Genomic DNA, 72,089 nt, shown 5'->3' with positions numbered 1-72,089 from the left:
GAGGTTTCCCCTCCCTCACTCCCTCCGCCTTTAAGAGCGCTCCCAGATCCGCACTCCGACACCCTCCCCCCACACACCAAACCCCACCAAGAAAGTCACAAATCATGACGACGATTGGCCTCACAGTTTCCGCTCTGGCCTCATACCTGCCTCCTGGCGCGAGGGGGACGCTCGGACACCAAGTTTCCGCTCTTGGGTCGTACCTGAAGAGCCTCAAGACGGTCACACGCCAGGAAAATATACAATTTCCCCGGCGGGATGTCTCCTGTAAGAGAGAGGAAATAGCCTCCTCAAACAGTTATTGAGTAATAACATCTGACATTCATCCGCGTCCCTCCTTGTGAGCCGTCCACCTCAAGACGCGGTTAAGGTCCAAAAGAATTTGTGGTGTGTCGCGGTCGAGGGCAGCGCCCGTGAGGAGGAGGGGGTGGTCTTCTGTGTTTAACAAGAGACATGACCCGACAAAACACACGCGGTGGGTGAGTCACGTCACTATCCATCGGACGTGTCAAATGACAGGGATTATGTGATCATTGTGTCCAGCAGACGGGACAGATTTAATGATGGAAGGGGAGAGAATCGAACGCTTTCCCGATTCGGTGACTTGTGGACGAATCTTGAGGAAAATAATCTGCCTGTTTAAACAAAACAAGGTGACGTGTGTATATATATATATATATATATATATATATATATATATATATATATATATATATTCTTTTTTCTTCATAATTGCTCGCTGCTTCCCGAGCGAAAAAGGTAACACCAGGATAGACGAAGACTAAGTCCTCGTGGAGGATAAGCTCCTCTCAGTCGCCTTCTACGACACGCAGGGAATACGGAGGTACAATTCTTTCTACCCAAGACCAAGGATTATACATATATATATATATATATATATATATATATATATATATATATATATATATATATATATATATAGATATATATATACATTTTTCATTTTTCTTTCATACTATTTACCATTTCCCGCATTAGCGAGGTAGCGTTAAGAACAGAGGACTGGGCCTTTGAGGGAATATCCTCACCTGGCCCCCTTCTCTGTTCCTTCTTTTGGAAAATTGAAAAAAAAAAAAAAAGACGAGAGGGGGCGATTTTCAGCCACTCGCTCCCTCCCCTTTTAGTCGCCTTCTACGACATGCAGGGAATACGTGGGAAGTATTCTTTCTCCCCTATCCCCAGGGATAATATATATATATATATATATATATATATATATATATATATATATATATATATATATATATATATATATTTTTTTTTTTTTTTTCTTTTTTTTCATACTATTTGCCATTTCCCGCGTTAGCGAGGTAGCGTTAAGAACAGAGAACTGGGCCTTAGAGAGAATATCCTCACCTGACCCCCTTCTCTGTTCCTTTTTTTGGAAAATTAAAAAAAACAAGAAAGGGGAGGATTTCCAGCCACCCGCTCCCTCCCCTTTTAGTCGCCTTCTACGACACGCAGGGAATACGTGGGAAGTATTCTTTCTCCCCTATCCCCAGGGATAATATATATATATATATATATATATATATATATATATATATATATATATATATATATATATATATATATACATATATATATATATATATATATATATATATATAGTGGTTCCAACAATGTTGTATGGTTGCGAGGCGTGGGCTATGGATAGAGATGTGCGCAGGAGGATGGATGTGCTGGAAATGAGATGTTTGAGGACAATGTGTGGTGTGAGGTGGTTTGATCGAGTAAGTATCGTAAGGGTAAGAGAGATGTGTGGAAATAAAAAGAGCGTGGTTGAGAGAGCAGAAGAGGGTGTTTTGAAATGGTTTGGGCACATGGAGAGAATGAGTGAGGAAAGATTGACCAAGAGGATATATGTGTCGGAGGTGGAGGGAACGAGGAGAAGAGGGGGACCAAATTGGAGGTGGAAAGATGGAGTGAAAAAGATTTTGTGTGATCGGGGCCTGAACATGCAGGAGGGTGAAAGGAGGGCAAGGAATAGAGTGAATTGGAGCCATGTGGTATACAGGGGTTGACGTGCTGTCAGTGGATTGAATCAAGGCATGTGAAGCGTCTGGGGTAAACCATGGAAAGCTGTGTAGGTATGTATATTTGCGTGTGTGGACGTGTGTATGTACATGTGTATGGGGGGGGGGGGTTGGGCCATTTCTTTCGTCTGTTTCCTTGCGCTACCTCGCAAACGCGGGAGACAGCGACAAAGTATAAAAAAAAAAAAAAAAAAAAAAAAATATATATATATATATATATATATATATATATATACACGAAAGCCAAGAAACCTTATAGCATTTAAATCTTTCCAGAAATATTGTACCACAACTTCCATTGATCGTCCCAACTACATACGGCATTTTTAATATCAATTCATTCGAGAACATACGTACAGTCAGACACTGGCTTACAGAATACACACTGGGGAATGTATGTTAATCAGATACCAAGCAAAGGGTGCGACAAAACCAACTTGGGACTACAGTAGAAAGGAATTGAATTCAGAATAAAGACGCCTCAGTAGAGTGCTCGTGTTAGACAAGAATCCACTGCTCTGTTCCAGCATATGTGAGTGACTTCCAGCCATCCTACTGACTGGACAATGCTCGGGAAATTGTATCTTGTCATTCAGGTATAGATGAAAAAAATATCACAGACTCTGGTAGTAGTATTCAACACATGTGTCATACTCACTCTCAACATCAGTCTAGGCATAATAGGAAACAGATCTTTTCGTCACCCAAAGAGTTGTCAACAAGTACAAGTTCATGAGCTAATTCATGACCTGACCCTCACCTCCACACACGCAAATATACATACTTATACATCTCAACGTATACATGTATATACACTCACAGACATATACATATACACATGTGTACATAATTCATACTGCTTGCCATTATTCATTCCCATCGCCACCCCGCCACACATGCAATAACAACCCCCTCCCCCTCATGCGTGCGAGGTAGTGCTAGGAAAAGACAACAAAGGTCCCATTCGTTCACACTCACTCTCTAGCTGTCATGTAATAATGCACCGAAACCACAGCTCCCTTTCCACATCCAGGCCCCACACAACTTTCCATGGCTTACCCTAGACGCTTCACATGCCCTGGTTTAATCCACTGACAGCACGTCGACCCCGGTATACCACATCGTTTCAATTCACTCTATTCCTTGCACGCCTGTCACCCTCCTGCATGTTCAGGCCCCGATCACACAAAATCTTTTTCACTCCATCTTTCCACCTCCAATTTGGTCTCCCACTTCTCCTCGTTCCCTCCACCTCCGACACATATATCCTTTTGGTCAATCGTTCCTCACTCATTCTCTCCATGTGACCGAACCATTTCAAAACACCCGCTTCTGCTCTCTCAACCACACTCTTTTTGTTATCACACATCTCTCTTACCCTATTATTACCTACTCGATCAAACCACCTCACACCACATATTGTCCTCAACCATCTTATTTCCAGCACATCCACACTCCTCCCCACAACTCTATCCATAGCCCACGCCTCGCAACCATACAACATTGTTGGAACCACTATTCCTTCAAACATACCCATTTTTGCTTTCCGAGATAATGTTCTCGACTTCCACAAACTCTTCAACGCTCCCAGAATTTTCGCACCCTCCCACACCCTATGATTCACTTCCGCTTCCATGGTTCCATCCGCTGCCAAATCCACTCCCAGATATCTAAAACACTTTACTTCCTCCAGTTTTTCTCTATTCAAACTCACCTCCCAACTGACTTGACCCTCAACCCTACTGTACCTAATAACCTTGCTCTTATTCACATTTACTCTCAACTTTCTTCTCTCACACACTTTACCAAACTCAGTCACCAGCCTCTGCAGTTTCTCACATGAATCAGCCACCAGCGCTGTATCATCAGCGAACAACAACTGACTCACTTCCCACGCTTTCTCATCCACAACAGACTGCATACTTGCCCCTCTTTCCAAAACTCTTGCATTCACCTCCCTAACAACCCCATCCATAAACAAGTTAAACAACCATGGAGACATCACACACCCCTGCCGCAAACCTACATTCACTGAGAACCAATCACTTTCCTCTCTTCCTACACGTACACATGCCTTACATCCTCGATAAAAACTTTTCACTGCTTCTAACAACTTGCCTCCCACATCATATATTCTTAATACCTTCCACAGAGTATCTCTATCAACTCTATCATATGCCTTATCCAGATCCATAAATGCTACATACAAATCCATTTGCTTTTCTAAGTATCTCTCACATACATTCTTCAAAGCAAACACCTGATCCACACATCCTCTACCACTTCTGAAACCACACTGCTCTTCACCAGTTTGATGCTCTGTACATGCCTTCCCCCTCTCAATCAATACCCTCCCATATAATTTACCAGGAATACTCAACAAACTTATACCTCTGTAATTTGAGCACTTTGTCCCCTTTGCCTTTGTACAATGCCATTATGCAAGCATTCCGCCAATCCTCAGGCACCTCACCATGAATCATACATACATTAAATAACCTTACCAGCCAGTCAACAATACAGTCACCCCCTTTTTTAATAAATTCCACAGCAATACCATCCAACCCCGCTGCCTTGCCGGCTTTCATCTTCCGCAAAGCTTTTACTACCTCTTCTCTCTTTACCAAATCATTCTCCCTAACCTTCTCACTTTGCACACCACTTCGACCAAAACACCCTATATTTGCCACTCTATCATCAAACACATTTAACAAACCTTCAAAATACTAACTCCATCTCCTTCTCACATCACCACTACTTGTTATCACCTCGCCATTAGCCCCCTTCACTGAGGTTCCCATTTGTTCCCTTTTCTTACGCACTTTATTTACCTCCTTCCAAAACATCTTTTTATTCTCCCTAAAATTTAATGATACTCTCTTACCCCAACTCTCATTTGCCCTCTTTTTCACCTCTTGCACCTTTCTCTTGACCTCCTGCCTCTTTCTTTTATACATCTCCCACTCATTTGCATTATTACCCTGCAAAAATCGTCCAAATGCCTCACTTTTCTCTTTCACTAATAATCTTACTTCTTCATCCCACCATTCACCACCCTTTCTAATCTGCCCACCTCCCATCCTTCTCATGCCACAAGCATCTTTTGCGCAAGCCATCACTCCTTCCCTAAATACATCCCATTCCTCCCCCACTCCCCTTACCTCGTTTGTTCTCACCTTTTTCCATTCTGTACTCAGTCTCTCCTGGTACTTCCTCACACAAGTCTCCTTCCCAAGCTCACTTACTCTCACCACTCTCTTCACCCCAACATTCTCTCTTCTTTTCTGAAAACCTCTACAAATCTTCACTTTCGCCTCCACAAGATAATGATCAGACATCCCTCCAGTTGCACTTCTCAGCACATTAACATCCAAAAGTCTCTCTTTCGCACGCCTATCAATTAACATGTAATCCAATAACGCTCTCTGGGCATATCTCCTACTTACATGCGTATATTTATGCATATCTCTCTTTTTAAACCAGGTATTCCCAATCACCAGTCCTTTTTCAGCACATAAATCTACAATCTCCTCACAATTTCCATTTACAACACTGAACACCCCATGTATACCAATTATTCCCTCAACTGCCACATTACTCACATTACATATATATATATATATATATATATATATATATATGTATATATATATATATATATATATATATATATATATATATGTATATATACATATATATTTTTTTTTTTTTTTTTTGCTTTGTCGCTGTCTCCCGCGTATGCGAGGTAGCGCAAGGAAACAGACGAAAGAAATGGCCCAACCCACCCCCATACACATGTATATACATACGTCCACACACGCAAATATACATACCTACACAGCTTTCCATGGCTTACCCCAGACGTTTCACATGCCTTGATTCAATCCACTGACAGCACGTCAACCCCGGTATACCACATCGCTCCAATTCACTCTATTCTTTGCCCTCCTTTCACCCTCCTGCATGTTCAGGCCCCGATCACACAAAATCTTTTTCACTCCATCTTTCCACCTCCAATTTGGTCTCCCTCTTCTCCTCGTTCCCTCCACCTCCGACACATATATTCTCTTGGTCAATCTTTCCTCACTCATTCTCTCCATGTGCCCGAACCATTTCAAAACACCCTCTTCTGCTCTCTCAACCACGCTCTTTTTATTTCCACACATCTCTCTTACCCTTACGTTACTTACTCGATCAAACCACCTCACACCACATATTGTCCTCAAACATCTCATTTCCAGCATATCCATCCTCCTGCGCACAACTCTATCCATAGCCCACGTCTCGCAACCATACAACATTGTTGGAACCACTATTCCTTCAAACATACCCATTTTTGCTCTCCGGGATAATGTTCTCGACTTCCACACATTCTTCAAGGCTCCCAGAATTTTCGCCCCCTCTCCCACCCTATGATCCACTTCCGCTTCCATGGTTCCATCCGCTGCCAGATCCACTCCCAGATATCTAAAACACTTCACTTCCTCCAGTTTTTCTCCATTCAAACTCACCTCCCAATTGACTTGACCCTCAACCCTACGGTACCTAATAACCTTGCGCTTATTCACATTTACTCTTAACTTTCTTCTTTCACACACTTTACCAAACTCAGTCACCAGCTTCTGCAGTTTCTCACATGAATCAGCCACCAGCGCTGTATCATCAGCGAACAACAACTGACTCACTTCCCAAGCTCTCTCATCCCCAACAGACTTCATACTTGCCCCTCTCTCCAAAACTCTTGCATTCACCTCCCTAACAACCCCATCCATAAACAAATTAAACAACCATGGAGACATCACACACCCCTGCCGCAAACCTACATTCACTGAGAACCAATCACTTTCCTCTCTTCCTACACGTACACATGCCTTGCATATATATATATATATATATATATATATATATATATATATATATATATATATATATATATATATATATATATTTTTTTTTTTTTTTTATTATTTTACTTTGTCGCTGTCTCCCGCGTTAGCGAGGTAGCGCAAGGAAACAGACGAAAGAATGGCGCAACCCGCCCACATACACATGTATATACATACATGTCCACACACGCACAATATACATACCTATACATCTCAATGTATACATATATATATACACACACAGACATATACATATATACACATGTACATAATTCATACTGTCTGCCTTTATTTGTTCCCATCGCCACATCGCCACTCATGGAATAACAGCCCCCTCCCCCCTCATGTGTGCGAGGTAGCGCAAGGAAAAATACCAAAGGCCCCATTCGTTCACACTCAGTCTCTAGCTGTCATGTAATAATGCACCGAAACCACAGCTCCCTTTCCACATCCAGGCCCCACACGCTTTGCATGGTTTACCCCAGACGCTTCACACATATATATATATATATATATATATATATATATATATATATATATATATATATATATATATATATATATATACTGATCACACTAGTCCGTGATGGTAGTTATAAAGGTGAAATCACACTTCAGTAGTAGTTCATATAATTGTATTCAACATGTAATTTTTCTGTGCATGTGGCACAACATGTCTCACGGAGACGGCCCGCTTCATCAGGTGCCAATAATTCATAAAGTTTTTTTGAGAATTCTCAGCACGGCCACAACACTGTAATTTGGGGATATGAAGCGAAGTGTTTATTCATCAAGCATATTCTTGAGTTGATGAATGGTGCTCCATTCAACTGCTCTACATAATATATTACTCCGTATGTCAACAATCCTGTTGAAGAAAATGGTCTTCGAATTCCAGATAAACCATTTGCCCAAGAGTTTGCATCTATAAATGCTACTGAAATAACCTCAAAAAAAGCTGCTTCGATCAAGATTATCAAAGCCTTTAATGATTTAATAGACCAGCTTATGATCACCTCCTACCGTTCGCTTTTCTATGCTAAACAATTCTCAGCTGCCTAGCTGCCTCTCATAGGGTTTATTTCTCTGTCTGGGAATCTTCTTGATTAGACTATTTTCATTCTATGCATTTTTTTGCATATGTAGGTTGACCCCTACTGAACACAGTATCCAAGGTGGTGACGCACAACTGAAATGTAAAGCGTAAGAATTATTTCCTTAGACTCAGATTCAAAAGCTCTATCTATATGTCCAAGAATTATGTTGGCCATGTTTACTGCTTCTGTGCCCTTAGCTGTAGGTCAGTTGGGATTAATACACTGAAACCCTTTTCTTGAATTACCTCAACGGAATTCATACTTAACGATGAGAAAAACTTTACACATACCGACATCAAGGTTCATCTACCATCTACCTCTGAGCCCAGTAGATGACTTTGTTTATGATGATCTGAAGGCGTAGACATTCCATTTCTGATGGACATCTATTTCCCAGCTTAGTATCATCTGCGAATTTTTGATACCTTACAAAGTAGCCCAGTATGAATGTCACTGAACTATATCACAAAGAGAAGTGGTCCCAAAACTGATCCCTGCGGCACACCACTTGTTACGTCTAACTATTCTGAGGCTTGACCATTGATCACTGACTCCACGTTGATGGTCAGTCAACCAATTTCATTAGCACCCTAATACAAACTCATCTGCATCATGTGACTTATCTTTTGGTGTTAATTTTTGATGGGGACTTTATCGAATGCTTTCCGAAATTTCAGATAGATGACAACATCTCAATTGCTTTCGCTATACTTGATGATTTTGCCATAAGAGAAATCAAGCAGACTGGTCAGCCATGAACATTTCCGTCGAAAATTATATTCAGGATCGTTTCTGAATTGAAGACCCTGTGAATGCTTTAGAAAATAGTTTCGTATCGTGGTTTCCATAAGTTTACCGACTACAACCATTAAGCTAAAAGACTTGTCCCACCCACGGATCTATTCAGAGAAAGCTGTGTAACTTCAGACTACGCGTCGGTGGAGACTGCTTTACCCTACGGAAAACTGGCCCTTACGAAAATAGAAGCAAATAATGAAAGAGAAAACAATTTTCTTTGCCTCAGACTAAACGTGGACAATCAGCAGGTTACCAAACAATGTGTACAGCAGCATTTCTCTCACTGTGATGACGAAGTAGTCACATAGATTCTCCTTCATATTCCTTTTACGACAGACAACATTAATCCCCCATACGATCATAAGGACGACAAGCTCTAGCGATACGAAAATCATAAGAAAAATGACAATTACTTTTGAATATACGACTTCTAAATAAGGGAGAGGATAATGATACAAGATAATACTATAACACTACTATTATCAAAGGATTAATTCATGTGATTCTTTTGTGCATTATATAAAGCTTTGATCCTCATTTCCACCTCAGCTTAGTTTAGTTGGCATCTTATAACAACGTGATGTCACAAAGCAAGACGTCCCCGCACCAGTAGGAGGAGGTCAGGCTGGCAAACCCGTCCACGGTAACAACACAATTCAGACAGGTTTAAGGGTCACAAATTCATTCCACTGACTCTTGCAAAAGTTACACTTCGACAGTGCATTAATTAGATGATATAATTCTCCCTTTATGGAAATTGGTAATAAAAATTCGAACCTCGTCGCAAATGCCAGACCTTGCCTTCCTATGCATATTAAATCCTTCATTTTATCCCTGTGTTTTTCCATCATGCGCCTCTGCGTCCCGATTTGCTCAGTTATTAATTTCATGCTAATGTATATAGGAATATTGGATCGCAGGAACTAATTAGCTTAGCATGACTGATTCATTTACCCAACCATGAGTCTCGCGCGTGATTCATTGTTCGAGATTCGGACGTTTTAAGTTATGGATGCAACTGCATTCCGACAGCGTGTGGAGGCCTCAGTGGTGCCACACCATCGTGGCTCCAGTGGAGTCTTAAGAATTCCATGTGGTGATCAGGTCAACTCGCTTATATACGAGAGTGGACACCTACGTCAGCTGTGGCCTGAATTCTAGTTAGGAGGCCATGAGATTCAGCTGATGAATCGAATAATCACTTCCAACAGTAACTGTGAAATTTGTTGTGCGAATACCTCATACACGAAGGAAAATACAGATAGAAATAAGATATCCCGTTTAATTTCGTTTGTTAGTGGTCCTGTATGTTAGATTTTTTTCAGAGTTCTTAATGTTCGTCTCTGTATGGGTCCAACCATAACCTAACTCTACACTTAAAGAGGTCTGCATTCATATAGAAAATTATGAGTTTTCTGTTAGAATCTTGGTCATCCGTGACTAATATTCCTATAGACTGCGTGTGTTTGGCGCGTTGCCTTTCATAGAACATCGTCAGTCCTTGGTTTCATATGATTCTTTTTTATCAGCAAACAAAATGTGAGACCAAATGGGTCCTTAGGGTCGCTAGGCGGGTTAATTACACGGAGATTCAGCATAGGGGCGTTTCTTGCTCCTGCGCGTCTTTGTTACTCCACCTGCTACAATTTGCAGTACATTCTGATGTTCAATTCTGGGCGGATACAGAAAGCAGTTCCCCCATTACGAGAAGAACCATTGACACGCTGGGAAATGATATGTCCTGGAACCTAAAGTTTACTCTGCCTTACCTGTACTTTATATAGCGGTAACGAACAACACTGTAGCATTCTTGTGGAGTGGAAAATTACGGTAGTATGACCTCATCATCGAAAATAGATGCTGTCTAGCCATACTCAGCGAGTTCATCCGTTTATGCAGTCCGTGAGACAACGCGTATGTTCCAGGTGTGGTCAAATCAAGCGTTTTGACTACTGCTTTGCTCTGCCACGCTCACCAGGCGTCCCTACCTCACGTGACTGCGACCATCCACCTCTAAGGACTAAATCCTGTGATCCTATTCTTGCATTCTACCACGCGAGAGCGCATCACTGCGGAGAGTGAGGCAGCGCAGTTAGGTCGCACTGCTCTCTAGAAGACTTCTGCAGTGATAAGGGCTGTTGAATTCACTGCTGAAGGCCGGAGTTGGGCTAAGGATGAAGGTGGGGGGGGGGGGGGGGGGGGGCAGCTGAGAGTACTTCAGTTGGACAAGTCTAAGAGAGAAATTACTTTGGTTCGGTGCTCCCGAAGGGAATACTTCGGTCCGATGGTCCCAAGAGGCAAAATACTTTGGTTAATTGTAACAAAAGAGAGAGAGAGAGAGAGAGAGAGAGAGAGAGAGAGAGAGAGAGAGAGAGAGAGAGAGAGAGAGAGAGAGAGAGAATACTTTGACTCCATGGTCCTAAGAGTAAGAGAATACTTTGGTTCGATATGCTGTGAGAGAAACAACTTTGGTTCGACAGTGCCAAGATGGAGAATACATGGGTTAGGCGGATCCAAGAGAGAAAATACTTTGGTTTGATGGTCTCAAGAAAGAATATACTTTGGTTCGATTGTCCCAAAAGAGAGAACACTTTGGTTCAATGGTCCCAATAGAGGGAAAACTTTGGTTCGATGGTGCCAATACTTTGTTCCCATGGCTCTAAGGGAGGGAATACTTTAGTTCGACGTATTGGTGAGGAGGAAGGAGAGGACCAGATGCTCGGCCCATCATCCTAGGAACAGTATGGTAAATACGATGAGGCTGAAACTCAGAATTTACTGAGAGAACTTCATCTGGTGGTACCAGGCTCATTATCTGAGATAGTCGCAGTTATCATTATCTGCTCGACGAAATTACATAGATAAATGAATAAGAAATCACAGTCGTCCTTCCATTCGAGACAAGACGAACTTTTTCGTAGTTATTCAAAAAGTATAGCTTTTACATCATGTAAGACAATCAAACGAAATTTCAGAAGGTATATACTTAAAGTCAGTGGCGAAGTGCATCGCAATCTCATCAGAATTTCTGAAAATATTCGCAATAGTAATCGTATTTCGAAAAATACATTTTGATGTGTCCTGTTGGGCCACCTCGTTTTCTATTAATGCGCTAATTTTCGTGAAAACATGAACATAAATGACCAGGAAAATCATTTGGCATTGCTTCGCTACCGGAGGTCAGTAATGGCCTGGCCTTGGGTCCTTTATGACCTTGACCTCTGGGTCACATATGGCCAAAATGACATTTGAGAACCCATGTTCTTGATTCCTTAAAAGGACGACCCCAGCAGGTGGTGAGGTAGTGGTGCTGGATGACAGGACGACCCCAGCAGGTGGTGAGGTAGTGGTGCTGGATGACAGGACGACCCCCAGCAGGTGGTAAGGTAGTGGTGTTGGATGACAGGACGACCCCAGCAGGTGGTGAGGTAGTGGTGCTGGATGACAGGACGACCCCCAGCAGGTGGTAAGGTAGTGGTGTTGGATGACAGGACGACCCCAGCAGGTGGTGAGGTAGTGGTGCTGGATGACAGGACGACCCCCAGCAGGTGGTAAGGTAGTGGTGTTGGATGACAGGACGACCCCAGCAGGTGGTGAGGTAGTGGTGCTGGATGACAAGACGACCCCAGCAGGTGGTAAGGTAGTGGTGTTGGATGACAGGACGACCCCAGCAGGTGGTGAGGTAGTGGTGCTGGATGACAGGACGACCCCAGCAGGTGGTGAGGTAGTGGTGTTGGATGACAGGACGACCCCAGCAGGTGGTGAGGTAGTGGTGCTGGATGACAGGACGACCCCAGCAGGTGGGGAGGTAGTGGTGCTGGATGACAGGACGACCCCAGCAGGTGGTGAGGTAGTGGTGCTGGATGACAGGACGACCCCAGCAGGTGGGGAGGTAGTGGTGCTGGATGACAGGACGACCCCAGCAGGTGGTGAGGTAGTGGTGCTGGATGACGGGACGACCCCAGCAGGTGGTGAGGTAGTGGTGCCTTCCCTATGGATTTTCTGTGACGTCAGTATGGCAATGTAAATAAGGTGCGCGCTCGTGCGTTAGGCCGGCGGAAGACGCAGTGCTTTGGGGGTTACGCCCGTGCGTTAGGCTGGCGGGAGACGCGGTGCTCCGGGGGTTACGTCCGTGCGTTAGGCCGGCGGGAGACACGGCGCTCCGCGGGTTACGCCCGTGCGTATGGCTAGAGGGAAATGTGGCACTGGAGGGGCGACGGGCGAACGTGTGGCCAACGGGAGGCGCGGTACGCCAGGCGTGAGGACCAAGTGTTTGGCCGGCGGGAGGAGCGTTGCTGCTCCATGCGCTGGAGCGGCCCGTGCATCAATTTCAAGAAGGTGGTGACGTGTCGTCACTGGATATGGGTGAAGGACATGGAGAGTTGGGGTACTAGGGCCGCTGCTGCCCGTGCCAGAGGTACCAGTAATAATACCGTCAATACAAGGGGTGCCAGTACTCAGTGGTACTAGTACCAGGGATACCTGTGTTACCATCAAGAGGTGTCTTCGCTGAAGATAACAGTGGGTCTTCTTAAAAACGTACCTGGACCTGACAGTGTACAACAAAGTTGTAGTGATGATAAAGGGTCGTGAAAGGTAAAGGCATCTAGAATAGACGTGAAACTACCAAAAGTGGCCAATTCGAGGGCTGTCCACGTCACCAGTAGGTCCCAGTCGCCAAAGTACATATGAGGTCGTAGGTAGATTGCCTGTCGAAGAACCAAAACCAGGACCCGATTTTGGCCGTCGGAAACAATGTTGCTCCGGCGGATCTGGTAGTGTCCTCTACCTCATCACAATGGTCATGTCCTGGGAAACAGCAAACGGCGAGATAAACAGTCAGCTACACCTGCTGCCTTTCCTCCAGAGCCCTTTAATCACTGGTCTTGCCTTTGCGACTCGAGAGGAACATGTGAAGCTGACGTTACTGGCCAACTTGTCCACTGACACCAGAATTCAGTGGTTCACCACAGTCAGTAAAGCTTTATCATCATAACCCTTGACAAAGGGTAATCAGTGTGTCTTCCTCATCGGCCAGGTTGGTCTACACCTCACTGGTATCGTCAAAGTACTGTACTCGTGTCATCAATGGTGAAGTGTTAACCCTGCTCACGGTGTGTATCAGCAACGATCAGCGTACTTTAGAATACTTAACCTCTCTTGTCACACGATGTTACCCCGTGGAACAAGACCCTCAAACAGCAGCTCTCAGGAGTATACTCTGTGAGGAGGTTCAGACATGATTTAATTCCCACCGAGAGGCTCGCTTAGGTTTGAGATGCTCCGGAATCCCTTTGCCAGTGAATTCTATCCACACTGTGGATTCAGACGGATGGAGGACTCCCACCCTGCTATCACAAGTGCTGGGGTACTGGTCGTGTTTCGTTTCCCTCCGCCCGGGAGAGATGTGTGTGGTGTTCAGACTCAACCTCGTCATGATCTGTGATGACTGACTCCTGGCAAGTGCCCAGAGTGACATATGAAAGAAGCTTCCATTTGTCATGGATGTGTGTCATAAAAGATACCATCTTCCATGTCCGAACCAGGTAGCCCTTATTGATCATCTTCAATTCAGCTATTTGGGCCAGCCTCTCAGCATGAGAAGACACTTGGCCACAGAAATACAGGCTCTGAAAGATTGAGGAAATGCGTTGAAGGCCGGAATTAACAGGATCCCCATCGCTCTTCACCTAAATGACCTCATCTAAAACACTCCATGGATCTTCCTCTTCAGCTGATCTAACATCAACATTCTCCACCTCCGCTCCAGATGAACTAAGCAGAGTCAGTGACCTACCGTACCTCCCCAGACCGTTACACACCACAACATTCCTTCATCTCGGATCCTAAACGACTTTGAACTCAAATCCCAAAGCAGGCTTACACCTCCTTGCCAGAACAGCCTTGCGCCTCAACTCCAGAATAACCCTGCCCCTCACAGGACTCAGCCCAAGACATTTGACACACACATCCACAACCTCCCCAACACGACCGGTCCAACAGCTGTTTTCAACAACTCTTGACCCAAGTAAGAGACAGAAAGTCGACCATCCAAACAGCGACGGTGACACTAGTTATGTTGACTGTCTTGGGCGGTAGAATGGGGTTACAGAGCCGACAAAGGAGATGGAAACCTTGTATGGGGCTGTAGAGAGAGAAATGAAGAGAGAGAAAAAAAATGTATTGCATAGGCGTTAAGTTTCAGAAGGTTTGGGTCTGGCCTGAGGATTACATCTAACTTGATTTTGGCAGTCTGTTAAGAAGAGACGCAAACCAAGCAAGAAAAGACGGAACATATAAGAAAGACGTGGAGAAACATAATGGTGAGTTGTCAGCACGTGAGTGCATTTGGTTACTTGCTGAAGAATGGAATGATAAATATGAGGAATCACGAAGGAAACAGGATAGAAAATTGAGGAACACATCTGTTGCAAATACGGGAAGTGCAAGATGGTGGTTTTCTAAAAATAAGGAAAACAGACAAGCCAGAAAGGAATATATATATATATATATATATATATATATATATATATATATATATATATATATATATATATATATATATATATGAAAGACACGACTGAGGAAGGAAGCCAAGAGAAGGGAGCCTGAAAATCGAGAAAGCTATCGAGAGAGTTGTCAAAAAACCTTTCAACATGTCAAGGTTTATAATATATGGGCTTTCAAAGCCTCTCAGATCGAAGGATCAGATATCATCAAGACATGAAAAAGGATTTCACCAATAGGATTGTGCTTGCGAAGGCCATAGTAATGTGATCCGAGTCGCTGTGAGAAACAGAAAGCAGAGTAACTGGACGGTAGTTGGAAGGGCTAGAGCGGCCACACACTTCTCTGGGATTTGCTTTGCCAATGTTTGGTTCTAGGGGGAAGGACACAATGTGGGTTCATCGGCAAAAGCGAGACAGACGAGCGAACACGGGCGCAGGTTCAGCTGCACACTCCTTTCACACTATACGGAGTGTTGCCACGTAAGGTTCACGGGCCTTGACTGTATCCAGAGTAAAAAATACTTTCCGGGTTGTAAGAAGTATCTATAGCCCATTAAGGTCCATGTACACTCTGCCAAAAAATTATCGGTCACCCCCGCCCCGGCCTGAAGTTTGTAATAGTCTACAATAGGCCGACTGAGATTCACACTCGACATCGCTGTCACCCTGAAGCAGTTGTACAGCGAAGTCAAGTTTTAATCTCGGTCGGCAAGTTGGAGATGATCATAAACTTCTGGGCCGGGTGGCCGATACTTTTCTGGGAAAGTGTAGTACCTCCGACGAGCGAGATACGACCAAGAAACTGGGTAGACCGTAAATAACGTCCACATGCGAAGGAAACAATGTCACCCTTCTTTGTGAGAGGCATATACAGATGCCTTATCCCACCCACATCTGTACTTCCCATACAGGAAAAAATACTCGAAGCTCAGTTACCCAAATATCACCACGTCATGAAGACGTGGCAGACGCTACTAGACAGGCCAGCTATATGTACAATGTTGATGAACGAGATTATCTGAAGTTCAGTGGCCGGGATAAATGAAGTTCAGTGGCCGGGATAAATGAAGTTCAGTGGCCGGGATAACTGAAGTTCAGTGGCCGGGATAACCGACCATCATCTTCAGACATATCAGAAGACTGCTCTTAGTCTTTCGATATGGCCAAATATATCAAAAGGACCACAGCAGAGTTCAGGGAGTCGGAGGTTCACACACTGAGGCTGTTGGGTGATGCTACGTTTAAGAAGCAGTAATACAAGATGAATAAGAACTCCCTAACGTAGCCCCGAGGCTTAAATATCTACGACGCACTGGGTTGAAATGGTTGTTTAAATGGCTCATAATATTTATTTCTCGTATTCTAAATCCTGCTAATATCCCGCCGTGTGAAGGGGAAACTTTTTTCACCACTTGAACTCCTTGAATGGGATAGGGAGGGGCATGGGATTAGGTAAGAGGTGACACATGGGGCGAGGGTGTTTCAATCGTCTAGAATGGAGTTAGAGTCGAGTACATGACCAAAGAGAGTTGCTCCGTCATTAGAAAATGCATCTATGATATCATGAGGACGGACCAGTGAAGGAAAGGTGGTATGGCAGAAGGTTTCAGGAGCACTTTCACCCAAAACTCAGAAAATCTTATCCATGGAAGAGGAGGAGAGGTCGGAGCACTCCCTCTGGTTACAGAAACTCTTCTCTTCATGAATAACGTATTTACGATAATTTCTGCCGGATATGAAAGGTGTACGTGAGTCACAGGAAGGGGATTTTCTTTGTCATGTCTGATATGCCAGGGCATTTAACCGGACGGCCTCAGAGAAGGACCGGCTGAACATCTGAGAGGACATATGCCCACAAATTCCCACAACAATAACATCAGCTGTCTGTCCAGGAGAGGCAGAAATGCAATGAAGAGGGAGTCAACCACCGCTTTCAAAGTACCAATTTTGTTCTTCACAGGGAGAGAAGAAGGAGAAGGTTCACTGGGTAAAGAAATATATCTACAAGAGTGTGATAAGGTGAAGGAATCAGTGTGTGACTGTGTTGCCACAGCTACTAAAGGCGAAAAAGAGATCCAGAGTGTTGAGAAAGAGTGTTCTATGGTGGCCCATAGTACCAGTAACGTGACTGAGAATTAACTCTAGATCACTACGAGAAAAGAGAGAAAAAAGAAAGATCTTGAAGGTTTCAACCCCTGACTCCCGCCCCACGATCTGCGTGTAAAGATTTCAACTCATACCGATCGTGGAAGTTTAATACTCTTTAAGTCGAGGACCTGAGCTTTAAGGATGAGAGGATGGGTCGGCCTCAGACCGGAATTTAGATTGCCAAAGAGAGTCATCAAGTTGGAGGATTTTAGAGAGCAGTGGGTAATAGAGAAAAAAAATATGTGGTGGTACAGAGACGAATCTTCACATATAAAGGTAAGGTTCGATGGAGATTCAAAGTCCTCCGAGCTGGCAACAGGTGTGCTTGTGACAGATATGCTTGTGATGAAGTTAGCACAGACTCCTTCGAAGCAGAACTGTTAATGAGTGAGGTGGATGTGGGAGACAGGTTAATGAAGAGATTTATTACACTGGTGAGTTCCTAAGAATTTCATGGACTTCTAAGGTGTATTTTATGACTACACGCGCACGGAGCTTGCCAGGGTTTCGAATCCTAGGCACAACACATAAGCCCACGGATAAGCCACCTGTTCATGCTTTCCTCAGAGCTGCTGGTCGATAGATGAGAACCTGGCTAAGAATGGACGTTCTAACTCTGGTTGATATAAAGCTAAGGAAGTAGTAGCACTTCTGCACGCACACACACACACACATACACACACACACACACACACACACACACACATACATATATATATATATATATATATATATATATATATATATATATATATATATATATGTATATATATATATATATATATATATATATATATATATATATATATATATATATATATATACTATCCCTGTGGATAGGGGAGAAAGAATACTTCCCACGTATTCCCTGCGTGTCGTAGAAGGCGACTAAAATGGGAGGAGGGAGCGGGGGGCTGGAAATCCTCCCCTCTCATTTTTTTTTTTTTTTTATTTTCCAAAAGAAGGAACAGAGAAGGGGGCCAGGTGAGGATATTCCCTCAGAGGCCCAGTCCTCTGTTCTTAACGCTACCTTACTAATGCGAGAAATGGCGAAAAGTTTGAAAGAAAGAAAAAAAAAATATATATATATAGGAAGAGAGGAAAGTGATTGGTTCTCAGTGAATGTAGGTTTGCGGCAGGGGTGTGTGATGTCTCCATGGTTGTTTAATTTGTTTATGGATGGGGTTGTTAGGGAGGTGAATGCAAGAGTTTTGGAAAGAGGGGCAAGTATGAAGTCTGTTGGGGATGAGAGAGCTTGGGAAGTGAGCCAGTTGTTGTTCGCTGATGATACAGCGCTGGTGGCTGATTCATGTGAGAAACTGCAGAAGCTGGTGACTGAGTTTGGTAAAGTGTGTGAAAGAAGAAAGTTAAGAGTAAATGTGAATAAGAGCAAGGTTATTAGGTACAGTAGGGTTGAGGGTCAAGTCAATTGGGAGGTGAGTTTGAATGGAGAAAAACTGGAGGAAGTGAAGTGTTTTAGATATCTGGGAGTGGATCTGGCAGCGGATGGAACCATGGAAGCGGAAGTGGATCATAGGGTGGGGGAGGGGGCGAAAATTCTGGAAGCCTTGAAGAATGTGTGGAAGTCGAGAACATTATCTCGGAAAGCAAAAATGGGTATGTTTGAAGGAATAGTGGTTCCAACAATGTTGTATGGTTGCGAGACGTGGGCTATGGATAGAGTTGTGCGCAGGAGGATGGATGTGCTGGAAATGAGATGTTTGAGGACAATATGTGGTGTGAGGTGGTTTGATCGAGTAAGTAACGTAAGGGTAGGAGAGATGTGTGGAAATATAAAGAGCGTGGTTGAGAGAGCAGAAGAGGGTGTTTTGAAATGGTTTGGGCACATGGAGAGAATGAGTGAGGAAAGATCGACCAAGAGAATATATGTGTCGGAGGTGGAGGGAACGAGGAGAAGAGGGAGACCAAATTGGAGGTGGAAAGATGGAGTGAAAAAGATTTTGTGTGATCGGGGCCTGAACATGCGGGAGGGTGAAAGGAAGGCAAGGAATAGAGTGAATTGGAGCGATGTGGTATACCGGGGTTGACGTGCTGTCAGTGGATTGAATCAAGGCATGTGAGGCGTCTGGGGTAAACCATGGAAAGCTGTGTAGGTATGTATATTTGCGTGTGTGGACGTATGTATATACATGTGTATGGGGGTGGGTTGGGCCATTTCTTTCGTCTGTTTCCTTGCGCTACCTCGCAAACGCGGGAGACAGCGAAAAAAAAAAAAAATATATACATATATATATATATATATATATATATATATATATATATATATATATATATATATATATATAATATATATATATATATATATCATATCATATCATATGCCTTCTCCAGATCCATAAATGCTACATACAAATCCATTTGCTTTTCTAAGTATTTCTCACATAGATTCTTCAAAACAAACACCTGATCCAAACATCCTCTACCACTTCCCCCTCTACCACTGCTCTTCCTCAATCTGATGCTCTGTACATGCCTTCGCCATTTCAATCAATACCCTCCCATATAATTTACCAGGAATACTGAACAAACTTATACCTCTGTAATTTGAGCACTCACTCTTATCCCCTTTGCCTTTGTACAATGGCACTATGCACGCATTCCGCCAATCCTCAGGCACCTCACCATGAGTCATACATACATTAAATAACCTTACCAACCAGTCAACAATACAGTCACTCCTTTTTTTAATAAATTCCACTGCAATACCATCCAAACCTGCTGCCCTGCCGGCTTTCATCTTCCGCAAAGCTTTCACTACCTCTTCTCTGTTTACCAAATCATTTTCCCTAACCCTCTCACTTTGCACACCACCTCGACCAAAACACCCTATATCTGCCAATCTATCATCAAACACATTCAACAAACCTTCAAAATACTCACTCCATCTCCTTCTCACATCACCACTACTTGTTATCACCTCCCCATTAGCGCCCTTCACTGAAGTTCCCATTTGCTCCCTTGTCTTACGCACTTTATTTACCTCCTTCCAGAACATCTTTTTATTCTCTCTAAAATTTAATGATACTCTCTCACCCCAACTCTCATTTGCCCTCTTTTTCACCTCTTGCACCTTTCTCTTGACCTCCTGTCTCTTTCTTTTATACATCTCCCACTCATTTGCATTTTTTCCCTGCAAAAATCGTCCAAATGCCTCTCTCTTCTCTTTCACTAATAATCTTACTTCTTCATCAGAGACTGAGTGTGAGCGAATGAGGCCTTTGTTGTCTTTTCCTAGCGCTACCCCGCACACATGAGGGGGGAGGGGGATGGTATTCCATATGTGGCGAGGTGGCGATGGGAATGAATAAAGGCAGAGAGTGTGAACTATGGGCATGGCTATATATGTATGTGTCTGTGTGTGTATATATATATATGTCTACATTGAGATGTATAGGTATGTATATTTTGCGTGTGTGGACGTGTGTGTATATACATGTGTATGGGGGTGGGTTGGGCCATTTCTTTCGTCTGTTTCCTTGCGCTACCTCGCAAACGCGGGAAACAGCGACAAAGCAAAATAAAATATAAATAATAATATATATATATATATATATATATATATGTATATATATATATATATATATATATATATATATATATATATATATATATATATGTATATATATATATATATATATATATATATATATATATATATATATATATATATATATATATATATATATATATATATTCTTTTTTTATCATACATATTCGCCATTTCCCTTAACAGCGAGATAGCGTTAAGAACAGAGGACTGAGCCCTCGAGGAAATATTCTCATCTGACCCCCTTCTCTGTTCCTTCTTTTGGAAAATTGAAAACGGAAGGGAAGGATTTCCAGCACCCTGATCCCTCCCCTTTTATTCGCCTTCTACGACACGCAGGAAATACGTGGGAAGTATTCTTTCTCCCCTACCCCCAGGGATATATATATATATATATATATATATATATATATATATATATATATATATATATATATATATATATATATATATATATATATATATGGTTGTTTAATTTGTTTATGGATGGGGTTGTTAGGGAGGTGAATGCAAGAGTTTTGGAAAGAGGGGCAAGTATGAAGTCTGTTGGGGATGAGAGAGCTTGGGAAGTGAGTCAGTTGTTGTTCGCTGATGATACAGCGCTGGTGGCTGATTCATGTGAGAAACTGCAGAAGCTGGTGACTGAGTTTGGTAAAGTGTGTGAAAGAAGAAAGTTAAGAGTAAATGTGAATAAGAGCAAGGTTATTAGGTACAGTAGGGTTGAGGGTCAAGTCAATTGGGTGGTGAGTTTGAATGGAGAAAAACTGGAGGAAGTGAAGTGTTTTAGATATCTGGGAGTGGATCTGGCGGCGGATGGAATCATGGAAGCGGGAGTGGATCATAGGGTGGGGGAGGGGGCGAAAATTCTGGGAGCCTTGAAGAATGTGTGGAAGTCGAGAACATTATCTCGGAAAGCAAAAATGGGTATGTTTGAAGGAATAGTGGTTCCAACAATGTTGTATGGTTGCGAGGCGTGGGCTATGGATAGAGTTGTGCGCAGGAGGATGGATGTGCTGGAAATGAGATGTATGAGGACAATGTGTGGTGTGAGGTGGTTTGATCGAGTAAGTAACGTAAGGGTAAGACAGATGTGTGGAAATAAAAAGAGCGTGGTTGAGAGAGCAGAAGAGGGTGTTTTTGAAATGGTTTGGGCACATGGAGAGAATGAGTGAGGAAAGATTGACCAAGAGGATATATGTGTCGGAGGTGGAGGGAACGAGGAGAAGAGGGAGACCAAATTGGAGGTGGAAAGATGGAGTGAAAAAGATTTTGTGTGATCGGGGCCTGAACATGCAGGAGGGTGAAAGGAGGGCAAGGAATAGAGTGAATTGGAGCGATGTGGTATACCGGGGTTGACGTGCTGTCAGTGGATTGAATCAAGGCATGTGAAGCGTCTGGGGTAAACCATGGAAAGCTGTGTAGGTATGTATATCTGCGTGTGTGGACGTATGTATATACATGTGTATGGGGGTGGGTTGGGCCATTTCTTTCGTCTGTTTCCTTGCGCTACCTCGCAAACGCGGGAGACAGCGACAAAGCAAAAAAAAAAAAAAAAAAAAAAATATATATATATATATATATATATATATATATATATATATATATATATATATATATATATATATATACATATGTGTGTGCGTGTGTGTGTGTGTGTGTCTTGGGAGTAAAGTCAGGGATTGGTTGAGAGGACAAGAGCAAAGGAAGGAGGAGCACTACTCCTGAAGCAGGAGTTGTGGGAGTATGTTATAGAGTGTAAGAAAGAAAACTCTAGAGCGATATGGGTAAAACTGAAAGTGGATGGAGAGAGATGGGAGATTATTGGTGCCTATGCACCTGGTCATAAGATAGATCATGAGAGGCAAGTGCTTTGGGAGCAGCTGAGTGAGTGCGTTAGCAGCTTTGCTGCACAAGACCAGGTTATAGTGATGGGTGATTTGAATGCAAAGGTGAGTAATGTGGCAGTTAAGGGTATAAGTGGTGTGTATGGGGTGTTCAGTGTTGTAAATGGAAATGGTGAAGAGCTTGTAGATTTGTGTGCTGAAAAAGGACTGGTGATTGGGAATACCTGGATTAAAAAGAGAGATATACATAAGTATACGTATATAAGTAGGAGAGATGGCCAGAGAGCGTTATTGATTCACGTGTTAATTGATAGGCAAGTGAAAGAGACTTTTGGTTGTTAATGTGCTAAGAGGGGCAGCTGGAGGGATGTCTGATCATTTTCTTGTGGAGGCGAAGGTGAGGATTTGTAGAGGTTTTCAGAAAAGAAGAGAAAATGTTGGAGTGAAGAGCATGGTGAGAGTAAGGGAACTTGGAAAGGAGACTTGTGTGAGGAAGTTCCAGGAGAGATTGATTGCAGAATGGAAAAAGGTGAGAGCAAATGACGTAAGGGGAGTGGGGGAGGAATGAGATGTATTTAGGGAAGCAGTGATGGCTTGCGCAAAAGATGCGATGGCATGAGACAGGCGGGAGGTGGGCATATTATACAAGGGTAGTGAGTAGTGGGATGAAGAAGTAAGATTGTTAGTAGAAGAGAGAGGACGATTTTTGCAGGGAAGTAACGCAAATGACTAGGAGATGCATAAAGACAAGAGAACAAATGGGAACATCGGTGAAGGGGGCACATGTGGATGTTAATGATAATCAGTGGTGAAGTTAGAAGGAGATGGAGTGAGTATTTTGAAGGCTTGTTGAGTGTGCTTGATGAATGAGTGGCAGATATAGGATGTTTTGGTCGAGGTGCTGTGCGAAGTGAGAGGGTCAGGGAGAATAGTTTGGTAAACAGAGAAGAGGAACTGAAAGCTTTGTGGAAGATGAAAGCCGGGAAGGCGGCGGGTTTGGATGGCACTGCAGGGAATTTATAAAAAAAAAAGAAGGGGTGACTGGGTTGTTGATTTGTTAGTAAGGATATTCAATGTATGTATGGTTCATGATGAAGTGCCTGAGGATTGGCGGAATGCATGCATAGTGTCATTGTACAAAGGCAAAGGGGATAAAGATGAATGTTCAAATTACAGAGGTGTAAGTTTGTTGAGTATTCCTGGGAAATTACATGGGAGGGCATAGACTGAGAGGGTAAAGGCATGTACAGAGCATCAAATTGGGGAAGAGCAGTGTGGTTTCAGAAGTGGTAGAGGATGTGTGGATCAGGTGTCTGTTTTGAAGAATGTGTGTGAGAAATACATAGAAAAACAAATGGATTTGTATGTAGTATTTATGGATCTGTAAAAGGCATATGACAGAGTTGATAGAGATGCTTTGTGGAAGGTATTAAGAGTATATGGTGTGGGAGGTAAGTTGCTAGAAGCAGTGAAAAGTTTTTATCGAGGATGTAAGGCATGTGTACGAGTAGGAAGAATGGAAAGTGATTGGTTCTCAGTGAATGTTGGTTTGCGGCAGGGGTTCGTGATGTCTCTATGGCTGTTTAATTTGTTTATGGATGGGGTGGTTAGGGAGGTGAATGCAAGAGTCTTGGAGAGCGGGGCAAGTATGCAGTCTGTTGTGGATGAGAGGGCTTGGGAAGTGAGTCAGTTGTTGTTCTCTGATGATACAGCGCTGGTGGCTGATTCGGGTAAGAAACTGCAGAAGTTGGTGGCTGAGTTAGGTAAAGTGTATGAAAGAAGAAAGCCGAGAGTAAATGTGAATAAGAGCAAAGGCATGGGAATAAAGGTTGAGGGACAAATTAACTGGGAGGTAAGTTTGAATGGAGCAAAACGTGAAGTGTTTAGATGCCTGGGAGTGGATTTAGCAGCGGAGGGAACCATGGAAGCGGAAGTGTGTCCCAGGGTGGGGAAGGGGGCGAAGGTTCTGGGAGCGTTCAAGAATGTGTAGAAGTTGAAACATTATCTCGGAGAGCAAAAATGGGTATGTTTGAGGGAATAATGGTTCCAACAATGTTATGAAGTTGCGAGGCATGGGCTTTAGATAGGCTTGTGCGGGGGAGAGTGGATGTGTTGGAAATGAAATTTTTGAGGACAATGTGAGGTGGTTTGATCGAGTAAGTAATGAAATGGTAAGAGGGAGGTGTGGAAATAAAAAGAGTGTGGTTGAGAGAGCAGAAGAGGGCGTGTTGAAATGGTTTGGTCACATGGAGAGAATGAGTGAGGAAAGATTGAAAAAATGATATATGTGGCAGAGATGGAAGGAACTAAGAGAAGCGGGAGACCAAACTGGAGGTGGAGGGATGGTGTGAAAAAGATTTTGAGCGATCAGGGCCTGAACATGCAGGAGGGTGAAAGGCGTGCAAGGAATAGAGTGAATTGGAATGATGTGGTATACCGGGGTCGACGTGATGTCAATGGATTGAATCAGGGCATGTGAAGCGTCTGGGATAAACCATGGAAAGTTTTGTGGGGCCTGGATGTGGAAAGGGAGCTGTGCATTACACATGGCAGCTAGAGACTGAGTGTGAATCAATGTGGCGTTTTTATCTTTTCCTGGCGCTACCTCGCGGGGGAGGGGGGTGGGGGTGGGGGGGTGCTATTTGATATGCGGCGGGGTGGCGACAGAAATGGATGGAGGCAGCAAGTATGAATAGGTACATGTGTATATATGTATATGTGTGTGTATGTATATGTTTGTATACGTTGAAATGTATGGGTAAATGTATGTGCGTGTGTGGGCGTTTATGTATATACATGTGTATGTGGGTGGGTTGGGTCATTCTTTCGTCTATTTCCTTGCGCTACCTCGTTAACGCGGGAGATGGCGATTAAGTATATAAATTATGATATATATATATATATATATATATATATATATATATATATATATATATATATATATATATTTCTTTCATATTTGTTCGCCATTTCCCGCGTTCGCGACGTAGCTTCAGAAACAAATGCAGAAGCGGCCTCATTTGCTTACGTCCACTCTAGCTGTCACGTGTAATACACCGAAACCACAGCTCCCTATCTGCAACCATGCCCCACGGACCTTCCCATGGTTTCTCCTGGCTGTTTCATACACCCTGGTCAATCCATTAGCAGTACGTCACTCCTCGTATATCACATCACTACAGCTCAATCTATCCCGTCCACTTCTTTCATCCTATTGCACGTTCAGGTCCATACTTCCATCTCCAGTTTGGTCTTCCCATTCTCCTCGTCCCATCCACCTCTGACACATATATCCTCTTTGCTAACCTCTCCTCAGAGTTGTCGCCATTTTTAATCTACAACGGCTGCAAGAACTTGGACACACAACTAAATTTCTTCAAGTAAAATAAACAGACAGCCCCAGAAACTCCAAGCTACACAACACACAGAATACATCACTGCAGCCACACAAGACCACAATGTCAAACTGGAGAAACGACACAAACAAGCAGCCAATATTATGAACAACCAACTGTATAAATAGACAAGACACATTAGCAGAATTCGACGAAGTTTGTTCATTCAAATGTCAAAGAGGAGACTTGTGAGCTCCTTCCCAACGCGACCTACTTGGGAAGCACAGCCTGTACACCGTCCAGACGACTTACCTCTTACACCTACAAGAAGGCTCCATCACACTACATGGCACCAAGAAACATAACACTACCCTCACATGACAGACGAATGCTGAATCAGTAATGATACTACGCCATGACGAAGACACATGACTCCAACACATCGCTGAAGCACAAATTAGTAGGGTTAAGTGACAAGTCAATTGGGAGGTAAGTTTGAATGGAGAAAAACTGGAGGAAGTAAAGTGTTTTAGATACCTGGGAGTGGATCTGGCAGCAGATGGAACCATGGAAGCGGAAGTGAATCATAGGGTGGGGAAGGGGGCGAAAGTTCTGGGAGCCTTGAAGAATGTGTAGAAGTCGAGAACATTATCTCGGAAAGCAAAAATGGGTATGTATGAAGGAATAGTGGTTCCGACAATGTTATATGGATGCGAGGCGTGGGCTCTGGATAGAGTTGTGTGGAGGAGGTTGGATGTGCAGGAAATGAGGTTTGAGGACAATATGTGGTGTGAGGTAGTTTGATCGAGTGAGTAATGATGATAGGGTAAGAGAGATGTGTGGTAGTAAAAAGAGTGTGGTTGAGAAAGCAGAAGAGGGTGTTTTGAAATGGTTTGGTCACATGGAGAGAATGAGTGAGGAGAGATTGACCAAGATGATATATGTGTCAGGGGTGGAGGGAACGAGGAGAAGTGGGAGACCAAATTGGAGGTGAAAAGATGGAGTGAAAAAGATTTTGAGTGATCGGGGCCTGAACATGCAGGAGGGTGAAAGGCGTGCAAGGAATAGAGTGAATTGGAACGATGTGGTATACCGGGGTCGACGTGCTGTCAATGGATTGAACCAGGGCATGTGAAGCGTCTGGGGTAAACCATGGAAAGTTCTGTGGGGCCTGGATGTGGAAAGGGAGCTGTGGTTTCGGTGCATTATTACATGACAGCTAGAAACTGAGTGTGAGCGTATGTGGCCTTTGTTGTCTTTTCCTAGCGCTACCTCGCACACATGCGGGTTACGGGTTGTTATTTCATGTGTGGCGGGGTGGCGAGGTAGACTATGAATTATGTACATGTGTATATATGTATATGTCTGTGTGTGTATATATATATGTATACGTTGAGATGTATAGGTATGTATATTTGCGTGTGTGGACGTGTATGTATATACATGTGTATGTAGGCGAGTTGGGCCATTCTTTCGTCTGTTTCTTTGCGCTACCTCTCTAACGCGGGAGACAGCGACAAAGCAAGATAAATGAAATATAAATAGTATATATATATATATACATACATATATATATATATATATATATATATATATATATATATATATATATATATATATATATATATATATATATATATATATATATATATATTAATGTTATTGAAGGTCAGTGATATGGTTAAAAAAGAAGTTTGGACTATTGGAAAGGACAGGGTCGTCAAAGGATACGGAAAGACTATTGCCTGAGTCCTCCCTCTCATTGGCAGGAGACAGGCAGGATTCTGCAAATTCTTCGCAACCCAGGAGTGCGGGAACCCGTCCGGCTGTTCTGTGTTTGTGTTTAGTTCTTTCTAAAGAAGAAAAGGGGAAGAAAACGAATGTGATAGTGGATACTGGGCCTAGGTAGATACGTTGTATGTTGTGTGTGTGGGGAAATCATGAAAATGGCCCGGTAACTAAGTCTTTATGAGACAGAGAGGAAGATCAGTAATCCTGACATGGTGGATGAAAGATGGTTCGATGCTGCTCTTTGAACACTTCGGAGTCGTTAGCTGCCGTCTACAGTCTACTGATGCGGGCGGTGATGAAGATGGTTCGAGCACCACGTTTAACACTCCGAGGTCGGGACTGAAGTAATGATACAAGGTTCGGTCGCTGCTGCTTCCAGCAACAACAGAGCTATTTCCAGCGCCAGACTTCTGACGGAGGAGTAAAGGAGCCACAAGTGTGTCCTTAACGTCATTCCTCAAACCCATCTGAGAGCACGCGTGCCTGCCTTATGCCGCTGAAACGCCAGCATTCTAACCCGCCCGGGGAATGCTGACGATAGGGATGAAGTACAAGTACACAAGTGAATGTTTCATCTCCACTAGCAAATATCTGACCCACCCGGGTAGTGCTCTCGAAAGTGGTGAGGGAGAGTCGAAGTGCATACCTCCTCTCCATCCCCAGTCTTCTGACTCACTGTGAGTGTGTGTGTGTGTGTGTGTGTGTGTGTGAGTGGTTGACGAGAGCACCAGTGTGTACATCGTCTCGAGGACCAGACTCTTGACCAACTCAAGTAGCACTGAGTACAAATCAGTGATTCAACCTGTGGTTTACACCTTTACAATACTTCGAAAATAAGAAAATGAGATACAGTCATCCAGATCAATGTGATATAGGGGGCGCGATGTGTTACCAGGAGGAACGAACAAAGGTATCTAAAGCGGGCCAAACAGACCATGGATTGGTCCTGGGGTCGTGGTTGTGGATGGTAAGCTCTGGTACACTATACATGACACCTAAAGTATGCTAATGAGGCCATTATTTGTTTTCTCCGTTCCTTATTTTTCTGATGCTCCATCACGAAAGAGGAAAAGGCAGCCAGGTATAAACATACATATGTGTGTGTGTGTGTGTGTGTGTGTGTGTGTGTGTGTGTGTATGATATTAATGATAATAACTAAAGGTCTATTGAACTTTGGTGGCCATTAGGCTGAAAATACACAGTTGAGATAGTGCAGAACTGGGAGGTCATAGCGGTAACTGATCAGTCAATCACAGCAAATGCTTAAGATCGAAGTGGGTCTGGATACTTCTGTGCTCTGCCGGGATGAGACCATGGATTAGGTAAGTCTCCACACCACAGGAAGGTTTCCAGATCAGATGCTATGGTTTATACATTATACATCGAATGGCGAGTAACAGAACATTACGTGATGAAAGATTATACTGTGGCTGAACTGCAGTTATTCTGTGGTTGACATAGACTATGTACTTAATGGCGAGGATGGGTTGACGCTGGAGTAATGCAGTAGCTATTGACAAACACTTAGAGAAATCTAAGCTATTAGCTTGCTTAGGTGTGTACTCTTTCACAGATTGCTTATGATGCTCACAACAGTAGGCATAGGACTATTCTCATATGTCTTTACGGCCACTGATACGTACAAAGCGACTGTGGTGACGGACAGCGTTCACTGGAGGTGGGGCGTCGGGAGATGGGAGATCTCGGGTGTGGCAGCCGTTTGATTAACGCCAAACTAACGTGTGGGTTGTCGAAGAGGGTTGAGAAGGTTCAGCGAGACGAGGTGGAGGGGGGGAAGGTCTCTTTCCTGCTCGTCCCTCCGTGTGAGGGAGGGGCACCAGGATGTGGTAGGCGTTGGGTGAGCTTAGGACGAATGAAGATGGTATAGACATTTTTGAACTCATATGATGAGACGCCGAGTCGGAAGAGAGGAGGAGAGATGGTGTGAGAGCCACGCTGACACTGGTGTATGTCAGCCTCGTGATGTTTGGTCAGCCTCAATTCTGACCTTCTAAATAACAAGCAACTCTCGACAACCTCCTCACCGAGTCACTAGAGCACTAGTGAACTCAGCATTTGTAGCAGGCTAACCCTAGACCAGGAACGCGCAACCCTTGAGCACAACAACGCAGACCCTGAGCAAGATAGTATGACCCTTGAGCATGAGGGTACGACCCTTGAAGGCGACGGTGGTAAAGTTATCCAATAAATTCTCTCTATCACTATGATATTCATTGGAAACTGACACTCTTGTGTGAAGACAAAAAGTACCTGTGTGTGTGTGTGTGTGTGTGTGTGTTACAGGGAGAGAGTTTTACACTCATGTTGCCCCGTCTCTTAACCTGTGTGTGTGTGTGTGTGTGTGTTACAGGGAGAGAGTTTTACACTCATGTTGCCCCGTCTCTTAACGTCGTATACATGTACCATAACTTTACTCTTTACGCTCACCCTAGCCTATGCTAGCTACCCATCTTATCGACCAGCCCCAAGGAGAGGATGAACAGCTGGGTGGACTGTGGACCGGCTGCCGCGACCAGGATTCGAACCCATGAGGACATGATCCAAGGCGGTCCATTAATTCATGACGGTCTATAACGCTAACCGCTACACCACGGAGGTGTGTGTGTGTGTGTGTGCGTGTGTGTGTGTGTGTGTGTGTGTGTTGTGTGTGTGTGTGTGTGTGAACATTACGTACGTGTCTCGCTAATGTGACTCTCAACAACTCATCTCCCTTAAAGTAAACAGCAGCAGAACTGCATTACGACGTCGCACACACCTCCAACCTTAAGAATTTGGTGCGGAAACTGACCGAGGGAGAGAACATATTTGGCTTTGATAAAGCCGGCGTTTAAATCATCAGTTCTGGGGATTACTAGTGGCCGTGTCCCCAAGCTTGGCAGAAACATTCATTTGTGACACGGCTGGTCAACAAACGGCAGACTTACAGTGTGGTGCAAGAGTGGCTTGATCATACACATTTCACATATATATATATATATATATATATATATATATATATATATATATATATATATATATATATATATATATATATATATATATATATATATATATATTCCCTGATGATGTGATTATTACAGGAAAGTGCCCTTAGGAACTTATTATGTTTCATTTCTCCTAGGACTGCATACACGGGCGTCGCCGCCAAACCACTGCTGCTCCACCTCGCTGTTGCTGGAGCAATGAAAAACTTCATCTGGCATTTGTAATGATAAACATACGAAAATCCAGTAATCATTTCCTTTACTAGACAACCATTTCTATCATATATTTGTCCATTTCATGTCCTCCCGCACCATGGGTGTAGATAACATCCCTCCAGTCATGTCCTCCCGCACCATGGGTGTAGATAACATCCCTCCAGTCATGTCCTCCCGCACCATGGGTGTAGATAACATCCCTCCAGTCATGTCCTCCCGCACCATGGGTGTAGATAACATCCCTCCAGTCATGTCCTCCCGCACCATGGGTGTAGATAACATCCCTCCAGTCATGTCCTCCCGCACCATGGGTGTAGATAACATCCCTCCAGTCATGTCCTCCCGCACCATGGGTGTAGATAACATCCCTCCAGTCATGTCCTCCCGCACCATGGGTGTAGATAACATCCCTCCAGTCATGTCCTCCCGCACCATGGGTGTAGATAACATCCCTCCAGTCATGTCCTCCCGCACCATGGGTGTAGATAACATCCCTCCAGTCATGTCCTCCCGCACCATGGGTGTAGATAACATCCCTCCAGTCATGTCCTCCCGCACCATGGGTGTAGATAACATCCCTCCAGTCATGTCCTCCCGCACCATGGGTGTAGATAACATCCCTCCAGTCATGTCCTCCCGCACCATGGGTGTAGATAACATCCCTCCAGTCATGTCCTCCCGCACCATGGGTGTAGATAACATCCCTCCAGTCATGTCCTCCCGCACCATGGGTGTAGATAACATCCCTCCAGTCATGTCCTCCCGCACCATGGGTGTAGATAACATCCCTCCAGTCATGTCCTCCCGCACCATGGGTGTAGATAACATCCCTCCAGTCATGTCCTCCCGCACCATGGGTGTAGATAACATCCCTCCAGTCATGTCCTCCCGCACCATGGGTGTAGATAACATCCCTCCAGTCATGTCCTCCCGCACCATGGGTGTAGATAACATCCCTCCAGTCATGTCCTCCCGCACCATGGGTGTAGATAACATCCCTCCAGTCATGTCCTCCCGCACCATGGGTGTAGATAACATCCCTCCAGTCATGTCCTCCCGCACCATGGGTGTAGATAACATCCCTCCAGTCATGTCCTCCCGCACCATGGGTGTAGATAACATCCCTCCAGTCATGTCCTCCCGCACCATGGGTGTAGATAACATCCCTCCAGTCATGTCCTCCCGCACCATGGGTGTAGATAACATCCCTCCAGTCATGTCCTCCCGCACCATGGGTGTAGATAACATCCCTCCAGTCATGTCCTCCCGCACCATGGGTGTAGATAACATCCCTCCAGTCATGTCCTCCCGCACCATGGGTGTAGATAACATCCCTCCAGTCATGTCCTCCCGCACCATGGGTGTAGATAACATCCCTCCAGTCATGTCCTCCCGCACCATGGGTGTAGATAACATCCCTCCAGTCATGTCCTCCCGCACCATGGGTGTAGATAACATCCCTCCAGTCATGTCCTCCCGCACCATGGGTGTAGATAACATCCCTCCAGTCATGTCCTCCCGCACCATGGGTGTAGATAACATCCCTCCAGTCATGTCCTCCCGCACCATGGGTGTAGATAACATCCCTCCAGTCATGTCCTCCCGCACCATGGGTGTAGATAACATCCCTCCAGTCATGTCCTCCCGCACCATGGGTGTAGATAACATCCCTCCAGTCATGTCCTCCCGCACCATGGGTGTAGATAACATCCCTCCAGTCATGTCCTCCCGCACCATGGGTGTAGATAACATCCCTCCAGTCATGTCCTCCCGCACCATGGGTGTAGATAACATCCCTCCAGTCATGTCCTCCCGCACCATGGGTGTAGATAACATCCCTCCAGTCATGTCCTCCCGCACCATGGGTGTAGATAACATCCCTCCAGTCATGTCCTCCCGCACCATGGGTGTAGATAACATCCCTCCAGTCATGTCCTCCCGCACCATGGGTGTAGATAACATCCCTCCAGTCATGTCCTCCCGCACCATGGGTGTAGATAACATCCCTCCAGTCATGTCCTCCCGCACCATGGGTGTAGATAACATCCCTCCAGTCATGTCCTCCCGCACCATGGGTGTAGATAACATCCCTCCAGTCATGTCCTCCCGCACCATGGGTGTAGATAACATCCCTCCAGTCATGTCCTCCCGCACCATGGGTGTAGATAACATCCCTCCAGTCATGTCCTCCCGCACCATGGGTGTAGATAACATCCCTCCAGTCATGTCCTCCCGCACCATGGGTGTAGATAACATCCCTCCAGTCATGTCCTCCCGCACCATGGGTGTAGATAACATCCCTCCAGTCATGTCCTCCCGCACCATGGGTGTAGATAACATCCCTCCAGTCATGTCCTCCCGCACCATGGGTGTAGATAACATCCCTCCAGTCATGTCCTCCCGCACCATGGGTGTAGATAACATCCCTCCAGTCATGTCCTCCCGCACCATGGGTGTAGATAACATCCCTCCAGTCATGTCCTCCCGCACCATGGGTGTAGATAACATCCCTCCAGTCATGTCCTCCCGCACCATGGGTGTAGATAACATCCCTCCAGTCATGTCCTCCCGCACCATGGGTGTAGATAACATCCCTCCAGTCATGTCCTCCCGCACCATGGGTGTAGATAACATCCCTCCAGTCATGTCCTCCCGCACCATGGGTGTAGATAACATCCCTCCAGTCATGTCCTCCCGCACCATGGGTGTAGATAACATCCCTCCAGTCATGTCCTCCCGCACCATGGGTGTAGATAACATCCCTCCAGTCATGTCCTCCCGCACCATGGGTGTAGATAACATCCCTCCAGTCATGTCCTCCCGCACCATGGGTGTAGATAACATCCCTCCAGTCATGTCCTCCCGCACCATGGGTGTAGATAACATCCCTCCAGTCATGTCCTCCCGCACCATGGGTGTAGATAACATCCCTCCAGTCATGTCCTCCCGCACCATGGGTGTAGATAACATCCCTCCAGTCATGTCCTCCCGCACCATGGGTGTAGATAACATCCCTCCAGTCATGTCCTCCCGCACCATGGGTGTAGATAACATCCCTCCAGTCATGTCCTCCCGCACCATGGGTGTAGATAACATCCCTCCAGTCATGTCCTCCCGCACCATGGGTGTAGATAACATCCCTCCAGTCATGTCCTCCCGCACCATGGGTGTAGATAACATCCCTCCAGTCATGTCCTCCCGCACCATGGGTGTAGATAACATCCCTCCAGTCATGTCCTCCCGCACCATGGGTGTAGATAACATCCCTCCAGTCATGTCCTCCCGCACCATGGGTGTAGATAACATCCCTCCAGTCATGTCCTCCCGCACCATGGGTGTAGATAACATCCCTCCAGTCATGTCCTCCCGCACCATGGGTGTAGATAACATCCCTCCAGTCATGTCCTCCCGCACCATGGGTGTAGATAACATCCCTCCAGTCATGTCCTCCCGCACCATGGGTGTAGATAACATCCCTCCAGTCATGTCCTCCCGCACCATGGGTGTAGATAACATCCCTCCAGTCATGTCCTCCCGCACCATGGGTGTAGATAACATCCCTCCAGTCATGTCCTCCCGCACCATGGGTGTAGATAACATCCCTCCAGTCATGTCCTCCCGCACCATGGGTGTAGATAACATCCCTCCAGTCATGTCCTCCCGCACCATGGGTGTAGATAACATCCCTCCAGTCATGTCCTCCCGCACCATGGGTGTAGATAACATCCCTCCAGTCATGTCCTCCCGCACCATGGGTGTAGATAACATCCCTCCAGTCATGTCCTCCCGCACCATGGGTGTAGATAACATCCCTCCAGTCATGTCCTCCCGCACCATGGGTGTAGATAACATCCCTCCAGTCATGTCCTCCCGCACCATGGGTGTAGATAACATCCCTCCAGTCATGTCCTCCCGCACCATGGGTGTAGATAACATCCCTCCAGTCATGTCCTCCCGCACCATGGGTGTAGATAACATCCCTCCAGTCATGTCCTCCCGCACCATGGGTGTAGATAACATCCCTCCAGTCATGTCCTCCCGCACCATGGGTGTAGATAACATCCCTCCAGTCATGTCCTCCCGCACCATGGGTGTAGATAACATCCCTCCAGTCATGTCCTCCCGCACCATGGGTGTAGATAACATCCCTCCAGTCATGTCCTCCCGCACCATGGGTGTAGATAACATCCCTCCAGTCATGTCCTCCCGCACCATGGGTGTAGATAACATCCCTCCAGTCATGTCCTCCCGCACCATGGGTGTAGATAACATCCCTCCAGTCATGTCCTCCCGCACCATGGGTGTAGATAACATCCCTCCAGTCATGTCCTCCCGCACCATGGGTGTAGATAACATCCCTCCAGTCATGTCCTCCCGCACCATGGGTGTAGATAACATCCCTCCAGTCATGTCCTCCCGCACCATGGGTGTAGATAACATCCCTCCAGTCATGTCCTCCCGCACCATGGGTGTAGATAACATCCCTCCAGTCATGTCCTCCCGCACCATGGGTGTAGATAACATCCCTCCAGTCATGTCCTCCCGCACCATGGGTGTAGATAACATCCCTCCAGTCATGTCCTCCCGCACCATGGGTGTAGATAACATCCCTCCAGTCATGTCCTCCCGCACCATGGGTGTAGATAACATCCCTCCAGTCATGTCCTCCCGCACCATGGGTGTAGATAACATCCCTCCAGTCATGTCCTCCCGCACCATGGGTGTAGATAACATCCCTCCAGTCATGTCCTCCCGCACCATGGGTGTAGATAACATCCCTCCAGTCATGTCCTCCCGCACCATGGGTGTAGATAACATCCCTCCAGTCATGTCCTCCCGCACCATGGGTGTAGATAACATCCCTCCAGTCATGTCCTCCCGCACCATGGGTGTAGATAACATCCCTCCAGTCATGTCCTCCCGCACCATGGGTGTAGATAACATCCCTCCAGTCATGTCCTCCCGCACCATGGGTGTAGATAACATCCCTCCAGTCATGTCCTCCCGCACCATGGGTGTAGATAACATCCCTCCAGTCATGTCCTCCCGCACCATGGGTGTAGATAACATCCCTCCAGTCATGTCCTCCCGCACCATGGGTGTAGATAACATCCCTCCAGTCATGTCCTCCCGCACCATGGGTGTAGATAACATCCCTCCAGTCATGTCCTCCCGCACCATGGGTGTAGATAACATCCCTCCAGTCATGTCCTCCCGCACCATGGGTGTAGATAACATCCCTCCAGTCATGTCCTCCCGCATCATGGGTGTAGATAACATCCCTCCAGTCATGTCCTCCCGCATCATGGGTGTAGATAACATCCCTCCAGTCATGTCCTCCCGCACCATGGGTGTAGATGGAGCTCCTTGACGAACGCTCAAGACGTCCCTTGAACCCCTACGCTGGGAAAAGAATTCTCGTTTTCTATTCTAATGATAATAATAATGCTTTAGGACTGGTGACACTGGTGACCTTATCTTGTGGCAAGCAAGCTGCACGCACGCTTGATGCCTCCTCCTCCTCCTCCTCCTCCTCCTCCTCCTCTTCCTCCCCCCGCATGAGCTGCTGTTATCTCGGTAATCAACATAAGAGCATTTTCAGGTGGGTGTTTCCCCGGCCATTAAGAGGGAGGGAGGGACGGCGACACCAGCCTTCCCCACAAGTGTTGCTATCGTCCCATTAGAGTTCGTTCGCTGCTGATAACGAAGGTCGGGGATCTCGCCGGTAATGTCCGCTTTACTGGCTCCTTGATTTTGTTTAACTCCGGCGCCCGCGGAGCCTGAGCGATAACTTGTGGCAATAAACGCACTAATGTGGGCTTTACTGTTGGGCCGGTGACAAGCAAGCAGAGGGGCCACAGCAGAGGTCAGGGGATCCCAGCTTAGCAGAATGGCAGCTATTCCAACACCAACTCCCTCCCTCCTCACAGAGCAAAAATGATCCTTTTCTCGTGTGTGTTCCCAACTCGTGCGGTGCTTACTTAACAACTGGTAAGTATCTTTAAAGTATGTGTAATGAACAGAAGCACTTGAGAGCGAGGGCGTGACGCAGTAGCACCCAAATACTTCCAACTCAACGAGTAACATCATGAACTATATGTTATTTGGCTCATAAAAGTTGGCTCCCAGTGCCAGCCCACCGCTTTGCATGTGTGTGTGTGTGTGTGTGTGTGTGTGTGTGTGTGTGTGTGTGTGTGTGTGTGTGTGTGTGTGCCCTTTACTACGTAGCTAACTAAATTCCTGTCCTACGTAGCTAACTAAATTCCTGTCCTCCCACAGCGTTCGCCCATCACTACGCTCGTCTGTGTACTGTGTAACCACGCCACGGTCCTCAGTACGAGATCCAAACTTTACACTTTGACAGTCCAACAGTCCAACACGCCTTGCTCCATGACCTTCGCTTATGGTCCGCAAGTTACACACCATCAGCCGGTAACTCAATGAGAGAACCTTTCTACTTACATCTAATTACAGGGAACTTGAGAATTCGTTATAGAACGGAAATGGTGAAATATAAAAGGAGGAATTACGTGCGAGTATGAGAGCGTGCCTATGTCGAGGAGCAAGTGCGAGAGACAGAACTGCAGAACACACACGACCCACAGATGGGATGGAAATATAACTGTTCACCAGAAGTGCTGGAAGCATTACCTACAGGCAAATAGGCCGATCAACAACGCCATGTTAAGTCTACGGACGAAAAGCTCATCAAAAGCAAAGGATTTGTGAGGGAAAAGTCTGGTTATTGCTGAAGAGGCGAGTGGTGTAGTGGGCAGAGTCCCTTGATGGTGTGAGAACCATCACACTGAGACGGTGATCGAGATGTAGCCATCATGTTCTCAGCTTACCTCACCCATCCAGGTGACCTTACCATCCAGGTGCCCTTGCAATCCAGGTGCCCTTGCCATCCAGGTGCCCTTGCCATCCAGGTGACCGTGCCATCCAGGTGACTTCGAGTCCCCTAAAAGCAGGAATCTTGCCACCAATATCCCACCTGTTATCAATTAAAGGAGACTCGATGCCTCCTCCTCCTCCTCATCCTTGGCCTCTCCATATCCGGCCAACCAAGACCTCGAGAGCCGCGCACGAGAAGGCACTGGCAGGAGTCTTCAACATTCATTTTTCCACGAATGAATTACGAAAACTTTACGGGCAGTTTAACGGATGCAAATGAAACAGTCAGAGCGAACGAATGGATTACAGTACCGCTGGCATTACCATCGGCATCGCCGCGGAAAAGGTCTGGAATATATGAAGATGACGAGTCCAGGACCCAAAATGGAAATGGCTATTTTTCGTACTGGAAACTCAATTCCGTTTCAGAAGGCGCTGCCTCACACAAACTCGCAGGGCAGTGAGTGGGACACATGCGAAATCACTCACGCTGAAGAAATTTGGATATAGAGAAAAAAAAAAAGAGTGAAGAAGTCTTGGTAGGCATATACCACAAATAGCATCTGGAGAAGTTAATGTGTGTCTTTGACTCGGGAGATAACAAGGAAAGTGTGTGCGGCAAGACAGTGGCATCTTTGACTCCGTTCGATTCACTTACATACCTCTGGCCTCAGATGAGTGGACGACAGAAGCGATTGAACCTGAAGGTGTTTCAGTCTCCCCGTACAGAGAACTGATCATGAAGGTGTATGTAAAGTGAAGGGTAGCCTAGGCGGTAGCGCTACACCCACCACGGCTGACACGGGTTGTAATATTTAATGTGGCCTGGCCACCGGGTGCAGCTAATGAGAAACGGTCATATGATCCAAAAACTATATGTGGGATGTTTTGCAGAGAGACGAGTATATTGCTTGCACTGGGACACATATGTGACGGGCAACAGATATATGACGTTGAAGTGGGACAGATATATGATATGCACAGGGACACATATGTGCACTGAGACACACTTATAATGTGTCCAGAGACAGATATGTGACGAACGGGGACAGATATATGATATGCACAGGGCCATATATATGTGCACTGGGACACACTTATGTGCACAGGGACAGATGTATGGCGTGCACTGGGACTCAAGTATGATGTGCACTGGAACAGAACAGATAATGTGCACAGGGACAGATATATGCAGTGGACTAGGATATGTGTATATGGCGTATATAACGCATACCCGCTCGGTATAGCACGTATGAGGGACACGTGAAAACATGGCGTACTGAAGCATGGTAAAATCACTACAAGTCTGTCGGGAGACAGAACTAATATTGGCCACAATTACATTAACTGTAAGTTAAGGTCAACACTATCGCATAACAGCAAAGGAAAGCGCTCAGAATACCCGGACGTTCCCGACCTGAACACTGGTGTTGCGTCAGCAGACTTCCATTCTCCTGGTACCTTCCTATCCTACAGTGATCTGTTGAATATTCTGCTGATTGGAAAACTACGTGGACAAACTGATGATGAGTGGTGGAAGGTCACAGTTCGGTCTGCGACGCCAGGCTAAGTGAAGAGACGCCACTACTCTCCTTCAAGCACAAATATTATCATACATTCCGATGTAAAGTGATGACGTATGAGATCGAGGCACCTTTCTGCTGTGGCCTGGTGGCAAGATAGGCCGTAGATTGCGCCTGGGATCAGTGCAGATGATACTTGAGGACACATAATGAAAGCATTGAAAAAGATATGTCCTAACATGAGGCGTAAATTCCTCTCTATAGCTGATATGACCTTATCGTCACCTTGGACAAGAACTTAACAACAGATGTGAACTTACCTTAAACCTGGCATTATCTTCCATGGCCTCCAAGTGACATTACCTCGACTCCATTTTTACCATATTACATAAATCAATGACCTTCTGACCTCTCCCACTATCACAAACAGCCTCGTTAGGACCCAGTGGTATGTTGCTGTTTGAATCTAGCTGTATTCAATCGTACTAAACAACACCTTCACATTGTGACATTGATCCGAAATATGATACTCAAGACCCAATACGGAGAGTGACCTTACCTTAACAAGGGCACAAGGGACCAGACACACGCGTCCACACACACAGTTTACCTGGAAGAAATAAATGAATATCAGTTTCTGTGCGTCATGTTACCTGAAGATAAACAGACACATGCGTCCACACACACAGTTTACCTGGAAGAAATGAATGAAATCAGTTTCTGTGCGTCATGTTACCTGAAGATAAACAGACACACGTGTCCACACACACAGTTTACCTGGAAGAAATGAATGATATCAGTTTCTGTGCGTCATGTCACCTGAAGATAAACAGACACACGCGTCCACACACGCAGTTTACCTGGAAGAAATGAATGATATCAGTTTCTGTGCGTCATGTTACCTGAAGATAAACAGATTTTCCTTTCCCGTAAGTTCTATGACCCGGCTGTGTATATCAGGAAATCCAAGATGGTAAAGTAACTCTTTATAATTCTTAAATTTTCTTATTCAACTCCAGTCATCTTTCTGCAGGTATTGAGCTGTTATATTCGCAAAGCCGTTGGTGTATGTATAAACGTATAAAGTGCAAAGATCGCGCACTTCCGTAAGAACATACAATGCCTCCCTGACAGCAGGATTCAAATTGCTACCATTTCCTCAGCTCCCACTCAAATGGTGGGGGTTCGATTCTTACCATCAGAAGGGCATTACATGATATGAGGTTTTATGTAGATATTCAAATGTGTACATATGTCTGTCCGGGACTTATCTACTCTTAGGTCACTCGGCCAATCTCAACCAAATTTTTTGGGTTAATTGTCTGTAACAACAGGCATCTTAAAGGGCGTTCGCGTGGGGTAGGAGGTTACAATCGACTCCTTAAACTATAAATTTTATCTTCAGAACCTAACAAGGGTTCAGCACGCGCTTGGGAAAGACCTGAAGCAGAACCGGGAAAGGGTTTGGAAGGACCCGGAGAAGACTTTGGGAAAACCTTGGGAAGATCTTTGGAAGATCTAAGGAAGATATGGGAAGGACCTCTTGGAGACTACGGGGAAGGACCTGAGATAACTCTGAGAAGAGCAAGGGATGACATGTGATGGACCTATAGAGGACCTGGGTGACGAAGACCTGGAAAATCCTTGAGAGGGCTTGAGGAAGACCTGGAGAAATCTAGGCCTAATAAACATCTGGGAGGATCTAGGAAGACCTGGGAAAGTCTATCATGGATGGATTGGAAAACAGGCAAATCAGTCTGTTTTCTACATATGTATTCATGATTACCCAGAGACCAATTTCTATGAAAGAATCCTGGTGATACCCTGAAGATGTGTAGAGGTTCCTGCAATCTAAGGATGCGAAAACTTCCAGTTGAAGTCCAGCAAGAAGTTCTTTAACTAGATTGTTCTCCTCATGTTACAGTCTCCCTGAAGGTGATTTTCACTTGTGGTAAAGCCTCGCGCATGCCGAGTCCTGTAACACCTGTGGCAGATTTGAGTGGGAAACTGCAGAAGTTTGAAATAGTGTGTAAGAGGAGGAAGTTGAGAGTAAATGTGAATAAAAGCAAGATTATCAAGTCTAGAAGAGTAGTGGGACAGGTTAGTTGGGATGTGAGTTTGAATAGAGAAAATTTGAAGGAAGTAAAGTGTTTTTGATACTTGGGAGTGGACATGGCAGCGACTGGAATCATGGAAGCGGAAGTGAGACATAGGGAGGGTGAGGGGGCAAAGGCTCTGGAAGCACTCAAAAACGCGTGGAAAGAGAAGTCGTTATCTAAGAGGACGAGAGTTGGCATGTTTGAAGACATAGTAATCCTAACAATGTTGTATGGATTGGAGCAATGGGTTATGGATGGGAACGTCCAGAGGAGGGTGGATGCGCTGAAAATTAAATGTTTGAGGACAGCATGTGTTGTGTGGTGGTTTGATCGAGTAGATGATAAAAGGGTAAGAGAGAGAGAGAGAGAGAGAGAGAGAGAGAGAGAGAGAGAGAGAGAGAGAGAGAGAGAGAGAGAGGTGATGATATAGAGTGTGGTCAAGAAAGCTGAAGAGAGTGTGCTGAAATGGTATACACATCTGGAGAGAACAAATGAAGAGAGAAGACTTGTCAGATGTGCTTGCTATCCAAACACTTTCTGAGATCTTTAACTGTTACTGGCTGCACAAATAAGTCCCTAACATCCGGAAACTTATCTACATAGTACCAATCCTAGAACCCTCCAAACCACCCAACTCCTCCTCCTGCCACCTTACATCATCCCAGACTCAAGTGGGGAAAAAATTTACTCCAGAATCAAACAAAACAGCCCACTCAGCATGGCTTCGGACCCAAACACTCTCCAATCACACTACACACTAAGATCACATAATGTACGTTAGACAGATTCCACCAACCACAACCCTTTCCCGCACAGTACTAGTGGCAATAGTTAATAGTTCATCGACACATCATCTCACAAAAAAATGCTTGAGAAAAAGTGGCTGCTCAGCAACATAGCCGCCACCATGCCAGTCACTTATAATGGCTTCACCTCTTAAACACTAAAACTCTCCAATGGAGTTCCCCAAGGAGCACATCTGTCTCCAGTTCTCATCAATCTCTTCCCACACGACCTCCTATTATCTTAGGCAAACCTCAGCATGAAGGGCTTTTCATCTCCACACGACCACACAATCACAACACACCACCCTGACACCACAGTAGTAACATTAAGCATCCAACACTACATCACACAAATGTAACAATAACACCCAGAACAGAATACTTGCGTCTCGACAGAAGTCTTCAGTCACTCTTTTAACCCACCCAGACAGACGTGAATCCAACTCACATCCTACAGTCACACTGCATGCACAGTCTGTCCCATAGAGCAAAACTTTAAACAGTTTGGCGTCACACACGACAAACAGCTGACAATCACTTCCTGCAGCAATAACATTAACACAAAAGCAACATAAAACTAAATGTCCTTAGGACACTAACTGGCCCCAGATTTGGACAGGAAGTGAAATAGGAAATAGAAATCAAAGGGACTCCCCTGCCTCACACTTCAGTAACCTCTACAAACAGATGCCCCCATATCTAAGAAATATAACACCTAAAAAACACACAGACACTGAAATAACCCGACAAGCACTGAACAACCGACCACACATCTAAGTCTTAAACTCCAACCCATCAGACATACACGCATCAAAAACTACACTCCCTAGACAAACACGAATGACACTTTCCCGCCTAGGCTCTGGAAGTCACCCGTTACTACAACACTACAAATACCCTTTCATCATACCCCAGGACGCGTCATGTCCACGACGCAACGACCATAAAGAAGACACTAAACACTTACTACTCAAGTGCCCTGCACTTTCTGCACATAGACGCGCTCATAACATCACAACCCTCTATGATAGCCTAAAGCTGCACCCGATGGACTGTACAGCTTTCTGAGTGCTGAAGGAGCATTATATGAGTAAAGGAGACTCCTGGGGCAGGAAGGAACACACACACACACACACACACACATATATATATATATATATATATATATATATATATATATATATATATATATATATATATATATATATATATATATATATTCCTATGAGTCCACGGAATTAACACGACAGTATATTTACAAATGTTGATCTTTCGCAAGAAGGAGGTAAATGCAAGGGTCGTAGAGCAAGAGGCGAGTCTAGTGCATGGTGAGGGTAAGTTTTGGAGTGTTTAGAAGGGAACCAGTTGCTGCAGCCGGCAGATGACACGGCTCTTGAGGCAGACTCTGGGGAGGAACTCCAAAAGTTGCTGGAAGAGTTTGGCAAAGTGTGTGTGAAAGGAGGAAGTTGAAAGTAATGAAGTGCAGCTGGGGGGATGAGGTAGAATAGTTTCAGCATGCACTGAAATGGGAAGGACCTGAGGAAAGCAGAATGTTTTGGGTACTTGGCAGTGGACGTGGCAGGGGATACAGCATGGAAGGTTGATGTCACAGGGTTAGGGGGCCGTGCGGAAGGAAAGATCAGTAACTGATGGGGAAAAGATGGGGACGGATGACAAGTGGTCCCCACAGTGTTTTAAGGATTTGAGTCTTGGACACTGAATATAGAAGCGGGGAAAAGGGTGGACGAAGTGGCAAGGGAATGGATAATAGGTACGTAGATACTGTGAGGAATGATGGTGTGAGAGAGAGGTGTGGTGTTTACCGGTGTCAGACTGAGAGAGCTGATCATGATGTGCTGACTTAGTTCAGATATACATGGAGAGGATGAGAGTAAAGAAAAAAAGGCTTAATGAGAGTATCTACGTGTCAAAAGCAGGGGTAGCAAGGGTTGGGTGGTGATGGTGGGAGGGCGGGGGAAAACCAAGAAGGATGGAGTGAAGGAAGCTTTGAGATATATCAAGGCCTTGAACAATCAGGAGGATAAGGGGCATGCGTACAAATGAAGCCCGCGGTTTCTTATTCTTGACGCTACCACACTGAGGTGGGAGAAGCGGTTGGGTATAGTACATTTGCTTTCTTACCACAGGATCCCCTTGTATGGAGCTCCACAGAGCACTGCGCACAGATCAAGAACTGCCATGGCATTTGCTTGTCTCTGTAAGATAAGCACAGGACAGTAAAGGCGTGATTGTTCTATATCCAAAATGGAATTTGTATCGTGAGTATGACGAGTAAAGTGATATGGTGAATCGGTGTGTATAGTGTTTTCGAGATGGGTGGAGCCCAGAGCGCAGGGGAGAAGGTGTAGCTCGTACATGACTTGGGAGGGTAGTTTCAGATGGGAGTCTGTCGGGTGAAGCAAAGATTAAGAATAAGTTAGGGTGGTTGCTAAGTGCTTTAGCCATTACTGAGAGCATATGTTTTGTCACTGTCATATTTGTTGGCTGGATGAGGGACCTGTGAATGTAGGTTGCAAAACTGTCAAACGTGTATGAGTGTTTGTTTCTGCTTGGAGCTGGTGGACATGGTTACTGATCATGAGTCAGCACGGGCTAGCCTCGGGTCGGACTCGCATGGGTTCGAATCCTGGGTGCGGCAGTTGGCCCACCAACCCAATTATTCATCCTTCCCTCACGGCTGGTCGATAAATGGATACCTACTTCAGCTAGTGTATGTGTGCATACATACCTAGAAGTCAAAACATAGTACATATATACAAGGCTAAGATCCGGGGCAATACAAGTGTAAAACTCTCCCCGTAACTGACAAAGTGTAATAACACACACACACATAAGAACACACATACATACATATACGTATGGAGAATGTGTGTGTGTGTGTGTGTGTGTGTGTGTGTGTGTGTGTGTGTGTGTACAATAAGAGATAAGAGTCTGTTTCTGGAGTTTTGTCAAAGCCTCGTACTCCGGCGCGCGCATCCTTGCACGATACGAACAGTTGGTACCTTTGAGCAGTTCTTCCACACACATAGTCACTGAAAATACCTGAAATTTCTTTTTTATTCTTCTCTTTTACCTGTAAATTCCAAATTAATACGACCAACTTTAGCATAAGTTTATGACATTGGCCAGAGGATTATTCGAATCTTGATCCGAAACAGCAACACATTGTCGTCAGGCTTGCCAACTGCCGAGATGTAGTTCAGACAAGCTTTTCATGTTTCATTATTGCCTGTTATCATTTCCCCATTTACTTCCTTCTCTGATGTTCCCATTTGTTCTTTCGTTTTTCCTCACACCATTAACCTCCTTCCAAAACATCTTATTTTCCCTGAAGTTTGCCGATCCTCGCTTACATCAACTCTCACTTGCCCTTATCTTTCAACCCATGAGAATTCTTCTTGACCTCCTGCCGCTCTCTCTTTTACATTTCCCATTCACTCGCATTCCTTTTTTTCACCAGCAATTTTACTTCATCATTCCACCACTCACTACCCTGCCTACTTCCCGACCCTTTCACATGCTACATTCTTCTCTCGCACATGCCAGCACTGTTTCCCTAAATATCTCTTCGTTTACTCTCACCTTTAGCCATCCTACACCCAATCTCTCTTGGAATTTCTTTACACTTTCTATTAAGTTCACTTACTTCCATCATCTATTTTTCACCCATATCGTTTCCTTTATCCCAAAAACCCCGACAAATACTCACTCTTGCCGCCACCAGTAATGATTAGACACCTCACCATCTGCCTTTCTCAACACATTCACATCAAAGTCTCTCTCTTCCGCATGCCTGATAATTAGTATGAAATGCATGAAAGCCCTCTAACCATCTTTCCTACTCATCCACGTACAGTTATGTACGTCCCTCATTTCAAACCACTCATTTCCAGTCATCAGTTTTTTTTTTTCAGCACACATCTCCACAAGTTAATCATCATTCCTCTATTCACCTCTACCTCACTGAATGCCGCATGCCTTCCAATTATATCCTCAATTACCGCATTACTCGCGGTGAGCTTGGGAAGGAGACCTGTGTGGGGAAGTACCAGGAGAGACTGTGTACAGAATGGAAAAAGGTGAGAACAATGGAAGTAAGGGGAGTGGGGGAGGAATGGGATGTATTTAGGGAATCAGTGATGGATTGCGCAAAAGATGCTTGTGGCATGAGAAGTGTGGGAGGTGGGCTGTTTAGAAAGGGTAGTGAGTGGTGGGATGAAGAAGTAAGAGTATTAGTGAAAGAGAAGAGAGAGGCATTTGGACGATTTTTGCAGGGAAAAAATGCAATTGAGTGGGAGAAGTATAAAAGAAAGAGACAGGAGGTCAAGAGAAAGGTGCAAGAGGTGAAAAAAAGGGCAAATGAGAGTTGGGGTGAGAGACTATCAGTAAATTTTAGGGAAAATAAAAAGATGTTCTGGAAGGAGGTAAATAGGGTGCGTAAGACAAGGGAGCAAATGGGAACTTCAGTGAAGGGCGTAAATGGGGAGGTGATAACAAGTAGCGGTGATGTGAGAAGGAGATGGAATGAGTATTTTGAAGGTTTGTTGAATGTGTCTGATGACAGAGTGGCAGATATAGGGTGTTTTGGTCGAGGTGGTGTGCAAAGTGAGAGGGTTAGGGAAAATGATTTGGTAAACAGAGAAGAGGTAGTAAAAGCTTTGCGGAAGATGAAAGCCGGCAAGGCAGCAGGTTTGGATGGTATTGCAGTGGAATTTATTAAGAAAGGGGGTGACTGTATTGTTGACTGGTTGGTAAGGTTATTTAATGTATGTATGACTCATGGTGAGGTGCCTGAGGATTGGCGGAATGCGTGCATAGTGCCATTGTACAAAGGCAAAGGGGATAAGAGTGAGTGCTCAAATTACAGAGGTATAAGTTTGTTGAGTATTCCTGGTAAATTATATGGGAGGGTATTGATTGAGAGGGTGAAGGCATGTACAGAGCATCAGATTGGGGAAGAGCAGTGTGGTTTCAGAAGTGGTAGAGGATGTGTGGATCAGGTGTTTGCTTTGAAGAATGTATGTGAGAAATACTTAGAAAAGCAAATGGATTTGTATGTAGCATTTATGGATCTGGAGAAGGCATATGATAGAGTTGATAGAGATGCTCTGTGGAAGGTATTAAGAATATATGGTGTGGGAGGCAAGTTGTTAGAAGCAGTGAAAAGTTTTTATCGAGGATGTAAGGCATGTGTACGTGTAGGAAGAGAGGAAAGTGATTGGTTCTCAGTGAATGTAGGTTTGCGGCAGGGGTGTGTGATGTCTCCATGGTTGTTTAATTTGTTTATGGATGGGGTTGTAAGGGAGGTAAATGCAAGAGTCCTGGAAAGAGGGGCAAGTATGAAGTCTGTTGGGGATGAGAGAGCTTGGGAAGTGAGTCAGTTGTTGTTCGCTGATGATACAGCGCTGGTGGCTGATTCATGTGAGAAACTGCAGAAGCTGGTGACTGAGTTTGGTAAAGTGTGTGGAAGAAGAAAGTTGAGAGTAAATGTGAATAAGAGCAAGGTTATTAGGTACAGTAGGGGTGAGGGTCAAGTCAATTGGGAGGTGAGTTTGAATGGAGAAAAACTGGAGGAAGTGAAGTGTTTTAGATATCTGGGAGTGGATCTGTCAGCGGATGGAACCATGGAAGCGGAAGTGGATCATAGGGTGGGGGAGGGGGCGAAAATTTTGGGAGCCTTGAAAAATGTGTGGAAGTCGAGAACACTATCTCGGAAAGCAAAAATGGGTATGTTTGAGGGAATAGTGGTTCCAACAATGTTGTATGGTTGCGAGGCGTGGGCTATGGATAGAGATGTGCGCAGGAGGATGGATGTGCTGGAAATGAGATGTTTGAGGACAATGTGTGGTGTGAGGTGGTTTGATCGAGTAAGTAACGCAAGGGTAAGAGAGATGTGTGGAAATAAAAAGAGCGTGGTTGAGAGAGCAGAAGAGGGTGTTTTGAAATGGTTTGGGCACATGGAGAGAATGAGTGAGGAGAGATTGACCAAGAGGATATATGTGTCGGAGGTGGAGGGAACGAGGAGAAGAGGGAGACCAAATTGGAGGTGGAAAGATGGAGTGAAAAAGATTTTGTGTGATCGGGGCCTGAACATGCAGGAGGGTGAAAGGAGGGCAAGAAATAGAGTGAATTGGAGTCATGTGGTATACAGGGGTTGACGTGCTGTCAGTGGATTGAAGCAAGGCATGTGAAGCGTCTGGGGTAAACCATGGAAAGCTGTGTAGGTATGTATATTTGCGTGTGTGGACGTGTGTATGTACATGTGTATGGGGGGGGGGGTTGGGCCATTTCTTTCGTCTGTTTCCTTGCGCTACCTCGCAAACGCGGGAGACAGCGACAAAGTATAAAAAAAAAAAAAAAAAAAAAAAAAAAAAATCACTAATACCCGATCTCATATATATATATATATATATATATATATATATATATATATATATATATATATATATATATATATATATATATATTTCTTCTTTCACACACTTTACCAATCTCAGTCACCAGCTTCTGTGGTTTCTCACCCAAATCAGCCACAAGCCCTGTATCATCAGCGAACAACAACTGACTCGCTTCCCATGCCCTCTCATCCACAACAGACTGCATCTTTGCACCTCTCTCCAAAACTCTTGCATTCACATCCCTAACAACTACATCCATAAACAAATTAAACAATCACGCACCCCTGCCGCAAACCGACATTCACTAAGAACCAATCACTTTCCTCTCTTCCTACTCGTACACATGCCTTACATCCTCGATAAAAACTTTTTACTGCTTCTAGCAACTTGCCTCCCACACCATACATTCTTAATACCTTCCACAGAGCATCTCTATCAACTTTATCATATGCCTTTTCCAGATCAATAAATGCTACATACAAATCCATTTGCTTTTCTAAGAATTTCTCACATACATTCTTCAAAGCAAACACCTGATGTACACATCCTCTACCACTTCTGAAACCACACTGCTCTTCCCCAATCTGATGCTCTGTACATGCTTTCACCCTCTCAATCAATACCCTCCTATATAATTTCCCAGGAACACTCAACAAACTTATACCTCTGTAATCTGAGCACTCAGTCTTATCCCCTTTGCCTTTGTACAATGGCACTATGCATGCATTTCGCCAATCCTCAGGCACCTCACCATGAGTCATTCATACATTAAACATCCTTACCAACCAGTCAACAACACAGTCATCCCCTTTTTTAATAAATTCCACTGCAATACCATCCAAACCCGTTGCCTTGCCGGCTTTCATCTTCTGCAAAGCTTTTACTACCTCTTCTCTGTTTACCAAATCATTCTCCCTAACCCTCTCTCTTCGCACACCACTTCGACCAAAACACCCTATATCTGCCACTCTATCATCTCACACATTCAACAAACCTTCAAAATACTCACTCCATCTCCTTATCACATCACCACTATTTGTGATTACCTCCCCATTAGCCCTCTTCTCCGATGTTCCCATTTGTTCTCTTGTCTTACGCACTTTATTTACCTCCTTCCAAATCGTCTTTTAATTCTCCCTAAAATTTAATGATACTCTTTCACCCCACTCTTATTTGCCCTCCTCTTCACCTCTTGCACCTTTCTCTTGACCTCCTGCCTCTTTCTTTTATATATATCCTAGTCATTTGCACTATTTCCCTGCAAAACTCGTTCACTAATAATCTTACTTCTTCATCCAACCACTCACTACCCTTTCTAATCTGCCCATCTCCCTCGCTTCTCATGCGACAAGCATCTTTTGCGCAATCCATCACTGCTTCCCTAAATATATCCCATTCCTCCCCCACTTCCCTTACATCTTTTGCTCTCACCTTTTTCCGTTCTGCATGCAGTCTCTCCTAGTACTTCCTCACACAAGTCTCCTTCCCAAGCTCACTTACTCTCACCACTCTCTTCAACCCAACATTCTCTCCTTTTTTTTTTTTTTCTGAAAACCTCTACAAATCTTCACCTTCGCCTCCAGAAGATAACGTTCAGACATCCCTCCAGTTGCACCTCTCAGCACATTAACATCCAAAAGTCTCTCTTTCGCGCGCCTATCAATTAACACGTAATCCAATAACGCTCTCTTGCCATCTCTCCTACTTACATACGTATACTTACGTATCTCTCTCTTTTTAAGCCAGGTATTCCCAATCACCAGTCCTTTTTCAGCACATTAATCCCCCCCCTCTCATTTTTTTTTTGAATTTTCCAAAAGAAGGAACAGAGATGGGGGCCAGGTGAGGATATTCCGTCAAAGGCCCAGTCCTCTGTTCTTAACGCTACCTCGCTAATGAGGGAAATGGCGAATAGTTTGAAAGAAAGAAAAAGAAATCTACAAGCTCTTCACCATTTCCATTTACAACACTGAACATCCCATGTACACCAATTATTCCCTGAACTGCCACATTCCTCACCTTTGCATTCAAATCACCCATCACTATAACCCGGTCTCGTGCATTAAAACTACTAACACACTCACTCAGCTGCTCCCAAAACACTTGCCTCTCATGATCTTTCTTCTCATACCCAGGTGCATACGCTCCAACAATCACCCATCTCTCTCCATCCAATTTCAGTTTTACGCATATCAATCTAGAGTTTACTTTCTTACACTCTATCATATACTCCCACCACTCCTGTTTCAGGAGTAGTGCTACTCCTTCCCTTGCGCTTGTCCTCACCAACCCCTGACTTTACTACCAAAACATTCCCAAACCACTCTTCCCCTTTACCCTTGAGCTTCGTTTCACTCAAAGCTAAAATATCCAGGTTCCTTTCCTCAAACATACTACCTATCTCTCCTTTTTTCTCATCTCATTTACATCCACACACATTTAGACACCCCAATCTGAGCCTTCGAGGAGGATGAGCACTCTCCGCATGACTCCTTCTGTTTCCCCTTTTAGAAAGTTAAAATACAAGGAGGGGAGGGTTTCTAGCCCCCCGCTCCCGTCCCCTTTAGTCGCCTTCTGCGACACGTGGGGAATGCGTGGGAAGTATTCTTTCTCCCCTATCTCTTCGTTGTATATCAACTGACTGTTATATTTCTCTCTTGTGTCTCCTCTGATGATGTGATTACTACACGAAAGTGCACTTGGAAACTTATCGTGTTTCATTTTCCCTGTGGGCTCATAGGAATATATATATATATATATATATATATATATATATATATATATATATATATATATATATATATATATATATATATATATAATAATGTGTGTGTGTGTATGTGTGTGTGTGTGTGTGTGCGTATACTTACCTAAGTAGACGAGATTTCATGAGCGAAACTATATCGCAATCGAAGTCATATCGACTAAAAAAAGTATAATAATGAAGTTAGGAAAAAAAGAATAAAACATAAGAGTGGACGACTAATCTGTGCTTGTAAGGTGTTTGCAGACCCGACACTGAGAATGGAAAGGTTACACGGAGAGCGAGAGACGAGAGAAAGAGAGACAGAATCACCCAGGTTCGCTGGACGAGGAAACAGGAGGCTTATCATAAAGGTCACCCCTTGTGTGGCTGGGGTCAACAGTGGAACTATGGGTCGGCAATTACGTGCCGCCGGTCCAGCTGGACTTCTGGGAATGAGACACACGCAGGCACCTCACGAAGGTGGCGACCGCGAGGGTAAGGAGGAGGAAGCAACATGGGGACGGACGGAGACGACGTGGATGGAGGGAGAAGGTTAGACCTGGAGTTACGTGTACATAACAAAAGAGCATCACTCCGCCATTATAGTACAGTAATGGAGGGGTTTACAGCAGTAGCAGCAACAGTATCCTACCCCTACAGTAATGGAGGAGTGACACAGCAGCAACACCCAACCCCTACAGTAATGGAGGGGTGACACAGCAGCAACATCCCACCCCTACAGTAATGGAGGGGTGACACAGCAGCAACACCCAACCCCTACAGTAATGGAGGAAGTGACACAGCAGCAACACCCAACCCTACAGTAATGGAGGGGTGACACAGCAGCAACACCTCACCCCTACAGTAATGGAGGAATGACACAGCAGCAACACCCAACCCCTACAGTAATGGAGGGGTGACACAGCAGCAACACCTCACCCCTACAGTAATGGAGGAATGACCCAGCAGCAACACCCAACCCCTACAGTAATGGAGGGTGACACAGCAGCAACACCCAACCCAACAGTAATGGAGGGACTGAACAGCAGCAACCACACACCCCTACAGTAATGGAGGAATGACACAGCAGCAACACCCAACCCCTACAGTAATGGAGGGATGACACAGCAGCAACACCCAACCCCTACAGTAATGGAGGGGTGACACAGCAGCAACATCCCAACCCCTACAGTAATGGAGGGGTGACACAGCAGCAACACCCAACCCCTACAGTAATGGAGGAGTGACACAGCAGCAACACCCAACCCCTACAGTAATGGAGGGAGTGACACAGCAGCAACACCCAACCCCTACAGTAATGGAGGGAGTGACACAGCAGCAACACCCAACCCCTACAGTAATGGAGGGATGACACAGCAGCAACACCCAACCCCTACAGTAATGGAGGGAGTGACACAGCAGCAACACCTCACCCCTACAGTAATGGAGGAGTGACACAGCAGCAACACCTCACCCCTACAGTAATGGAGGAGTGACACAGCAGCAACACCCCACCCCTACAGTAATGGAGGAGTGACACAGCAGCAACACCTCACCCCTACAGTAATGGAGGGATGACACAGCAGCAACACCCAACCCCTACAGTAATGGAGGAGTGACACAGCAGCAACACCTCACCCCTACAGTAATGGAGGAGTGACACAGCAGCAACACCTCACCCCTACAGTAATGGAGGGAGTGACACAGCAGCAACACCTCACCCCTACAGTAATGGAGGGAGTGACACAGCAGCAACACCTCACCCCTACAGTAATGGAGGGAGTGACACAGCAGCAACACCTCACCCCTACAGTAATGGAGGGAGTGACACAGCAGCAACACCTCACCCCTACAGTAATGAAGGGAGTGACACAGCAGCAACACCTCACCCCTACAGTAATGGAGGGAGTGACACAGCAGCAACACCTCACCCCTACAGTAATGGAGGGAGTGAGACAGCAGCAACACCTCACCCCTACAGTAATGGAGGGAGTGACACAGCAGCAACACCCAACCCCTACAGTAATGGAGGGATGACACTGCAGCAACACCTCACCCCTACAGCCATGGAGGGGTGATGGAAGAGTGAGTGGGTCTCCGGGACCAACTTGGATCCCCCGCCAGTAACCAAGACAAAGGCAGCTGTTTAGCGCGTCGTGATCCCCACAGGAGAGAGAGAGAGACAAGGCAACAATACCCACCGGACGGAAATGGTCGAGGATTAGTTCACCAGCAGGAGGAAAGTTGGATCATAATCCTTTTGTAAAATTGCCCTGGGAAAATACGGCTCTAAGTTTTCCGGGAATAGGCGGGCAAGCGGCGATGCGTTACTACCGAGCTGGTCACGTAGGCCGCTCGGAGACGGTGTGGTCACGCTACACGTCAGGTCGTTGTGACCGACCCACTTTCTGTGATGGCTTTTTCCCGAAGATAATTCCATCGGTGAACTTAGCTGATTGGATAATCCTCTGACGACTTATCGTCATGACTATCTTTTCTCTTTCGGGATAAGATAAGAAAATCAATGCGGCGCGCGCGTCACGCGCAGCGCGGCTAGGGAAGGTGCGCAAATGCCGTGTTGCGTGCGGCAAGGCGTAAGCCGCGTGCGTGGCTTTTGCACGTCATCTGGCGCGTGCAATCGTGTACACGTTATTTGGCCACGAATGGCGTGTGAAGCTCGTGTGCAAGTTGTGGGGGACGAGACGCTAATGATGTGGACGTTATCGGAAGGCGGCCACACCGAGGGCAAATGGCTGAGCAAGGCATCTCATTAAGGCGTTATGTGACAACACGTGTGGTAATGCTATGTGGCAACATATGGAAACGTAGATGTTACGCTATGTGGTAACATGTGAATATCTACCATCAAGAGTAGATTCCTCATATGTGTCACATCTATGAGGCAACGTGGATACATCTCGAGCACTGTAGGTGACATTACGTAAATGTACATCACGTCACATGGCAACGTGTGAATAGATCACACATCATGTGGTAATGTGTGGACATGTGTTACGTGGTATGAGGATATCTGTACAATCTTTTAGAGGATGTGAGGCAATATCTGCAGCATCCTGCCAACGTTACGGAAGTCGACAGATATACTTTTCTCTTTCATGTAGATAATCCCCACACCACACCCTACCACACCACACCACACCCTACCACACCACACCACACCCACACCACATCCCATCACCACACCACACCACACCCTACCACACCACACCACACCCTACCACACCCTACCACACCACACCACACCCTACCACACCACACCACACCCTACCACACCCTACCACACCACACCACACCACACCACACCACACCATACCACATCCCATCAGCACACCACACCACACCCACACCACATCACACCACACCACACCAAACCCCATCACCATACCCAACTCAATCGTACCACAACACACCACCACAGTCAACCCAATCATACCACACCACACTCCACCACACCACAACACACCCCACCACAGCCAACCCAATCATGCCACACCACACCCCACCACACAAACCCAATCCTACAACACCACACCACACCGCACCCCACAATCCAAACCCTACCACCTTCATTTTTCCCCCACTGTACTTGATCAAAATACACTGATGTCAAACATTTTGTGAACGCTCTTAAAACTTTTTACGTTGGACCTCATTCCCAGCAGAACTGTAGGCCAATTTGTGACAAAGACCAGCAATTGCCCTACGGAACTATCGACTCATTTTTCCTTCCATTTTACACTTATATTATAAGCCCAGCCAACAAGTGGTAAGATATAAAAGAAATGTGAAATGATTTTCGATTCCTTATATTCTTAGACTAAGCTTGCTAAACTAAATTCTCGTTTCTGAGGGCATGGTGGGGTGAAAATAAGGTAGAAAAAAATTTGATTTATTATTATATTCTTATAATGATCGACATGGTACGGGGAAAACATGCCCCACTTGAAGCTACTTGGGGTAAAAGGAAAATGTAAAAGGGAAAACAAGAGAGGTGATGGCGGGAGAATTAATGAGACGGATATAAATATAAGAAATATTCACACATGGAATATGAACAGATCCTTTTGTCTATAATCTCAATTAATAAAGAGTATACATAACACTTAACAAAGAGTATATATAATACTTAATAAAGAGTATATATACTACTTAACAAAGAGCATATATGATACTTAATAAAGAGTATATATGATACGTAATAGAGTATATATAATACTTAACAAAGAGTATATATAATACTTAATAAAGAGTATATATAATACTTGATAAGAGTATATATAATACTCAATAAAGAGTATACATAATACTCAATAAAGAGTATATATAATACTTAAATTTCATTTCAGAAATGTCCTTTTACTTGTAATCTTACAAAAAAAAGATATATACATAATCCAGAATTGTTTTTCAGAAATGCAATTGGTTAACGTTTCTGGCACACTTTCCAAGACCAAAAATTGAAAAAAAATGAACTCAATGATTTTGCTAAACTCTACAATTACTTTTACTAAGAGGTCAGTCATTTCCTCCATTATTGGAGCCACAGCAACAGTGATACAGACAAACACTTCAACATTTGAGAAGAAAATATATCTTTTGTTTATGTTTACACGAAAACCTTGGAACACTAATGTGTAATGTCACGAATGTGAAAATGTGTCTGGCTCATATGAATCAAATGGCAGTGAATGTCTCGGGTACATTTGAGGATATTGTTTCAAAAAGAACATCCCACTATATGATGAACTTACACAGTACTGTGGTAGCTTGCAAGGGAAATAAATGGGACTGAGATTATCTAACTGAGACATTTTGTATCAACTAAGGACAATACTAAGTCGACCAACACCGGATGAACAGCTGGGTTGACAGTGGACCGACTGCCGCAATAAGGATTCTAACCTGTGCACTCGATCCCGGACGGCCCGTGAATGCGTCGCGGTATGATTTTTTCCATGTTAGCTGAGGAGACACGGGCAGCTGAGGCCCTAATCAAGGCCTTAAAAAAGAGGGTGACTGTATTGTTGACTGGTTGGTAAGGTTATTTAATGTATGTATGACTCATGGTGAGGTGCCTGAGGATTGGCGGAATGCGTGCATAGTGCCATTGTACAAAGGCAAAGGGGATAAGAGTGAGTGCTCAAATTACAGAGGTATAAGTTTGTTGAGTATTCCTGGTAAATTATATGGGAGGGTATTGATTGAGAAGGTGAAAGCATGTACAGAGCATCAGACTGGGGAAGAGAAGTGTGGTTTCATAAGTGGTAGAGGATACGTGGATCAGGTGTTTGCTCTGAAAAATGTATGTAAAAAATACTTAGAAAAGCAAATGGATTTGTATGTAGCATTTAGGGATCTGGAGAAGGCATATGATAGAGATGACAGAGATGCTCTGTGGAAGGTGTTAAGAATATACGGTGTGGGAGGTAAGTTGTTAAAAGCAGTGAAAAGTTTTTATCGAGGATGTAAGGCAGGTGTACGTGTAAGAAGAGAGGAAAGTGATTGGTTTTCAGTGAATGTTGGTTTGCGGGAGGGGTGCGTGTCTCCATGGTTGTTTAATTTGTTTACGGATGGGGTTGTTAGGGAGGTGAATGCAAGAGTTTTGGAAAGAGGGGCAAGTATGCAGTCTCTTGTGGATGAGAGAGCTTGGGAAGTGAGTCAATTGTTGTTCGCTGATGATACAGCGCTGGTGGCTGATTCGGGTGAGAAACCGCAAAAGCTGGTGACTGAGTTTGGCAAAATGTGTGAAAAAAGAAAGCTGAGAGTAAATGTGAATAAGAGCAAGGTTATTAGGTACAGTAGGGTAGAGGAACAAATCTACTGGGAGATAAGTTTGAATGGAGGAAAACTGGAGGAAGTGAAGTGTTTTAGATATCTGGAAGTGGATTTGGCAGCGGATGGAACCATGGAAGCGGAAGTGAATCATAAGGTGGGGGAGGGGGCGAAAGTTCTGGGAGCGTTGGAAAATGTGTGGAAGTCGAGAACGTTATCTTGGAAAGCAAAAATGGGTATGTTTGAAGGAATAGTGGTTCCAGTAATGTTATATGGTTGCGAGGCGTGGGCTATGGATAAGAGTTGTGCGGAGGAGGGTGGATGTGTTGGAAATGAGATGTTTGAGGACAATATGTGGTGTGAGGTGGTTTGATCGAGTAAGTAATGAAAGGGTAGGAGAGATGTGTGGTAATAAAAAGAGTGTGGTTGAGAGAGCAGAAGATGGTGTTTCGAAATGGTTTGGTCACATGGAGAGAATGAGTGAGGAAAGATTGACAAAGAGGATATATGTGTCAGAGGTGGAGGGAAAGAGGAGAAGTGCGAGACCAAATTGGAGGTGGAAAGATGGAGTGAAAAAGATTTTGAGTGATCGGGGCCTGAACATGCAGAAGGGTGAAAGGAGGGCAAGGAATAGAGTGAATTGGAACGATGTGGTATATCGGGGTCGACGTGCTGTCAATGGATTGAACCAGGGCATGTGAAGCGTCTGGGGTATACCATGGAAAGTTCTGTGGGGCCTGGATGTGGAAAGGGAACTGTGGTTTCGGTGCTTTATACATGACAGCTAGAGACTGAGTGTTAACGAATATGGTCTTTTGTTGTCTTTTCCTAGCGCTACCTCGCGCACATACAGGGGGGAGGGGGTTGTCATTTCATGTGTGGCGGGGTGGCGACGGGAATGAATAAGGGCAGACAGCATGAATTATGTACATGTGTACATAATACATATATATGTATTTGTCTGCGTGTGTATATATATGTATACGTTGAGATGTTTAGGTATGTAAATGATATATATATATATATATATATATATATATATATATATATATATATATATATATATATATATATATATATATCATTTATCATTTTATTATACTTTGTCGCTGTCTCCCGCGTTTGTGAGGTAGCGCAAGGAAACAGACGAAAGAATAGCCCAACCCACCCACATACACTTGCATATACATACGCGTCCACTCACGCACATATACATACCTATACATTTCAATGTATACAAATATACACAGACCTATACACATTTACACATGTACATAATTCATACTTGCCGCCTTCATTCATTCCCTTCGTCATCTCGCCACATGAAATATAGAAATATATATAATTACACATATACATAATTCATACTTGCTGCCTTCATTCATTCCCGTCGCCACCCCGCCAAATATGAAATATAGAAACATATATATATATATATATATATATATATATATATATATATGATCCCTGGGGATAGGGGATTAAGAATACTTCCCACGTATTCCCTGCGTGTCGTAGAAGGCGACTAAAAGGGGAGGGAGCGGGGGGCTGGAAATCCTCCCCTCTCGGTTTTTTTTCAATTTTCCAAAAGAAGGAACGGAGAATTGGGCCAGGTGAGGGTATTCCCTCAAAGGCCCAGTCCTCTGTTCTTAACGCTACCTCGCTAATGCGGGAAATGGCGAATAGTTTGAAAAAAAAAAAAAAAAAAAAATATATATATATATATACACACACACAAACAAATTGCATATGAACGCGCACCTTCATAGAACACACAAACCTGAGCCAAGTACCCATTTTATCGACTAACCCCTAGGGGTGGATAAACAGCTGGGTTGACTATGGACCGACTGCCGTAACCAGGATTCGAACCTATGCTCTCGACCCTGGGGGGGAGAGGGCCGTGAATGCGTCATAGAAATGGACAGTGTTAACAGGTCCAAAGCTTTATCTGTATAACAGCTGAAGTAATCAGACCATGTACAATGTTTCTCACGATACTTCTGCCATTATTCATTTCAGATCCCACAGAATATTCACAGTTCTCTCCCTCTCTCTCTCTCTCTCTCTCTCTCTCTCTCTCTCTCTCTCTCTCTCTCTCTCTCTCTCTCTCTCTCTCACACACACACACACACACACACACAAAAGACGTAGTAAACTCAGAATCTACTTTCCTACTTTCTTGATGACGTGGTCTACAGTGTTGCGTCTCGCATGACACGTGATGGTATGACTCACCCATTCCTGTCGCTGGCGCTCTGTCCATTTCCCTTCGGCTTCAGTGCGCCACTCATTAGTTCTCATCGTGAGTCTGTTGGATGCAGTCGTTCTTTCCCCTGGAGGTATATCCTCAGCCAGTGATATTTCGCAGCATCTAATGTGGGTGGGGCGGGGCGTTCGGGATCGACGAAGCTGGAGTTCTCTCTAACTTTTGGGAATTTACTGACGCGAAGCCGATGGAATTCCTCCGAAGGTTATCTAGTCCTTCTTCTTCTTCCTTTAGCCTTATGCAGAGGCAGGAGACCTAACCCGTCTGAACCCAAAGTCTCTCTTAGTTTCCTGGAGGACACAGAAGCATTATGTCGGGTTCTCCATTTCTCTAATGCGTTTCCACTGCCTCATCTTGTCCAGATACGTACATCTTTTAGCAGCTTCGTGGGCCAGTATCTCAAGAAGTACAATTACTGTCTCCTAATTAGACTTTTTCTTATGGTTATTTCACACTCCCATTCTCTTTGAGTCTGGTTTTGGCTTTTTTTTTTATAAAATGACAAAGACAGAGTCTATTCGCACATTGTATATCACAACAAGACACGTAAATCAGTGTCATCCTCCATCAAAGCTCCCTTCCCCCTGGCTGTATAATTTACATCTATTGTCACAATCCGGACCATCAGTCCCCACAGCTGCGCTGCTTCAGCACCACAAACTTGAAGCTTTCCACTCGGTGCATTAATAGATCTCCGTTTTTCTTTTTAACAAATGTGTGTTTTTCTTTCCGGCAAGAAGACTTTTCTTCTGTCCCCTAGATCATTATCGTCTCACTGAATTTGCCTTCGTTAAGAGTCCACCTGTCGGTAAGCCATAGACGTGTGTTGCTCTTTGCGCTGGGTGGCACAATCCTCCTTAAATACGACACTAATATGGTTAGCCAGCTTCATGGCTGGTAGCCAAGCCAAAGACATTTACGTAAGCCTCACCTTCTGATGGTGTTCCACTAGGAGTACTTCCTTCTCCACGGTCCTCTTCAGACTTTTTTCCCATAAGACCTTTTTACCACCTGCAGACCATAGTGTGGAAATCCTCTCATGTGAATATGACCTTACTGCTACATCATCCCGCCATGACACTACTCAAGAAACCCCCCGAAAAACAAGAAAAACTATACAAAGCAACTGGATGACTGGCTCACTCAGTACAGAATGCCTGCATCCCCTGCAGTATTGCATTGTCAATCCCCTAACCACGAAGTGATGTGAACTACATCTGCAACCTCCCACAGCACTCCTACGTAAATAGAACTCGAACCATGATGAGGAACACATTCGAGACAGACGAGACATTCACTCTCTACACCACAGACGTCAACACAAACCAAACGCCCAAAAGACACTTACAGTTTTGGTCAGAGAAAAGAATTCATTAGAATTTTCCATGACCAATTCATCCCCTCCACCCTAAACTAAGCCTCACCTGCCTTGTCACCCACCCCTTGTCAAAAGCAATCGCTGCATAACAATGATGCAAATCCGTACAAAGATGAGCACCCAGAACAATCACTGGAGGCTCCAGCCATCATAAACATTCAACACCAACACGACGAAACAATGATACAGTACAATCTAACTCCAGTATGCTCAGCGTGCAGCTCCACCCTAGTCACTCCATTGTACAAGATGTAAATCAACTTTCCATTGCTTAACACTTCAAAAACCAATACTTAAAGAGTTCCCATTCCCCGACGAATAGAACACTGACAAAACATACGCACGCCAAAAAGAGAACAAAAAACGGACAGACAAGCAACATTCACCGTCCGATACCATTATCAAAATCACCCAACCACACACATGTCTGAATCTACACTGCCCAGGCATGTACGGGTGTCTGCATCTTTTAACTTTCGTGTGACTGAAGTAGCCAGGTGCCGTGACCAGGGTTCGAATCCGATCTGTGGTTTATATACATTTGTCTCTCCATCGATTATATATATATATATATATATATATATATATATATATATATATATATATATATATATATATATATATATATATTTTTTATTTTTCATACTATTCGCCATTTCCCGCGATAGCGAGGTAGCGTTAAGAACAGAGGACTGGGCCTTTAAGGGAACATCCTCACCTGGCCCCCTTCTCTGTTCCTTCTTTTGGAAAATTAAAAAAAAACGAGAGGGGAGGATTTCCAGCCCCCCGCTCCCTCCCCTTTTAGTCGCCTTCTACGACACGCAGGGAATACGTGGGAAGTATTCTTTCTCCCCTATCCCCAGGGATATATATATATATATATATATATATATATATATACATATATATATGTGTGTGTGTGTGTGTGTGTGTGTGTGTGTGTGTGTGTGTGTGTGCGTGTGTGTGTGTGTGTGTGTGTGTGTATAACCAAGCCTATGCCACGTACCCATTTCACAGGCCAACGCCTGGTAAAGGAAAAACAGCCGGGTTGACTGTGGACCGACTGCCACAACCTATATTCGAACCTACACGCTCGATCCCCTAGTGGCCCGTGAATGCCCTGCATACACACATACGTCCCTTTGGCTGTGGACGCCACTGGCAAATCATTCTTCAGTTCATCACATACTTTCGTTCGTCATCTCGGACGCTGTGATCAATTTGTTCTTCAGCTGATATGTTGTTATCTGTAATTCTTTCTTAACCTTTCATTACTTAGGTAAAAAAAAAATTGTCTGAAGGAAAGCCATTGTGGTCCCGGGAAGTTCTTAGCAATCTCATATTTCTCCCGAATCTTCGTTTTTTTTTTGCGTAAAAAATCACACGTAGTATCCTTAACTCTCAGTGAGTACGTCTATTCACAGCAAAACTGGATAATCTTGAAACAAAATAGAGAAATAGACACAAATTTCTCATTAAAATATTTCCGAAAAGATCTCCAAATTCTACGTACATTTCTCAATCTTTTTTTTTATTCAAATTTCTTTTGAGTGTGAGAAGGTTTACTTCCCCATCTATCAGACTGTGTATAGGAGAAGCTGTGTTACGAATACCTGATAAGAACCGGGTTTTAGTCTCTCACCGACAACACGAAAACACATTCGTGTTAAATTCTCACAGCTCGTCATGCGTGCTGGAGTAAACAACGACAGGACGCTATACTTGACCCAGGAGAAACGGAGATCGAAGTACCCCGATCAACGCGGCTGACCCGCTACATCAGACGACGAATCAGGAAACAATGGAGATAGTGAATGAGACACACTGCATCATTCACTATCTCTTACCGAAGATGGTGAATAATACAGTGTGGATAATCTGACATACGGTGGGGATGGTGAATGATATAGTGAACAAGATGGTGATTCATGCAATGTGGAGAATATTCAAACAACTGCTGAAGATGGTGAATGATATGATGTGGAAGACAGTGAATAATACAGTGTGGAGACGAATTGGACATACAGCGGAGATGGTGAACGATACAGCGTGGAAGATAGTGAATAATATAGTGTGGAGAAGGTGGAGGGTGGAGCGGAGAGGGTGTAGATAGCGATTAATTACAGTGTGGAGAAGATTCTCTCATCCGGTGGAGATGGTGAACGTCACAGTGCAGAGATAGTGAATGACACGGAGCAGACATGCCATAACTGAGATGGTGAGTATATTCTACGTATATCGTGTGTACATTTGTGGGGAAGCGAATGAAATGAGCGTGAAAATAGTGACTGATGCCATACAGTATGGTGAATAATACAATGTCCAGATGGTTGATCACACAGTGTGCAGTCGAGTGGCAATGTCTGGGGTGGTGAATAACACAGCCTGAAGGTGAATGAGAGAATGTGAGGAGTTAGATATTACGGTGTTGAGATAGTGAGTCACTATCAGCTCAGAAATAGTGACCGCGCGCGCGCGTGTGTGTGTGTGTGTGTGTGTGTGGAGATGGGGAACCATACATTGCAGCGACGGAAAATGACACAGCATGGAGATATTGAATGACTATAGCATAAATATGGCAGCTGACATATTGTGGCGACAGAGCACAACATTGCGTGGCGATGGTGCGTGACAGTGTGGAGATAGTGAATGAGACATCGTGAAGATAATGAATGGCAAAGTGTGGAGATTGTGAATGACACAGAGAAGATGAATGACGCGGGACAGACGAGATGAATGACCCAGTGTGGAGATCGTGAATGAGACAGAGTCAAGATGGTGACTGACACACACTGAGAAGCTGAGCAAACGAATACCTCGTTCACGGGGCGTGTTAAGCTAGGATGGCAGACTGGGAGTGATTGGATAAGATGGCTCATGAGGCGGGCCAGACTATGATAGCTTACGGGGTGTGTCAGGCTAAGATAGCTTACGGGGTGTGTCAGGCTAAGATAGCTTACGGGGAGTGTCAGACTAAGATAGCTTAAGGGAAGTGTCAGACTAAGATAGCTTAAGGGAAGTGTCAGACTAAGATAGCTTACGGGGTGTGTCAAACTAAGATAGCTTAAGGGGAGTGTCAGACTAAGTTAGCTTACGAGGCGTATTAGACTAAGATAGCTTACGGGGCGTATTAGACTAAGATAGCTATAGCCAGCGAGGACCCCAGCTCCCTACACTGTGTCGCCACCGTCCACAGGTGGTGCATCTAAGGTGTGTGCAGGTCTGATGATATTGTGTGTGTATATATATATATATATATATATATATCTTTTTTCTTTTCTTTTTTGCTCTGTCGCTGTCTCCCGCGTTTGCGAGGTAGCGCAAGGAAACAGACCAAAGAAATGGCCCAACCCACCGCCATACACATGTATATACATACGTCCACAAACGCAAATATACACAGCTTTCCATGGTTTACCCCAGACGCTTCACATGCCCTGATTCAATCCACTGACAGCACGTCAACCCCGGTATACCACTTCGATCCAATTCACTCTATTCCTTGCCCTCCTTTCACTCTCCTGCATGTTCAGGCCCCGATCACACAAAATCTTTTTCACTCCATCTTTCCACCTCCAATTTGGTCTCCCACTTCTCCTCGTTCCCTCCACCTCCGACACATATATCCTCTTGGTCAATCTTTCCTCACTCATTCTCTCCATGTGCCCAAACCATTTCAAAACACCCTCTTCTGCTCTCTCAACCACACTCTTTTTATTTCCACACATCTCTCTTACCCTTACGTTACTTACTCGATCAAACCACCTCACACCACACATTGTCCTCAAATATCTCATTTCCAGCACATCCATCCTCCTGCGCGCAACTCTATCCATAGCCCACGCCTCGCAACCATACAACATTGTTGGAACCACTATTCCTTCAAACATACCCATTTTTGCTTTCCGAGATAATGTTCTCGACTTCCACACATTCTTCAAGGCTCCCAGGATTTTCGCCCCCTCCCCCACCCTATGATCCACTTCCGCTTCCATGATTCCATCCGCTGCCAGATCCACTCCCAGATATCTAAAACACTTTACTTCCTCCAGTTTTTCTCCATTCAAACTTACCTCCCAACTGACTTGACCCTCAACCCTACTGTACCTAATAACCTTGCTCTTATTCACATTTACTCTTAACTTTCTTCTTTCACACACTTTACCAAACTCAGTCACCAGCTTCTGCAGTTTCTCACATGAATCAGCCACCAGCGCTGTATCATCAGCGAATAACAACTGACTCACTTCCCAAGCTCTCTCATCCCCAACAGACTTCATACTTGCCCCTCTTTCCAAAACTCTTGCATTTACCTCCCTAACAACCCCATCCATAAACAAATTAAACAATCATGGAGACATCACACACCCCTGCCGCAAACCTACATTCACTGAGAACCAATCACTTTCCTCTCTTCCTACACGTACACATGCCTTACATCCTCGATAGATAAATATATATATATATATATATATATATATACATTACATACATATGACGTATGTGTAACAACATTATGAAACTAATGCACGCATCACCACACGAGTGATAACGTGTGGGTAAACATTTCAGATGATTGATATCATCTGAATGTAAACACATTTATTGCTAATATCTAATACCTACAAACACTTCAATCATGTAAACATCACGACTGCAAACATTCGATGAAAAATTGCCGGACGTCTGCAGTTTAATTATATGACATTTCCCTCATTCCGTTCTCTATTTCTTTCAAGAAGTCTTGAGTTGTCGTCGCAGTCAAACCTCGCGCCGCCACCTGAGCACAAGACCTCACTCAGAAAGACTTACTGTACCTCGGCTGTTGTCGCTACGACGGCAGACTTCGACGAGGTCAGCAGCTCCTCTCCTCTGCCCGCCGTAATGGATCACTTCAGACACACTAAATCCACATTCCGTACAGTTCGAAATTCGATACACGAGTCGGAGTGAGTACCTGGCTTATACCCCATTTGATCACCAGATTACCTTAGTAATCCATTCATATCTTCATCATTCTAGTTATAGACCTACAAGGGCGGATCTTAATCTTGGTAACTCGAAAATATCATACATCCTTTTTCTGTCTCAGACGCCATTCCATCAAGGATCTCATTTCTAAACACAGCCATTCTCTTAACTCCTTTCCTGCCATCGTAATCAATTAGGTCAGTCCACAATGTACAACCACACTGGGAGGAAATGAACAGATGAATTACGTGCACTGTCTCCCACGGAAGGCCCTGGCCACCGAAGACTACACTATCTAGATTGTCTCCCACGATCCAGACTGCCTCCCTCCCTCATAGCTGATAAAATGGACCGACCTAAACTGTTGTCTCTCCCCCACACAGCAGGGGTGGACCATCCGACCTCACCACCAGCACTGTGGTTCCTGCATCTCGTCCTCTCCTGCCGAGGGAGAGGAAGTACACTGGACCCTCTCCCCGCTCATACCGCCTCCGTGGTCGACCAGCGACCGGTCCAGACCCACACAGACGTTGTGTCTTTTATGAATGTGGACGAGTGGGCCTCGCAGGACGCGAGGGCATCGGTATAAACTCTCCTCCCTAAACTCAAGAGGGGGTTCTAGGCTGTTCCTTCACCATGTTAGAATTTGCCTAGTATCAGAGGTCAGCTTACTGGGCATAGCCGTGTTCGTCGTGTAAGAGGTCAGCTTACTGGTAATAGCCGTGTTCGTCGTGTAAGAGGTCAGCTTAATGGTCATCCCGTGTTCGTCGTGTAGAGATCAGCTTACTGGTCATCCCGTGTTCGTCATGTAGAGGTCAGCTTACTGGGCATAGCCGTGTTCGTCGTGTAGAGGTCAGCTTACTGAGCATCCCGTGTTCGTCGTGTAGAGGTCAGCTTACTGAGCATCCCGTGTTCGTCGTGTAAGAGGTTAGCTTACTGGTCATCTCGTGTTCGTTGTGTAGAGGTCAGCTTACTGGGCATCCCGTGTTCGTTGTGTAGAGGTCAGCTTATTGGTCATCCCGTCTTCGTTGTGTAGAGGTCAGCTTACTGGTCATCCCGTGTTCGTTGTGTAGAGGTCAGCTTACTGGTCATCCCGTGTTCGTCGTGTAAGTGTTAATGCAAATGGATGACACAGATCACAGTGGGTCTTTGTCAAACTGGGTCGATAGTTATGACGTAAGTCGTTGTTACGAAGTTGGTTCATTACATAAGCACGCAGTCTTCCAGTACATTAAGCTCACTGACCAGAGGCAAGAAGTGAACACAGCCTCAGACTTCCAGATATCTTATCTTTAACAATAAGGTGTTGTGCCACTTCTTGCAGGGGTCGGTTTCGACCTATCCCTAACACAGGTTCTGTTTTCATTCACAGTCTGTGACACGGTGTTTGAGATATGTTTCACGTCTTCGAATAAAGGCCAAAGTCTATTGAGCTAGTTACTCTTATCATACACATGCTTAAGACACATTCCAGTGAAAGGAAAAAATGAATCTACTGGTGTCCATTTGGCTCCTTATCATACACATGCTTAAGACATATTCCAGTGAAAGGAAAAATGAATCTACTGGTGTCTATTTGGCTCGTCTACTTTGAATAGATTTGTTCTCTACCTGATTGCATGTCTTCAGACCTCTCATTAACAACCCGAAATTGTAATCCCAACCTCCTCTCTACCTTGTCGCAAGTTTAGCTACAGCATCATCTTTATCTTTCTCCTGAACATGCATGATAGAGGGAATCCACAAAGGTTTGATACAAATTCTTTCACAAGTGATGTTCTTACATATCCGTACTCTGAGACAAGCGTGTCACCTCCTGGTCTCAGAACATCTAAGGCAAGTTGTGAAGGTAGAGAGAGACAGACTGAATTACACTCTATTGGGTTGTAGTTTTTGTAAGCTCAAGAGTGATTGGAACGGCGAACTCTTTGACTTTCTTCTTTGATCTATTACAATGGCAACACATGCAGCCCTCCCAGTACTGGGCAGGTGAGAGGGTCATCAGTACTGGAGGGAAGGCAAAAGAGGAAAGGTTAAAGAGAAGACCCCGATGCCACACCCTGGCAAAAGCTTTGGATATGTCAAGGACGACTACACAGGATTCCCATAAATCCTTCTTTTTCAGTCTAGAGATATTGTATGTGTTGAAGAACACTGGTTCTGGCTATGTGCTGAAGGTCAACATTATAAGAAATTACTTCCTTGGGTGGATAAGAAAGTATGGTAATGTCTGAGGGAGTTACCTACCAGGACTGTAAGATATGTTGTTCCTTCTTCATTTTGTACAACTGCTGTACTCCAATAACTAACGTGTGAGTCACTGTAATTGGGATTCATTTACATTACATGTTTTGAAGCGTATATGTTTTCAATATCCATATCAGTAAACTCATTCAGTATAACTTGCCTACTAGCAATATCAAATGCAGGTTTCAAATAGAGAAATGTGATGTCTTTGTTGCCATCCGTCTCTAGTTTACCGTTAGGAGAGGCGTGGTACACAATAGTACGCTTTGTTCATATATAAAACCATTGGTATCAGACAACATGCGTGTTCTTTGACTCTGTGTAGCAGTTTAGTGAGCACCATCTTCCTGTGCACGGCATAGGCAACTTGTTAGAGAGATGGAACGAAAATCGCTCTGTTGATTAAGTGTTGGTATGGGTACAACACTACTGCTGGTCCATGAAGGAAGGCAGATGATCCATAGCGATGGATCATAGCCACAAGAAGTTTTAGAAGTCTCATGATACCGTAAGTGATACCTTCCTCCTCAGGGGAACTTCCCTTCCTCCTAGGTAATGGCTTCTTCAACTTCATACTCAATACATGAGACCTCACGTTTATCATATTACTTGTCTGGATTTTCTATGCAAAATCTCCCTCATCTTAGCTGACAGCATCCATCAGCTATAAATATGAGCCCAATTTGTTCTTACCTCTTTAGCCTTTAGCAGCGGGTTGGGATGAGAAACTCATTCACCGGGCGTGTTGGGTTAAGATAGCATACAGGGTGTGTCTGCTACGGAAACTAATTTTACCAACTGTTTTGTTACTTTTTCGGGCTATTCTTAGAGGGATGTGCTAATTCAATCCACAGACATCTTTATCTTTCAAAGCATTTTGTTCGACTTCAATCATTGATCCTCTCGCTGCTGCCGACGAAGACTGAAATAGCTTTTGCATGTGGGGTGTTCAGGGGTGTTTATAACCATCTATAGAGTTCAATCTTTTCAGTTTGTGGTCATCATCGTGGTGCCGATGTGGTCTGCTCATGTTGCTCTCGCACTCTTCCAGTGTAAGTCATTGTTATCAGTGAAGTCATAGAAGTTACAAGGTTATCTTTAGATATTTGTATATGGCCAGGCCTCTTATTCTTTAACCACTGAGATGTCTTTGTGTTTCATTCATCCCTTGCATCATCATCATCATCATCATCATCATCATCATCATCATCATCATCATTATCATCATCATCATCATTACGTGTATGAGCACCACATTCTATTGTATTTTCTATGATACAATGATATTCATCTTTTCACTGTGTATATGACCATTATCTGTTATTGCTTCCTGGCGACCACCTCACGTAGCAACTGCACTTTCTGATGAAGCTCCTCTACTGTTTTGCCAAAAAAAACTCCCTTTTTGCTTCTGGCTTGATTTCGTATTGCTCTGAATTTCGATAATCACTTTATTTTCCTTAAGGTCTTTGTTGTCTATAGTTTATCTTTTCCACTAGTTATGACAAGTGGTTCCTGCGTCTACGGGGAGACTACACTGCCCTATGACCTACTAGGGATTACGCAATTTGGTAATGCATGAACTCTTGGGGTAAGGTCAGCTCCGTGGCTGCTGAGCTGACATCTCATCTACTGAGATAGCTGGCGGCTATGCCTTCCAACCTGGTCGCTTTAGTGGAGGAGGTAATGCAGGAGAGTCTACATGCCACGCCCTGACACCTAACTGTTCACAGCGGATGCACTTTCCTTGGACAAAAACTCACGTAATGAGGCAGTTTATCTCTGCAATCTAATATTGCATGGCGCCGTACACAGATCTCACACGAGGCGACTTCGCATGTCAAGTGCTAGCAGCGAAGTGGTTCCATCCCTGACGATTGTGGCATCGTCCTCCAGGTGGTGCTAAGGATCCACTTCCAGGCGGAGGGAAGTACTGGAGACCGCGAGGGGTCCTGGATGGGTGTTCTCTGCCTCTCCAGTCACAGTACACCCGGCCAGGACTCGCCACTCCATCATCAGAGATGACTGATCCAATTTGGGTCAGTATTCCGCACCGAAGAGTGATAGTACCTTCCTTCCCCACCACCGCTGTGGAGAAGGCCCATCTCGTTGCCGCTGATGACAAGCCCAGTAGAAACTTGACCACTGGTAACTGAACCAGTCTAGACTGTCCAGCTCGACCCTCTACGAGTGAACAGATGAAGACTATCCTCCCTCACCTTCCCTAACTGTTCATCAGTAGAATAGGCTACAACTACGTACAGTGTCCACCCCCATCGTTCATAAGTAGACCCGTCCAGCATTACCTAAGCTGCCCTCCCCCACCGTTCATGAATGGACCAGTCTCGCATTATCTGGCTTACCCTCCCCCACCGATCATGAGTGGACCAACCCAGCATCTCCAACCTAGACCTCTCCTCCACCGTTCATATGTGCATCAGTCCGGTGTTACCCATCTCTCATGACTGGACGAGTCCATTATCATCTACCTAGACTGTCCTCTCCTCACCGTTCATAAGTGGACCAGTGAGTTATTGCCTACCCAGAACGCCCTCCCCCTATGTGTATGAGTGGACCAGTCCGGTGGTATCTAGCTTAACCTCCCCTATCGTTCATGAATGGACCGGTCTAACATCACTTGGGTTAACCTCCCCTATCGTTTATGAATGGACCAGTCCAGCAGTACCTAGCCTAACCTCCCCCATCATTCATGAGTGGACCAGTCCAGCAAGTACGTAGCTAGTGTGTCCCTCTCACTGTCCAGTGAGTGGACCTCTCTTGCATGAACTGGGATATCCTTCCCTGCAGTTCATGAGTGGATATGCCCAGTCCTCACACGCTGTCGTTAATGAGGTAATGCAAAGGTCAATTGTAAAACCACGAAAACATTAATATTCATCAGAACCAACTCATTACTGTAGCTGTTTCCTGCACTCAACAGAATGGTACATGCTGTTTCACATCTCTGTAAGAGACATTTCCCCTCGCTCTGTGTCTCATCTCACTCTCTGTATCATCTCATGGTTTGTCTCATTCCACTCTGTGTTTCATTCCACTCTGTCTCATCCCATTTTGTGTTTCATCTCAATCTAATTCATTCCACTGTCTCTCATCACACCCTGTCTCACGCCACTCAGTGTCTCATACCACTCAGTGTCTCATCTCACTGTGTCTCATCCTACTCTATCTCACCCCACTGTGTCTCATCCCACTCTCTCTCATCCAAACTTGTGTGATCTCACTCTTTGTCTCATTCCATTCTGTGTCTCGTCCCTCTCTGTCTCACTCTACTCTGTATCTCGTCCCATCCTATCTCACCCAACTCTGTATCTCATTCCACATAATGTCTCACCCACTCTGTGTCTCATTCCAATGTGTCTCACCCTACTCTCTGTCTTAGCCCATCCTGTCCCCCACCTCCGTACACCCCTCCTTGTATCCCCCGTAGACGCACGAATCATGGAGGACCTTCCTCATTCCTGCGTCTGCTGCCTCCCTCCCTCCGCCCGCCACACACTGGCATCCATCACGCCGCCTGCCACCGCCACCCTCGCCGCTCTCTGCCCTCCCTACATGCATCATCCTCTCGACCTGCTCATCATTCACCCCTCACCCACGGAGATCCATCTCTCCTGCCATCACTCACACCCCCAACCTGTTACTCCTTTATCTAAAGCCTTAACACCTGCTACCTGCTACCTCTCGTCCCC

Source organism: Panulirus ornatus, chromosome 21 (assembly GCF_036320965.1).
Source record: "Panulirus ornatus isolate Po-2019 chromosome 21, ASM3632096v1, whole genome shotgun sequence".
Classification (NCBI taxonomy): domain Eukaryota; kingdom Metazoa; phylum Arthropoda; class Malacostraca; order Decapoda; family Palinuridae; genus Panulirus; species Panulirus ornatus.
The sequence above is the reverse complement of the archived record's forward strand: the minus strand, read 5'-3'. Positions refer to the sequence as shown.